This window comes from Silene latifolia, chromosome Y (genome assembly GCF_048544455.1).
Source record: "Silene latifolia isolate original U9 population chromosome Y, ASM4854445v1, whole genome shotgun sequence".
In the NCBI taxonomy this organism is placed as follows: domain Eukaryota; kingdom Viridiplantae; phylum Streptophyta; class Magnoliopsida; order Caryophyllales; family Caryophyllaceae; genus Silene; species Silene latifolia.
Window position 1 is genome coordinate 44,808,966 of NC_133538.1, and position 72,089 is coordinate 44,881,054.

The 72,089-nt window shown below is 35.0% G+C and overlaps 2 long non-coding RNA genes and 1 other non-coding gene across 3 annotated transcripts; 1 reads left to right on the forward strand and 2 right to left on the reverse strand.

Annotated features, from left to right (window-relative positions):
* Positions 1-723: 723 nt before the first annotated feature.
* On the forward strand, positions 724-1,249 carry LOC141632954 (uncharacterized). The gene is made up of 3 exons (XR_012537840.1): positions 724-810; positions 981-1,074; positions 1,174-1,249. It is a non-coding gene; the product is annotated as an uncharacterized LOC141632954 (long non-coding RNA).
* A 42,613-nt stretch (positions 1,250-43,862) lies between these two features.
* On the reverse strand, positions 43,863-43,969 carry LOC141634669 (small nucleolar RNA R71). Its single transcript, XR_012539394.1, has one exon. It is a non-coding gene; the product is annotated as a small nucleolar RNA R71 (small nucleolar RNA).
* A 10,343-nt stretch (positions 43,970-54,312) lies between these two features.
* On the reverse strand, positions 54,313-55,522 carry LOC141633796 (uncharacterized). Its single transcript, XR_012538555.1, has 2 exons — positions 54,959-55,522; positions 54,313-54,864 (listed from the first exon to the last, which is right to left on the reverse strand). It is a non-coding gene; the product is annotated as an uncharacterized LOC141633796 (long non-coding RNA).
* Positions 55,523-72,089: the final 16,567 nt, after the last annotated feature.

Below are 72,089 nucleotides of genomic sequence, written 5' to 3' on the forward strand. Positions count from 1 at the left end.
GGTAGATTAATGTTGATAACATTTCCTATAATTGGGGTTTATTGATTTTGGGTAAGACTTGTTATGAACTGATATTGTGTTATATGGGTTATCTCATAATTTCGAGAAATCTCATTCATTCATCTCGTAATTTTATCTTATTTCACAAAAAAGTTGGTCCATCTAACCTTTACCAAAGTCCTTCCATTCATATGACTAGTAGCAGTAGCAGAAGTACATGAAAGCATTAACTCGACAAATTAAAGAGTGGCGTTCTGTACTCTTCAACTTATTAGTTTATCTTAACTTCTTTTTAACTGAATTTCCTGAACAAGTTACAAGTTAAATCCATTATGTTCCTTGGAGCGACATCGTTATCAGTTCTTTCTTTCATATGGTCGGTTGTACTTTGCTATTGTGGGCGTGATTACTGGTTTGATTCTTTATTTTCTGGGGTACGAGACTTCCCAATACACCAAGGTTAGTACAGTAAGAGGAAAGTACATATTGAGTATTGCTCGCACCGTCCAGTGTTTTGTGGCCACTGTTCGCCTGCCATCTGCTATCTAGGCCATTTGATGATAATCCCCACCCCATCCATGTATGGCTGCTCCTTCAAATTTGCTGGTAATTTGTTTATATTGAGATTTCAATTGTTTTAATTAAATACCAGATTCATTTATTTGATGATAATAAAATGGTTAAGGTTAATGGAATCTTGTCGATGCAGCACTGTAAAGTGGCGTTGGATGTGGTTGAGTTTTCAGATGTTACTTCGGATGATGAATTAGCTTCTTTTTTGCTGATATTATTACCCAAATGGCTCTTGATGTGAGTTTCTTAATTTGTTTGATTTTGCCCAAAATTGTGCTTTCGCCGTAATTATTGTTTTTAGTATGGGCTAGTTATATAATATTTTCAAAACATTTTGACGGCTTTCTGAAATGGTTTTCTCTGATAGTTTATTATGGAGGTTTTGAAATGTAAATTTTGAATGCCAGGATGAGCTAGAAAACATGGCATGGAAGATGCCTGGTTGCCACCATGGAGGTCATGCTTTGTTCAAACTGATGGTGGATGCTACTTAATCACAAGGTATGGACCTGTAACTTAAATGGTCCTTTTGCTTTATTAATTTTGTTGGAGACAGTCATGAGTGTGGGAGTGAGCTCATGAATTTTTTTTTTTTTGCAGTATAGAGGACATCTTTTAAAGGATGGCGGTGCAAGTCAAATACAAAACTGTCATCTTCATTTGCACCTTGGTTTGATGGGTTACAGGTTACTCTCCTTCTCTCTAGCTAGTTTTATGCCAATTGCTTTGCATATTGAGTACAATTTTAAGTTTCAAACGTTCATGTGAATTGTGTTGTGTATGGACATTCCAGGATACGCGTAGTTGATTGTTGAATGACATTAGTTAAATGAATATGTGATGGTATATCCTTATCATTAGATATGTGTGTGTGTGGTGTTTACATCCGACGAGTAGAGCCGTTGAGTGTCTATCGACTACTGTGTCAATTTACATTTCGCCTTCTTCAGTTTGTTGTATTTATACCCTCTCTAGATGATGAAGGACTAAGAGTATACGATATCACTTTTTCTCTTTCTTGTTGATACCACATTCAGTACTAGAATTGTTTCAGCTGACAAACTGGCTGAGGTTTCAGCCTTTACGTCTGTACTATAGGTAGTTAAATTGCCTCCCATGTTTCTGTAGTGTTCTCTTAGTGAGTGGTATTGTTTTTAGGGCTGTTCTTCTACTAACAAATGCTCTTATTTAATTCATATAGGACATTTATGGGGACCAATCTAAATGTGTTATGGGAAAAATTTCTAGTTCAATCAGAAGGTAGCTTATCAATGGTTCTTTTATTTGATGCTCCTGCTGTTAGGACTAATGTGAAAATTTTGCACATGTTTGTAGTTCTATACTTCTGATTGTTACATCTTATAGTCTTGTTTAATTATTCTAATTTGGTTTCAAGATTAGTTTAATTTGAATCTGGGACTTCCCATTTTTTTCATACACTGACATGCCCTTGCTTGTTTGCTGAATCCATCTCCCCATAGGTTATTACTCGGTTAAAGAAAAAGTTGATGGCCTCAAAGACCTTCACATTTCTCACGTCGAGTCTCTTCAAAATTAATGGTGTACGTTTGCACAAAGCAAGCACTGATATTACATGGGAAGAGATGTCGACTTTAACATCTAACAATCCCCGGTGCATTGAAGAGGTGTATGTGAACAAGGGTTTTATATTCTTGATCTTCATAATACATCACGTCCCCGCATTCATTTTTCAACCATGTATATGAATTTGGCTAGAGAAGTTTCGGCTAGTAGATGTTTAGAGATCATTTAGTATAGATTAGCTTAGTAACTAAGACGTTTGTGAGATTTTGTATACATTAGATAGTATTTGGAACGTTGTTGGGTTGAATGAAATTTAATGTTACTTTACATGTTATGTATTGGTGGCTGGTTGGATTCTTGTTGTAGATTTTCAAGCTTTTGTATTCGAATTGCTAGTTTTACGAGATTTTCGGCAACAAATTTTTGTATATAAAAAAAACTTTAATTGCATCCGTTTCTGATGACAAATGCGCAAATGGTTCTTAAAAAAATTTATCAATTGCATCAGTTTTTTCTGGTAGAACTGACGCAAAAAATAAAAGCAAATGCATCGGTTATGTGAAGAACTGACACAAATAACAACTATTTGCGTCGGTTGTAAGAGTCTATTGCGTCAATTCTACTAATACAACTGACGCAAATGACACCTTTTTGCGTCGGTTTTTAAGACACAACTGACGCAAATGTTAACTTTTTGCGTCGGTTCCAAAACAGACGCATATCAAACACGACCCCTCGATATACGTCAGTCAAAAACCGACGCAAAAGGTCTTTTACAACTGACGCAATAGGGGTTTTTTACATTAGTGTGAAACAACTTGACAAGTTTAACTTCAACCTCACAGAGTTGATGTTGAACTCAATAATGCTGGAATTCGTGTTGAATGAGTGGATTTACAGACTTCATACAATAAAAAAAACAAGCTTAAAAACAATACCTAAAATACTGTTCCTTCTCATATTTAACCTAATGTATTTATAAAAAAAGAAATTATGACCTAACATTCAATGAAGCAAATAAATAAACAATCCAAAAATTACCATCGACAAATGGAATCATTTGCAAATCCGTCATTTTTTACGTTGGAATATGGTATTGTTGTTTGGCTATAAGAATGGAAGATGATAAAGGAAGGATGTATGATTTTTATTTGCAGAAGTTTTGTTTGCTCAAAATTATCGCCATTTTTATTTGCAGATTTTAAAGGAAGATGATAAAGGAAGATGCGTTTTTTTCAAATTGTGTTTCTTGTGGAGTTTGTTTAGAATTGTGTTGAGAAATGTAGGTTGAATAATTATGCATGTGTTTGTGTGTGCACAGTGAGTAATAGAAATCATACTGACACACACACCCTCTCTCCTCCTCAACCTATTTCCTTTTTTTTTTACGCATATGTTGTCTTTACAGTAGGCAAATCTCCACTCTCCATTTATCTAATCCAAGGGCCCTAATAAAGACTTAAGGACTCAAAAGATATTAAGGACTTAGGAGAACTTTGCTCTATATATATATATATATATAGAAGAGATCAACTAAGTCCATGTATATGTATTGAGTCCATAAGTTCTATTAAGGGCCATTGGATGGTGAAAATGGATGGCCAAGATCAACCCCAAAAAAGTGTGTTTAATAGCTAATCTCACCATCTCTCTCCTCCTTCACTAATCCACCCTAATTAATCACTAATTTACTATATATTTGTTTTCCACTCATCCATTTCTCTCTCATCTTACACATTTCACTTCTCTCTTCTCTCAAACTCTAAAAAAAAAAACCAAATAAATTAAAAAAACCCAAAAAATCCAAATAAATAAAAAACCCAAAAATCCAAATAAAAAAAAAAACAAAACACCCAAAAAAATCAAAACCCAAAAAATCAAAAATCCAAACAAATAAAAAACTTCTCTTCCTCTACACCACCCCACCTGACACCACCCACCGCCACGACCCACCGTCTCACAACCACCACCGCCGCCGCAGCGTTTTTTTTTCTTCGTTTTGGTGTAATTTTTTATGTTTTGAGTTGTTTTTTTCATTCGTAATTTTTGTTGTGTTTTTTTCATTCGTTATTTTTGTTGTCTTTTATTTTGTTTATTCTTGTCTTTTTATCTATTTTCTCAATTCTCGCTTTTTTTTTACATTTTTTTATTAAGATTTTGGGTAAAATAAACTCATATAATAAGTTAATTTTAATCTTTTGAAAAAATAACTTTATTATCTCGTTTTGTGGTGGTAGTTTGGTGGACTAAAGTTATACAAAAAATGGACTAAAGTTATACAATGGACTAAAGTTATACAAATATGGACTAAAGTTATACAAAAATGAACTAAAGTTATACAAATATGGACTAAAGTTATACAAAAATGGACTAAACTTATACAAATATAGACTAAACGTATAACTCCACTCAGTAAATGTATAACTTATACTCCGTAAATGTATAACTCTAGTAACGATATGAGTAACTTCTACTCAATGAATGTATAACTCCAGTAAAAATGTGTGTAATTTCAATGAAAGTATAACTTTTGTTTTTTCATTTCTCTTTGTTGACAAATAAAAAAAATATAAGTATAACAACAAAAAATAACAAATAAAAACCAACACTATAAATTTGAATTTACATAAGTACTGTTTGTATAACTTTAGTCAATTTTTGTATAACTTTAGTCCATACTCCGTATTTGTATAACTTTAGTCAATTTTTGTATAACTTTAGTTCATTTTTGTATAATTTTAGTCCTTATTTGTATAACTTTAGTCCATTTTTGTATAACTTTAGTCCATTTTTGTATAATTTTAGTCCTTATTTGTCCAACAACACCGACACACAAATACCAAAGAAATACAAGTAATTAGAAATTTTTTGTCCAAAATCGTAGAACTTCACTGACAAATTTGTGTAAGTTTTAGTCATATAGTCCAACCAATATCATTTTTTGTATAACTTTAGTCCAAAATCGTATAACTTTAGTCCAAAATCGTATAACTTCACTGACAAATTTGTGTAAGTTTTAGTCATATAGTCCAATCAACATCATTTTTTGTATAACTTCAGTCATTTTTTGTATAACTTTAGTCCAAATTTGTATAACTTTAGTCCAAAATTGTATAACTTTAGGAATATAAATTCAGATTTGAAACCAACACAATAAGAAGATGAGATTAAAGTCCATAATAGTCCAAAATATGGAACTTTAAAAAAAAAGATAAATAAAAAAAAACCGAAATACTGAAAACTAAATCTGAAAGTTTTGTAACACTGAAAATTGCAAAAAAAAAAAAAAAAAAAAAAAACAATAATATTGCAAAAAACAAACCATCTAAACTTTAGTCCAAAACAAAATTTAAACTAAAAAAAACGAAAAAAAACAAAGATCTAACAAAAAAGAATTAAATAGCAACCAAAATTGTACATAATGCGATTGTAGTTGCACATATTGTCAACAAAAATTAACAATTTAAAAAAAAAAGTAAATATAAAAAAATAGATCTAAAATTCAACCCTTAAAATATTAAATCTCTTAACTTTAATTTTTCAAGGGTGTAACTTTAGTACTAAATAGTATAACTTTAATGGTAAATAATGTAATTTTAATGTTTAAAGAGTATAACTTTAATCGTAAATGGTATAAATTTAATCGTAAAGAGTACAACTTTAGTCGGAAATAGTACAACTTTAATTCCAACAAAGTTCTAAAACAAAAAAAAATATCAAATTAATATATAGCAAGACTAAAATCTAAAATAAAGTTACACTAATTCATATTTTTATATAAAAATATATAGCAAGACTAAAATCAAAAATCGACGACAACAACTATATTAAATCTACGGCAAATACACATAATGAGAGAATATAAAATAAGACGATATTTAACATAAGAGATATGAAAAAAATATACTAGATCTAAAAATATGATATTTTAAAAGAGAAAAAAATGTAAAAAACCGGTTTTGAAAATAATAACAACGAAAACAACAACCCCGACAACAATAACAATAACAACACCAATTAAAAAAAAAAAAAAATTGAAATACACGGCTAACAGGAACGATTACAAGACCACACACCCAAATCGAAATGAGCTAAAAACAAAAGAAACAAAAAAAATTAACAAGCAAAAAAACAAATCGAAAACCGGTTTCGTGGCTGTGTTGTTGTTGTTGTATTCGTGGAGTTGTTGCGGTGGTGGAGGGAGGAGGAAGGCGGGTGGTAGAGAGGAAGGTGGTCGTGGAGAGGAGGGTGACGAGGGGAAGGTGCAGGCGGGTTTCGCGAATTGTGGTGGCAGACGGGTTTGGTGGTGGCGAGAGGAAGGCCGGTTGTGGATGCAGGTGTTGGTGGGTCCAGTGGTGACGACGTGAAGGGTGGTTCGTGGGAGGTGATGGCGGTTGTGGGGTGGTTCGTGATGGTGGAAGGTTGGTGTTGTCGATGAAGTTGTTGTGTTTGGTTTTTTGTTTGGTTTTTTTTGTTTGGTTTTTTGTTTTTTGTTTTAGTTTTTTTTGGTTTGGTTTTTTTTTAGAGAATGAGAGAGAATGGTATGAGAGTAGTGAGGGAGAATAAATAATGAGGAAGTGAGTAGGGAGATTAGAATGGGCAAGGAGTTATGCAGGATTAGGAAGAGTTATGGACGGAGATTAGGGAAGGAGATTTGTGACCCTTCAATGAGATGTAATCTCATCCTTCCATCCCTTCCATCCAAAGGCCCTAATAAGGACTTAGGGACTCATATGATATGAGGGACTCATGAGAACCTCTCTCTCTCTCTCTCTCTCTCTCTCTCTCTCTCTCTCTCTCTCTTTATATATATATATATATATATATAGGGTTGAGATCCTATGAGAACCTCCTTCCTATGAGAACCATGAGAACCTCGGGTTCAGAATCTGTGTATTAAATGTTCAGAATCTTTACATCAAAGGTACATAATCTTTGTACCAAATGTTCAGTGAGTTGACAACCAGACACCTCCACTGGAGAACTTGTAACTGGCCGGACAACTGCCATTATACACCGTGATAAAGATTTTGTTGATAGTTTATATATATAATATGTTAGTCTTGTAGTCATTATGATCATCCTTTTTACCCCAAAATTATGATGATAAGTAGCAGACACTTGAAAGTTCTTACCCATCTATATTCTACTTAAGGTCCTTCGAACAACAAATGAAATTAGAGCATCTACGAAACCGTAAGAGTATGTGAGAGGATAATTGTCATAGTTTGAACCAAATTTTCTAGAAATTATCATTAATAATATATTAAGTTGACTTTTTGCTTTGTTTCTTTAAGCGGGAAATCAAAGTAGCCTTTATGAACTATCATCAGGGGGTGTGTTCAGCTATTCCACTTGACCTACAATTTTGAATTAATTTGAATTGTTAATAAATGTAGCTAAGATTCTTCGGTCCGTTTTTCTTAAGACCATTGCTTTTGGTCTGAAATAAGACGGGTAATATGTCATCATTTTACAATAAAATGTTGTTATTTTTGATAACATGTTACCATTATTGTTCACATTATTTTCAGGGTAAAAAATGACACCTTTAGTCATAACATTTTGTGAATTAATTGGTTACATTTTCTTAAAAAATGGCAACATTTTATCCGTTTGACAAATAAAACCAAAAGTGTCCGTCTGAAACAAGAATTTGTGAAGATTCATAGGGATTGGCAGCTCGGTTGAGTGGCGTGCACAAGTATTGTACGAAGTACAACATAACTCTCCCACTTGTGTGCAACTTTGCAAATTGAAAATATTGTACAGGAACATTTTTTAAGCTACTTAGAAAATGATAAGCAAATCTTGGAAAAAAAGAGCTTGGGTTACAAAGCCACGGTTTATATGTACAAAAAATATGCCAAAAAGGAAAATTTTCTCTTACAACCAGCTGAAATTTTGGTACAAAGACTATGAACTTGTGGTACAAAAGTTCTGGACTTGAGGTTCTCATGATTCTCATGTAAAGAGGGTTCTCATAGGATCCTAAATCTATATATATATATATATATATATATATATATGTTCAGATGAGTCCTTAGTTTTGGTTGAGTCCATAAGTCTTACTATCTACTATAGGATTAAGAGAAATGGATGGTGGAGATTAGATGGCCAAAAGCAACTCATTAATTAGAAAAAAAATAAACGTGTGATTTGTTATCATAAATAGGTGTTTAGGTTTCCAACAAAACATCAATCATAATTACAGTTTTGTTCACGTTTTTTGAACCTTTCATTCTCTGTAAAACTTTCACCTTCTAATCCACCTTCATTATTCATTTTTTTTGTGTTCATCTTCTCCTTTCTGCCAATATTTTTTAGGTTCTTCATCTTCCCCTTTCTAAAGTGTTTTGCATGCAAGTTAAAGAAACAAGAAATCATACTCATATACATTTATTGTTACGGAAATTTGTTCTTATATTTTGTTGGGTGTGTTTTTGGATAAAACACACCATAATTTTCAATGTCGACATTAAACATGAATGATATGCAGATTGTGGAAGTAAACAATGGTAAGTAAATTGTTCTTCAATTTTTTTCTTTTATTTTTCGTTTTTTTAGAGGATTAATATAAGGTGAAGAGTCTAAACGATGAAAATTACATGAGTTGCTAGTTTAGTTATAAAATTTTTGGAAGAATAGTTACATAATTGTTAGATAAAGGTGAAAATAGAGTAGTTCCTTTTTTTGTTGTAGGATGTTTTTAAATATTGAGATACAGCTGCATAAAAACCCTATTTTTGGGTTAACAAATTCATTGAAGTTACATATGTAGTATTATAGAGTTACATATTATGGCGCTAAATTTTGAGTAATATTTGACTGTTAATATTAAGGTGTTATTCTGATAAAAGGCTACGGAATTTTTTCTTTTTTGTACAGTGGAAGAATGTTGTGAGGATGTTGAAGAGGTAGGGGAAGAGGAATTTTGTCACGCAAACGGCACACCATGACAAGAGGAACTGCCCCAATCGGTTTGCAGAGAGTCCACCAACATCAGTTTAATATTCTTCAGAGGAGAGTGGGAATGAGGAAGAAGAAGACGACTCGGAGTAGTTGTTTGAATTAGTTTTTATTTGGTTATTCCAGGTTGTAGAATTGTTTATTTTGGATTATGGAGTAGTAACTTTTATATTAAGGTGGTTTATTACTGTGAGCTTATAGTATCAACTGTAGTTACACAATGTTGGATTTAAGTTATATGTTTTGTGAAATGAAGTTACAGTTAGTAGTATAGTTGTTTTGGTTTTCCAAATCTTATATTTAAGTATGACCATCAACTTGACATTCCATAGCTGAAATGATGAAATGGCACTGCAGTTTGTTGAAATATAGTTCGCAATTGTTTGTCTAGTAGCATTTAGAAGTGTAACTTTAGAACTAAATTGTGTAACTTTAGTTGGAGTTACAAATTGTACTACTTAAGTTACACAAAATGTTCACTGAAATAACAGAAAATATAGATTATAAATATCTCAAGGCTGAGTAATTTCAAGCGAAAATAGTGTAACTTCAAAGCGCATACTCTGTAACTGTAACTGTGGCAAATGAAATTTAGCTCCTGCCAACCGTTGAAAAAATTTTAAGTCTGCCAACAGTATAAAATGGAGTTACACAACGTAGGACTTAAGTTACAAGTTTTTGAAGTGGAGTTATAGTCATTAGTATATTTATATAGGATTTCCCAATATTTTGTTTTAGTATGACTATCAACTTGACATTCCATATCTTAAATTATTAAATGGGACTGAAACTTTGTTGACATATAGTTTGTAATTGTAGGTATAATAGCATTTAACAGTGTATCTTTACGCGTTTAGTGTGTATCTTCACTTGGAGTTACACGTTGTGTGACTTAAGTTACACAAAATATGAACTGGAGTTACAGAAAAGATAGGTTATAAATAACTCAAGGCTGAGTAACTTCAACCCCTTGTTTTGTAACTTCGGTGAATGTATTATGTAACTTTAAGCCATATGTGGTACACGATGAGATATATATACCAAACTGTAATATTGGCAAATGAAGTTACACAATACAGTATGCGTAAGATAACAAAAATGATGAAAATGGTTACTCAAAACAAGGCTCGATAATCTTAATTTAAGGTCATATTGTTTGCTAAATAGGAACAACGTTTTAAGCGGAACTTAATTTGTTTCCAGGTACAAAACGATTTGACATTAATTCAAGTTTGCTACATATTCATACATAAGCTAAGAACCTGTAGCCTTCCTCTGTGATTTGGAGGATTTTGAAAGTATCTTGGCAATTTTCCGCCTTGCTTGAATTGTCTCCCAAAGTTGGTCTTTTCCAGCAACAAAATGATTGACCCTCTTCAAAACTTCAGCTCGATGGTTGTTCATATCAGCTAGTACAAGAGAAGCAGCCAGTTGGATTACCATGTAACGCTGATTGGTCTTACTGCCAAGGTCCTCGTGCGTGAAAGGCTCACCTTCATACATTAACAAGTGAGTCATGGTGAAAATGTTGGACTCCTCATTATTAGCACAAGGACTGGTCCAATCAAATTTAATCTGACGATGATTAAAACTGGCAACCTCGCTTCCTCTTCCCTTAAAACCTTTATAGTCCAAGTAGTCGCTCATTGCAGATACCTGCACATAATTTAGTAAATAAGAGGCTATGCAAAAAGAAGGAGTCTGGCCAAAAACTTAATATTGCCATAAAACGATTGAACAATTTTAGAAGATTAAACAGACAAAAACTTTAGAGAATGAGCATTAAAAAAAGGAACATCATGAATTTAAAAGGTAAAAAACATGGGACTTGACTGGAGTTACAAACTCAAGGACTGGAGTTACATAAAAATGACATAAAGTTACAAAACAGAATGTCATTTAAGGGTCTTCATATTGGAAAAAGTTACAAAACGAACTTAGCTGTAGTTATAAAGAAACTTAACTGGAGTTACAAATTCAAGGGCTGCAGTTACAAAGTGTTTAGTTGCTTTAAATTGACAGATTTACAGTTTTAATAAACCCAAAAAAAATCACAACAGAAGGAAAACAAACAATTTAGAAACATTAGAGAATAAGAATTAAAAAAAAGGAACATCATGAATTTAAAAGGTAAAAAACATAGGACTTGATTGGAGTTACAAACTCAAGCACTGGAGTTACATAAACAAGGCATAAAGTTACAAAACAAAATGTCATTTAAGAGTCTGAATGTGGGAAAAAGTTACAAAATGAACTTAACTGTAGTTACAAAGGAACTTGACTAGAGTTACAAACTCAAGGGCTGCAGTTACAAAGTGGTTTGTTTCTTAAAATTGACAGATTTACAATTTTAATAAACCCCAAAAAAAAATCACAACAGAAGGAAAACAAATCTATATAATCTTTTAAACAAAATTCAAAATTGAAACGAAAATAACAATGAAAAAAAAACTAAACTAATTAGTCTCCCTTAAGTCTTTTAGTCCAAAGAAATCAGTCTGTCTTAAGTGTAAATGTTGTATAATGCAAATGGCGGGATGAAGGAGATGATGATGCAGAGTAGAGAACTTGTTTGAATGAGATGAAGGGTTTGATGAAAACGGTAGAGTACTTGTTCGCTGGATGATGGAGTTTGATTTGATGAAAAATAAAAATTGATAAAGAAGATGAAGGGTTTGATGAAAGGGATTAGTGTTGCTGTAAAATGAAAACGTATCAGAGAAGAGAAATGTTTTGAAAAATGACATGGATAGTTAGAGTGATTAAATTAATTGCATGCATTGAAAATTATTGTGTTGTATTTTTTTAATTGCATGCATAGATTACTACAAACAGTAATCATTAGTGTGGGAGAGAGTGAAATACGTGGGACAATGTAAACTAATCTCAACCATCCATCAAAACTAATCTAACGGTTTATATAAGGACTTATGGACTCAACTAAAAAACAAGGACTTATATGATCCTCTCTCTCTCTCTCTCTCTCTCTCTCTCTCTCTCTCTCTCTATATATATATATATATATATATATATATATATATATATATATATATATATATATATATATATATATATATATATATATATATATAGATTTAGGATCCTATGAGAACTCTCTTATCATGAGAACCATGAGAACCATTCTCTACCATCAGATCAAATAATCTAACGGCACACAACTAACGCGCACACATGTTATTTTAAGTTGGGTATTTTTGTCTGCTTTGTTATTCACTCCCGCCTTCTTCAGTACCCATATTCTACAGTTGTCTATGCTAATATGATTCCATGCATGTGCTCTGCCATTTTATCGATACTCTCTCAAATTTGTATCCTTTTTTTCTTATCATTAACTAGTAAATCATTTAGTTTGTTTTTGCTTTATCAATAAGGTCTTAATCATTCAATTTATTTTTGTTTAAGTTATTTCGTGCTCTTTTCCTTTCGTGTCAAATAAAATGTAATAGATGTTTGTTTTGTTCACTTGTAAAATTGCCGAACCTTTCGTAGGAAAGCTTTGGACCCGAGGTATAAAAGTTCTGAACCTTTGACATAAAAATTCTGAATCTTTGATACAAAGTTTCTGAACCCGAGGTTCTCATGGTTCTCATGGGAAGGAGGTTCTCATAGGATCTCAACCCTATATATATATATATATATATAGATTTGGGATCCGGTGAGAACCACCTACATAGTGAGAACCTTGAGAACTCCGCCTTAATGATTTTTTTTCTAAAAAATAACGACATATTTGGATTCACCATAGAATTTTATGTCTAAATAACATATTTATTGGTCCAAAAAGTATAAATTATTGACCGGAATCGAGTTGAGAAATATTTTATTAATTTTGATGCACCTAATATTCATTTTTCATGTATCTAACAATTTTCACGCACCTAGAACTCGTTTTCGTGCACATAGAACCTGATATTTTCATGCACCTAGTAATCATTTCCATGCATGTAACAATTTTCATGCACCTAGTATTGGTTTTCATGCATCTATAGGCATTTTAGTATACCTAATTGTATTTTTGTACATTAAGTTTATATTTTGTAAATAAAATCAAAAAAGTTTATTTAGCTATACTAAAAATGTGTTAGAATAAACTAAACTAAGGGTAAATGATCCATCAAAACTTTCGGAACAAGATTTGATGATGATTTAGTAAAGGTTCTCACGGTTCTCATTATGTTAGTGGTTCTCACCGGATCCACGATCATATATATATATATATATATATATATATATATATATATATATATATATATATATATATATATATATATATATATATATATATATATATATCATTAAATTCAATTATACAAAATAACTTTAAACTTGCATAATTCATCAATTTATCTTTAATATATTTTTCCATGCCATATCTTAAAATTACGATGAAATAAATTATGAGACGAATTCACTACTCCCACTATTAATATTTTACTTAAATCAATTAGTTAACTAATTGTTCATATATGTTTTCTTTTGTTGTTAGTATTGTTACTTTTATTATATTCGTTTTACTACGGTTACTTCCAATACTCCCGTCGTAATTATTGTTACTTTCACTACTGCCGCATGAATATTGATAATTTCACTACTCTCGTTGTTGCTTCTATTACTTTCACTACTCCCCCTTGCTAATATAGTTACTATGACTATTCAAATGAGTGATTATTAACATATTATTATATCCAATGTTAATACAATTATTTTCACTACTAACATAATTACTTTTATTATTTGGCCATACAATTTTAAGAGATTATATATTTATATAAATATATTATATATATGCATTAAATCAAATCAAAATAATTATAGAATATTATATCTTTTGGAAATCTAGCTTGATTTATTAACCTTTTAATAGTTTCCAAAATATAACTTATTTATATTATATTTGTGTATGTTAAATAATTGTATAATATATGATGATACTAATTAATAACATAAGTGGGGCATATTTATTCAAAGGAAAATCACCATATTTTGATATTCTCTAAATTTATACTTCAACCAAAACTATATATATTAACATTGAAGTCCTTCATCGGGTCCATCACACAGTGATATCGATTAAAAACTATATAGTATAATTAAGTTGTATAGGTTTGGTGCCCGGCTACGCCCGGGCTACCTTTATTTACCATTTAAATTTTATTTTTTATGAAATATGATTCGCTAAATTTGGTTAACACATACATTTACAATTTATATCTTGAAATTATGATGAGAGGTAAAAATTAATCAACAAATTATGAAACTTATTCACCTCTCTCGCTGTTACTTTCACTATATCCCTTGTAAATACTATTACGTTCACTACTTCTTCGGTTAATGTTGTTTGTTTAACTACTCCTGCTATTTTTACGGCTAACCCATTAGTTTTGTTAAACTCATGTATTTAAATAAATAAATATTTTCTTAAAATCGAATTATTAGTTAATTTTTCATACTCTCTCTGTTGTTCCTACTGTTACTTTCATTACATGTGTTGTGACTACTATTACTTTTACCTCTCCCGCCGTCATTATTTTTTCTTTCACTACTCTTGCATTTATTATTAATAATTTCACTACTCCCGTTGCTGCTAGTATGACTTTCATTACTCCTGTTACTATTATTGTATCTTTTACTACTCACATGGGTGGTTACTATCATAGTAGTTGATTATCTAGTTGTATTAGAGTTATATGTTTAAATAAATCTGAAATATTAGATTAGAATATTATTTAAGAGCAATCATTATTATTTACTAATTAAATTACAAATCTAATGAATTATGGAATATTATATTTTTTGGAAATCTAGAGTGATTTATTTACCTTTTAATAGTTTCCAAAATATAACATACTTATATTATATTTGTGTATGTTAAATAACTAACATCTTTATACTTATTAATACCATAAATGGGGCATGTTTATTTTAAGGAAACTCATCATATTCTGGTTATCTCTAAATTTATAATTCAACCAAAACTATATAATTTACATTGAAGTCCTTTGTTCAGGTCCATCGCACAGTGTTATGATTACATACCATATAGTATAATTAATTTGTATAGATTTATTTAATCACATTTAAGTCCCTTGTATATATATATATATATATATATATATATATATATATATGTATATATATATATGTATATATATATATATGTATATATATATATGTATATATATATATATGTATATATATATATGTATATATATATATGTATATATATATATATATATATATATGTATATATATATATATATATGTATATATATATATGTATATATATATATATATGTATATATATATATATATGTATATATATATATGTATATATATATATATATATATGTATATATATATATGTATATATATATATATGTATATATATATATATAGGGGCGGGTTCAGGTACGAACTACCTTAACGTACGAACCGTACGAACTAGCTTCAAACCAGTTTTTTTTTTTTTTTTTTTTTTCAGATACACTTTATTTCTTAACCACATACATCTCTTATTCAGATACATTTTTTAACATATGTAGATACACTTTTTCCACAATAAAATTCTAGATGCACTTTTACACTTTTTTAACACTATTTTTTTTGCGGATACACATGTAATTGAAGCCAGATACATATCTTATATTTTCGGATACGTTTTATACTATTTGCAGATACATTTTATACTATTTGCGGATACACACATCACTATTGTTAGATAAACATGTCAATACTCCGAGATACGCATACTGCCAGATACACATGTCAATACTAACGGATACACATATTAATTGTACTTCGTATGTTACAATATGTGTATTCATATACGTATCTAGTAGTATTCATATACATATCTAGTACTATTCATACACGTATCCACCCCAAACACTAATTCCACCACCACACACCACCACCACCAACACGCACCACCCCACCGCCGCCACCACTCCACCGGCAACAACTAATCCAGACCCAACATCGGTCACACCGCCGACAACATTTTCACCACCAACACCGTAACCACCATTACTCACCGGTACACTCAGAAGACGCCGGCTACACCACCGGCCATCCAACATTCCGGCAACGTCATGGATAACTCCACGCAGCGAATACAGCCTCATGTCGCCCTCTTGTCTTTGCGATTAATCATCCGGAACCCGTATACGAAAGCGATTTAAACAGTTCCGGTTGGTGCACTTAAATGAAAGTTCGGGGGTACCATGTCACAAACTTAAACGCAGGGGTACCACGTGAATTAAGCCAAACCTCATGGGCACCACGTGAATTATCCCATTAATAAAACACGGGCATCATTTCCTTTCTATTTTAACACCAAACTCAACCCCTGACTCCCTTCCCTCTCATTCTTATCCGCCACTACCAGTCTACCACCACACCCGATTTCCCTCTCCCTCTTCAACTACCTCCACCGCCACCACCCGTCGGAGATTCCAGACGGCCGTCGGACGTGGTGTTATCTGTCACCAACCGTCTCATTTCACTACCATCATTTCATCTCCAACTTCCGTCTAATTAACATTATCGCTGACTTGTGTATTTCTAATTGGTTGATTCATGCAATTTTTAAGCTCGGCTTAATCAATTTTTTGCCTAATTTTTCATCATGCTTGAGCAAGTAAGTTTACTTATTCTTGTGATTTTTTTGCGTGTTATATAGATGGATTACAGTTAGAAAATTAATGGGGTTTCTAGTGAGTTGTGAAAAGTTACAATCTTTGTCACATGAAGCTGAAATAACGATCTGGGATTCTTGGATTTGTGAAAAATTAAGTAAGAATTTGTCTTGTGTTAGTTAGCCTGTTGAAAGTTTGGAATTCAGATGATATGATTAAGGAATTTAATGTGTTACTGTACTTGAGTTTCACTATATGGATATGGATTGTAATTGCTAATTTATCTATTTCCGTTTTGGGATGTACGCAATATTACCCTTATTACACTAACTCCATTTAGAAAGGCACGCTGCTTACATATCCCTAAAGCAAATTAAAATGTCAGGTTTTGTACAACAAAGACTTTAAGCTGAGAATTTTATTTTTATTTCTGTTAAATAAGTAAAAAGGAGGTATTTTAGAATACCTCAAGTAATCAAAGATTCATTCTTCATCTCTGTTTCTCATTCTATCCCTCTACCAACTTTTGAACCCATGACCCGAGACACTGAGAATGTAAAACTGTTAGTCAAATTGCGCTAAATTTTTTTATTAAGATGTAAAATTGTTAGTGTGTCGAATGGGTGGATCTCATGGCTGCTTGTGATGGTGCTTAGAGTCGAGTGTTGCTTGTGCGTGGTTGAAATTCATTTCTCAGGTTGTGAAGGCTTGGCGGTGAGGTTTGAGGTAACGCAAAGCAAGGCTGGTGTGTTATCTTGTCACCTGGTTGTGGTGAATCTTTCTTGTCGGAGTCGTTCATCGAGAAAGGTGAGTGAAGGCGAGGAAATTGGAGTATTGTGGTTGTGCTGGTGGCTGGAGATGATTAAAGAAGTGTATCTAGCAAAATAAAGGTATGTATCTAGTAACTTAAAGTAGTGTATCTAGCTAGTTGTGAGTATGTATCTAATAACTTATAGAAGTGTATCTAGCTAGCCAAGAATATGTATCTAATAACTTAAAGGAGTGTATCTATCCAAACTTAAATTATTATAAAATACATTGAAGCAAGAGTACGCCAATCAACTTATATCTTTAAAGTTTAAACTAGTCTTACTGAATTCCTAAAGTGATTCTTGTCTTCCATAATACCATTATACTAGTGTTTTATACATGAGCAACTTACCAAGAATTTTTAATTTTTGAAATGGTGAGTGTCATATTAATTCTATCTCAATTTGTTCATACTCGATTTTCTTCAACTATCAGATTTTCACATAAGACTATAAGAGGCGTTGTGACGGGAGCGAAGTCAGGTTTGATGACAGATAATGCTGCTGTGATTCTTGAAGACAAGAACGACAGGACAAAGGGAACCAGAGTTTTCGGCCCAGTACCTCATGAGCTTCGCAAGAAAAAGAATCTTAAGATCCTCACTTTAGCACAACACTTCGCAACAAGGTTAGTTCAATTATGATTTTGGATCTTTTAAATTTCTGTCCATTTTTAAAGTAATTTTGTGATAAATCATTGTGATAAGCAAAAAAATTAGTATAATCGGAAAAATTAGGGTTTGTAAAATCTAAACTTTTGATTTTCCTTGGTTATGTAATTGATTTTTTTTATGTGAAGTTGAAATCCAGCAAAAAAAATACCATGTGTTGCTACAACGTAGCTTAATCATATATCATGTGAGATTAAATTATTTTCATTGATGGTATTTTGAGTTTTATTGCAGATTTTCATGTTGGAGAGATGCGTCAATCACTCAAAATAAAAAATGTAGAGACGGCTCGATAATGGTAGATGCTTTAGGTACAATGCTTTGATTTCTGGGTTTTGTTCTTGTAAATGTTGTCCGTTTTTTGTTTCTCTCTTCGCTGTCACGTCTAATGTTTATCGAACCGGTTGATGTCGAAAGAGGTTTATCTATCACCTATAGTACCCATTGCTACGCTCAATGCATTCTCACTTTGGTTATCTAGTTCTGCTTATATTTATCTATCCGTTTCCTTTGTTCAAATGCTTAAAGCCTTTATGCTTGTTGTTGTTTATTCTATTGGTGTTATGTTTAAAAATGAGAATTTTAAGAGTCAAACTATGGTGAGGGTAAATTTTGTGCTGATTGACTAATTGAATCACTTCCGTTATGGTAATTGGTTTATGCTAGTAGGTAAACTGTAGTTTCCTTGTTTTTATCCTGGCATTGACCTGTCTCATTTGCTTTCAACTTTTTAGCAGAACTATCAAAATCACTACCTGATTTTCAACCATTTAACTTTTCACTAATCTCTTTTCGAGCCTTTTCCAACAGTATTTTCTGCAATTCAATCTTTGGTGGCTCTATGAAACTGTTTAATTTGCTGATCGTACTAGCGTTAAGTGAATTAGTCATGCCAAAACTTGGAGTTATGAAATCCATCTGATGATTATGCAAACCGATATCATCAGTTACTCTTCCCTTTTTCTCAACCAAGTTTTCAGAGACATAATTTTTCCTTTTTATCGTCTTTTCTTGTTTCTTGGCGGCATGTGCTTCTTCCCGCACCCGTTTGACTTTCTCATATGACTGTTGAACAACATTTGCAGCTTGAGAAACAGATGAAGCACCAGCAGCTCCGGAGAATGGGATCCATTGAAAATCACTTTTAGGGTTGCTCTTACTCTTTGAGTCCCGATGAGAATTTCGAGAATGAGACGCACTTTTTGAATTTGGTGGTCGCTCTATGGCGAAAGACGGCAGGTAGGATAGAGAAAATTCTAATTTAGATAAGTTCTAAGATACTCAAACTGCATCCTACATCTATGACAGACAGTCCAAAAGGTGCGGTGGCTTGACTTATCGGCCTTATTAGTCAATACCAGAAGTTGAAGACCCATTTGTCTGAGGAACATTCTTATTTAATTTGGCATTAGAAACACTCTGAAGGGTTTCTGGCCCAAACATTCCATTTTGCAGCATGGTTGCAGTCTTCTTTTTTTTGACAAGTAATGTACTAGTTAGTAGAATTTGCAGATGATCCTACTTGTTCATGAAAGATATTTGGATGGTTTATAGTAGGAGTATAGCATACAAATGGGAGTCAAAAGATTATATAGGAATAAATACTTATTCACTTGGTGCAGTAACATTTTGGCTAAAATGAGGTTATAGAACAAGAACAAAGCCTCAGTCCTAAAACAATTATTGTGCGATTATTATATTTTGTATAAAACATAATGTATCTAGTTCTCCCTCCGACTCACAAGTACTTTCCAAAATACGAAATTGTACGATTTAATGAGTATAAATATAAATATAAGTAATAAGGACCACGTATAATGATGTGTATCAGGCAAGAGATGCATATTTAGCAAGGTAAAATGTGTAGCTTGCTAGATATGTGTATCTAGCAAGGCAACGGAGTGTATCTAGGAGTGTATCTATCTTGCTAGAGATGTGTATCTATCAAGATAAATGAATGTATCTAGTAAGGCAAAGGGATGTATCTAGCAAGATTAAAAAGTGTATCTAGCAAGGTAAATGAATGTATCTACCTTGTGAGAGGTGTGTATCTAGTAAAGTCGAGGCATGTATGTAGTTAGCTAAAGGGGTGTATCTAGCTTCCAAGGTAAAGGTCGGGCAACGATTGTGTTTGGAATCCTTCAAGACGGCATCTTTACGTTGTTCTTCTCCTATTTTAGAAGTAGGAACATAGTATACTCTCGGTAAGATGGTAATTTCTGGAAAATAAAATAAAAGTTATTAATTTCAGTATGACATACATAACATACATTACCATGCTAGATATAGTTAACAGTAATAGATGATTTAGATACATTTTTTTCACATTAACACATTAACTTAAATACACTATTTTCCTACACAGGACACCTTTTTGCTTAATATAATCGATTTGTGTATCCAGTAGTAAGAACACGCGTATTCAGGCTCCTCATAGTGTCATATTTTATGGACCCATTACCCTAAACTACGACTGCCGCCCACCAACCACACAACCACCCCACCCACCGGCACCACCGCACCACCACCACCCACACCAACTGCCATCACTACCACACCGAAACCCGACAAACCAAGAACTTAAAAGCAAAACTACCTGATCAGGGAACGTATCTAGAACCCAACTTGATGTATCTGATCTTATGTACAACGATCAACACATACACGTTCTCATCGGCGACAATCAAATCGACCCTATTTATCCCTACTGCCCACAACCCACCTACCACCACACCACCACCGACAAACACTATGACCAACCACTCAACCTACAAACCGCCAACCTCTAGTTGTCGATCACCATGTTACCTGATACCCGTCGTTGTGAGTACCAAAGATAAAATTTATAATCTCCTATTAAGACTAACCTAGGCTAGTGGTAACAGGGTCGAACCACAAGGAGGCGAAATGTAAACTTTAGTTGATTTATGTTCGATCGAGGTAACTATTGTGGGGGTTGAATTGAATTGGTCGACGGCTAAAGTGAACAAAGATAATAAACTAAATAAACGAATTAAACAGATAAAAGAAGGGTACTAGGATGGTCGGTTCATTATAGCTTCGGCGGCAACAAACTAAGTCGGTCTGAATCAAACACAGGTAAGGCGGGAAATAAAGAGGTCCTCTCGGTCCACTCTTAACAAATAGCATCTCTCGATCTCGCTATAGGTCCCTAATGTCACTAATACTAACTTTCGTCCTGAAAAGTGACTAACGGTCTAAACTATACCTATCTTTCGATCTTAGCACAGTTTAGTCGATTTAATTGATGGTCAAATAACTTTCCCTATCTTTCGATCTAATGGGTTAGTCACGAAATAAGTATCTAACTGGTCGCATGCATTCGATTCGTTAAATACAAGATTAAATTTAATTAAAACGAATATGAACCCTACGAGGTCAGTCGATCGACTGAAAAGGTCAGTCGATCGACCGACACGCGAAACAACTTTCTCTGATCTAATGCCGCCTATGCCATAAATCGCCTACATCCTAGCACTAAAGAATTAGCTACTCATGATGAAAGTAATAACAACAATAAAACTAATAACAATTCTCAATTCATACTTAAAGTAAATAACAAAGAATGATGATACGATAATTGGCTTTTGGGGACACTAGCTATCAAATCTATACTAATAACGAAAGTAAAACAATAAATTAAAATTAGGGCAAAATGAATACCGAGATTTAAGAGGAAAGATTAAGAACAAGGGCAGAATTCCAATGCTAAAATCGATATCCCAAACCCTAGATACTCGAAATAAACTAAAACTCAAAGCAATCAGTATTGTGATGAAAACTTGGATAAAAACTTGAATGTCTAAACTGATGGTTTTATGTTACGTTATATAGCAATCAACGCAACATCTTATTTCCTAAACCTAAACTTCACGGGCTTCAAGATTCGCGGTCTTTCAATTCACGTCTCAAATAGAAATCTGGGTCGACCGACGATAATGTTTGGTCGATCGATGCTCCTCGAAGAAACAAAGTGGCTTCGAACCCGATAGTTGGTCGATCGATCAAGGTGGTAGTCGATCGACTGGCTGAGCTGCTATTTGACTTCTCAAAACACGTGGACTTGTCTTTTGGGCCTTGGATTGCGCACCAAGCTCGTTCCTTAAGCAGTTCCTTTACGTCATTTGCAATGCAGATTACTCGGGGACGGATTTGGCTTGATTTTCCGTTGAATTCTTCACATTTCTGCAATAAAGTACAAAAACACGAAAGTAGAGGAAAATAGAGAAATATTGGCATATATTGCACATTTGAGCTCTGAAATGCGTGTAGAATAAAGTGTGAGACATCATATTTTAGACACGCATCAAATCTCCCCAAACCAAACCTTGCTTGTCCCCAAGCAAGAACTAGACTCGATCTAATGATCTAATGGAACGAGTTCAAACTCAGAGCGAAATGCAAACTGTTAAGCCTAAACCGATTTAATGCACAACCAACATTCAATTAGCAATGTGAATCATGCAAACGAGTTATGAAGTCGTCAAAAACTGCTGCACCTTTGACTATAGAGACTTATCAAATTGGACTCTCGCGGGTCGCTCAAATCACTCAATTAAGCACGGGTGATATATATGTAAGATAGAAAGAAGTAATTTTGTAGTGACTCTCACCTAACTACGACTTATGAAAACATGCCAGCAATAAAATATGAAAGCAATCTCTACAACCGCACATATGCATTCCAACCGAACAGATGACCAATGACACATGCCGAGGTATATATGGGATATGTGAGGTATGGGTAAGAAGAGGCAAAACATTTTATGGTAAAGTGGAGGTACAGGTGATCAAGCTAGTACCAAAACGGAACCAAAGGATAACATCCAACTTCTTTCTCATAAACAAATGAAAAGGTGCTATAGCAAGCACAAAACTCACAATCTTCAAACTATCAGATCAATAAAACACCCCATAAGATGTAAATGAAACATGGGAGCAAAAATCGCCAAAAGATAAGGATTAAATTATGCGAATTGATCTCTTTTCTCGAATCTCAGTCGATCGACCATGAGTGGCAGTCGATCGACCCATTTGAACAGTACAGAACCTCTCTTTTTTTTCTTTTCTTTTTCGAATCATTTTTTTTCATCATTTTTTTTTTCTTTTCTTTTGTTTCTTTCTTTCCTTTTTTTCATTTCATTTCCCAACCATCGTCTCAACAGAGCATATGCCACCAAAAATGAGTAACAATCCTAAAAACTAGGCTACTAGCTTGACAAAGGCAGGCTATGTGTAGGATGTAGTAAATAGGACAAAAAGGATATTTTTGGTAGTGTGGAGTTTATGGGTAAAATGAGAAAAGGAAACCTCTTCCACATGTGTCAACAAACCACAGACCGAATGCATACAGGTATTAAGTAGATCAATTTCATATTCATGCAAATTAAGGAAACATGTCTCATAAGGAGTACTACTCACATTCCTAGATAAACTGGTCATGAATGTCACCAGTTATAGGCTTTAAATCTCAGAAATATAAGTAGCTTGCCAATATTCTAAGTCAAGTCTCAAGTCCAGCAAGTAATTCAACGAAAACTCGTAGGTATGCACTAATACGATTCTACTAATAACATGTTAATCTAGCAAGGCTCAGGCAAAACAGTTGCAAATGCAAAATCATCATGGAAATACTACCGTTCCGACTCGACCTATATGCTAAAATAAACGTGCAAATATTTTTGAGATTTTTCAAATTTTTCAATTTTTTTTTTTTTTTGAATTTTTTGTGTATATATAAAGAAATAAACAACAATGCAAGACTGAAATGTAAACGTGAATGCAAGCAGAAGATATGCGGCGCAAAAAAACCCTTCCCCAAACCAAATCGCACAATGTCCCCATTGTGCAAAATCATGTAATGAAGAAAAGAGAAATGGGAATTTGCGAGAAATAAATAAATATGACATGAAGTGGAAATCGGAACTCACAAGACTTTAAAGCGCGAAAAAAAGAAACCTCCCAAACCAAAGCATGAGCTAGGAGGTTTCATGAGCAACGATGCTACCAATAAGGACCTGAAAAGACAATTAAAAACCACGCATAAAATCGAGAAAGCAATGTGGAAGCGATATGTATGTGCAAAGTTACGAAAATGGAAGAAATCAGAAATATGACGGAAAATAAAGAGGGGAAAAGACTCCCTTAATTCCGCAAATCGACCAAACACAGCAGGGGAGAGGTCGAGAACAAGTACAGCAGCTGAATGGGTGAGTCGATCGACCACATAGCCCAATCGATCGACCGAGTTGAAAGGAACAGTAGCTCCTGGAAACTGCAGACCAGTCGATCGACCACATAAGGTAGTCGATCGACTGGAAAAACCGCTGTAACTTCAGATTTCTTCGAGTTAGCTCAATTACTTGAGCTAATGAGGTCTAAAAACCTGCAAATGCACCATAATACGCGCCCAAAAATTGCGCAAAGCCTAAAGTAATAGTCTAGAGGGTAGCTAATTATTAGATCACACAAAAACAAATAAAGCTAAATGTTCCAAAACCAAAATAAAGAAAATGTTTCGAACTCCGGGTTGCCTCCCGGTAGCGCTAGATTAGACGGTCCCAGCTCGACCCACTTTTCGATCATCAAAAAGCATAAATCACTGGCCCACTACTAGGCTTCTGACTGAACGGAGTGGCTTCAGCAACCGTCAAATCTACTCCCGGCCTCCACAACATGGCAACGGAAGAACAACGTCTCGCAGCATCCTCAGCGCACAACTTCTTCTTAGACGACATATCCTCATCAGGACCTCCTCCTGGATCATATATCCGGGCAGTGCCAGACTTCAAGCTAGGGACACCCAACTCACCTCTGGGGTCTTTGAACGTGCCAAGACCTGTAGAAAGAGAAACAAAGCAATGTTCCTCCATTTTGTCCCCAAACTGGGGCGGAGGCGTCAATTCCATAGCAGCAAATGGTTCAACAGAAGGAGTAAGAATGTATACATAATCGACTAAAGGAGTGGAATTACCTCTAATCGGATAAGAACAGTCTTCATTTACCTTCTCATCGTCATCCGGAATAGGCGTTGGTGACGATTTAACAATTCCCAAGGCTGCAGGTATCAATTGAACAGCGTTACTACTCGATCGAGTAGTTTCCTCCTCCAGCATAACTGGTCGATCGACCACTGGTTCCAGTCGATCGACCGCTCTTCCTTCGGCAATGTCATTCGTTCGACCACACAAATCTGCTTGATCGAATTCTTCATGTGGCACAGCATTGAAGTCTTCAATTGACATTTCATCTTCCTCCAAATCATCATCCTCCGAGTCATACACATCATTGTTTTGCTCGGCAGCTACTTGAGCCAAGAGAAGCTCAAGTCTTTTGAAAGAAGCTTCTCTCTGTTCAGCGATTTCTTGCATTTGGAGTTTAAGCATCTCCATCATAGACTGCATTTCCGTACTCTCTTCAGAAGGATTAGGGTCTTGCTGAGGTGGCGCAAAGGAATATGAAGGCTCTTGGAAACCTTGCTGATAGCACGGATGTGGCGGTGCATAATGATCTTGTTTATAATGCCAGTAAGCATAGACTTGGTCCATATCTGCTCGGCACATAACAGAAGCATGCCCCTCAGCGCCACATCTCCCACAAATCTCCACCTCCTGCTCCCAAGAATGGAACATGGGTGGACTCTCCTGAAGTACTGAAAATAAACAACACTAAAGGAGAAGATAAGAACTGCCTCAAGGTACTCAGTCTTCCCTTGAGGTGAAAAAAAATGAACTAAAATAAAGACAACCAAAAATTAGGACTATTGCCTCCCCGGCAACGGCGCCAAAATTTGATACCCGTCGTTGTGAGTACCAAAGATAAAATTTATAATCTCCTATTAAGACTAACCTAGGCTAGTGGTAACAGGGTCGAACCACAAGGAGGCAGTTGTAAACTTTAGTTGATTTATGTTCAGTCTGAGGTAACTATTGTGGGGGTTGAATTGAATTGGTCGACGGCTAAAGTGAACAAAGATAATAAACTAAATAAACGAATTAAACAGATAAAAGAAGGGTACTAGGATGGTCGGTTCATTATAGCTTCGGCGGCAACAAACTAAGTCGGTCTGAATCAAACACAGGTAAGGCGGGAAATAAAGAGGTCCTCTCGGTCCACTCTTAACAAATAGCATCTCTCGATCTCGCTATAGGTCCCTAATGTCACTAATACTAACTTTCGTCCTGAAAAGTGACTAACGGTCTAAACTATACCTATCTTTCGATCTTAGCACAGTTTAGTCGATTTAATTGATGGTCAAATAACTTTCCCTATCTTTCGATCTAATGGGTTAGTCACGAAATAAGTATCTAACTGGTCGCATGCATTCGATTCGTTAAATACAAGATTAAATTTAATTAAAAACGAATATGAACCCTACGAGGTCAGTCGATCGACTGAAAAGGTCAGTCGATCGACCGACACGCGAAACAACTTTCTCTGATCTAATGCCGCCTATGCCATAAATCGCCTACATCCTAGCACTAAAGAATTAGCTACTCATGATGAAAGTAATAACAACAATAAAACTAATAACAATTATCAATTCATACTTAAAGTAAATAACAAAGAATGATGATACGATAATTGGCTTTTGGGGACACTAGCTATCAAATCTATACTAATAACGCAAGTAAAACAATAAACTAAAATTAGGGCGTAAATGAATACCGAGATTTAAGAGGAAAGATTAAGAACAAGGGCAGAATTCCAATGCTAAAATCGATATCCCAAACCCTAGATACTCGAAATAAACTAAAACTCAAAGCACTGTATTGTGATGAAAACTTGGATAAAAACTTGAATGTCTAAACTGATGGTTTTATGTTACGTTATATAGCAATCAACGCAACATCTTATTTCCTAAACCTAAACTTCACGGGCTTCAAGATTCGCGGTCTTTCAATTCACGTCTCAAATAGAAATCTGGTCGATCGACTGATAATGCTGGTCGATCGAATGCTCCTCAGCAAACAGTGGCTTCTGGAACCCGATAGTTGGTCGATCGACTGAAGGTGGTAGTCGATCGACTGGCTGAGCTGCTATTTGACTTCTCAAAACACGTGGACTTGTCTTTTGGGCCTTGGATTGCGCACCAAGCTCGTTCCTTAAGCAGTTCCTTTACGTCATTTGCAATGCAGATTACTCGGGGACGGATTTGGCTTGATTTTCCGTTGAATTCTTCACATTTCTGCAATAAAGTACAAAAACACGAAAGTAGAGGAAAATAGAGAAATATTGGCATATATTGCACATTTGAGGTCTGAAATGCGTGTAGAATAAAGTGTGAGACATCATATTTTAGACACGCATCATTACCGTCGATCAGCTATGTCGTTCAAACTCACCTACCGCCACGACCATGACCACCACCGAAGTCGTTTCCAGCCGACAGGGTCATTTTGTTACTCGAAATCATGCAAGTAAATCATTATTGTATTGTGAGTATTTTTTTTGAAATTGTAATTGGTTTTCAGTTGATTTATGTTTATAAGCAAGAAGTTTTTTAAAAACTCAAAGTAAAAATGAGAGATAACAAAGACCGCCGGCGTATGGTGAGGAATAGTGCAGATAATGACCAGAGTACGAAGGTTGAACGGAGAATGTCAAGGAATCGGCGACATGGCTGGTGTATGGTGAGGGATGCGGCGAATTATGAGGAGAGATAATATGGAGGAAGTATCAGAGGCATTGTTTGAGTCGGAGTGAGACAGCAGACAGCCCTTGTTAACTCCGTTAAAAAGTATTGGTCGTCGAAATACCGGCGAGGCAAGTCGGCGTGCTAGGTGGTGCCTGATGTTAGGGCAGGTAGATGTCAAGCAAATGTTAACAGTAGTTTAGTTTGTGAGGGAGAGAGTTTAATAATGCGGGCGATTTCCAAACTAACTTCTAATCGACGGTTGTCATTTAGTTAAATGTACGATTCGCACAGATTATTATATATATATATATATATATATATATATATATATATATATATATATATATATATATATATAGAGAGAGAGAGAGAGAGAGGCCGGATCCGGTGAAGCCGTTAATTATGGCGAGGCGGCTGGCCTCACCAAATTCATTCATTAAACTTGGGGCGGACTGAATGTGGACTGATATTAAACGGGCTCATTCAATGTGGGCTGTCAATTCATCTTTTCCTAATTTTTCATGTGGGCTAAATATTTTATCTATCTAAACTTTTCTACGCAAAACATCTAAACAAATTTTCTTCATCAACGATTAATATCGTGATTGTAGCGATTGTTCATAGATTCCAAACCCAAACCCCATAAACTAATCAACGATTCATCAATTGCAGCGATTGTTTATAGATTCCAATTGATGAATTCCGTGAGGGTTGTGAAGCGATTAATATCGTGATTCCAATTGCAGCGATTTGCCAATCAACAAGCTACATCAATAATATCGTGATTTCAGCAATTTCAGAAGACTTTATTTGATTAGTTTGAAGGTAATTTCATCAAAATAACATACAACAACGTGATTTCAGCAAATTCAGAAGAAGATTTCGAATAATTTCGAGGTAATTTCATAATTTTGATCAAAATTGAGCTCGATTAATTTGTGTTTCAGTTTTAGTTTGTAAAATATTGTGATTGTAGTGGAATCGAAGGCTCGATTTTGTGTAATATAAGGCTCAATTTCGTATTTCGAGGTAATTTCGTATGAGGAAAGTGTGGATGTACGTGAAAGTGGGGTGGGAATAGGTGATGATGGTATCCATGGAATGGGAACCATAATTTCTGGTCATTCATATCAGTATTAGTTTACTGATAGCAAAGTCATTAGATCTTGCCTTAAATATTTGATTTAATCACACTTAATCATATAGTATATGGTGGATTACAGATCGTTCCTTAACATTCCATATACCCTTGTTCATCATAGTGGAATCCAAGGATTATAATGGAACATTCTTTTTTTTTCTTTTTTTTCATGACTGATCGAGCAACTAATCAAATAAACCAATTAAAAACTATATAAAAAAAAGGAGACATTTGAAGGAACAAAATGCATTTAATTAATTTTTTTTCGTTTGTTGACAATTTGTTTTAAATTTCTATCACCTCATCTTCCTTACATACACCTACTTCTAACTCCATTGTTCCTTTCTCCATTGAATCCAATAATCTGCAGCAATTCCTCCTTGGAGACTGTCAGAAAACAAAGTAATGTCAGCCAGTGGCGGAGCCAAAATTTAATTGTTAGTGGGTGTGGGAAAATTTCGGGGGCCTTAACGTATAATTCAGTAAACCACAATGGCTTAACCTTCCAAAAATTTCAGAAATTTCAACTAAATTTTGAAAGATTCATTGTCAAGCAGAGGCGCTACATGCTAGCTTCCCTTTCCCACCAATGATAACAAAAAGAAACATGCATGACTGGCAATAAAGTTTTTTTAAAGGTTATTGTGACTTTATTTCAAAGTGGCACCGCAAACATCTATGCCCTGACCGAGATTAAGTCGTGACAATCGATTTTAATATCAAACCTTAAACCGAGATCTAATATCATGTTCTTGTGTATAGAATACTTCCTAGGAATTTTTTAAACTTAAAGAGAAAGAAAGATTTGAATGCATCTGAATGAGTATTAAATGGCAATGCAGGAGATAGCATAGGTCACAATGCAATCTATATGGCCATTTCTGAAACTTGGTCATAAATTGGTTGAAATCACCTATTTTGCTCTTTTTCTTATTTTATGAATTCTAGAGTCTGTTTTGTGAATCTTAGACCTTGTTTTGTGAATCTTAGAGCTTATATTGTGAAACTAAAAGGTAAAATTGTGAAACGTGGTCATAAATGGTTGAAATTATTTATTTTGCTCTTGTTCTTATTTTGTGAAGCCTAGACCTTGTTTTGTGAATCTTAAAGCTTATATTGTGAAACTAAAAGATAATATTGTGAAACGTGGTCATAAATGGTTGAAATTATCTATTTCGCTCTTGTTCTTATTTTGTGAAACCTAGACCTTGTTTTGTGAATCATACGGCTTGAATCTTAGAGCTTATATTGTGAAACTAAAAGGTAATATTGTGAAACGTGGTCATAAATGGTTGAAATTATCTATTTTGCTCTTGTTCTTATTTTGTGAAGCCTAGACCTTGTTTTGTGAATTCTACGGCTTGTTTTGTGAAATTAGAAGGTAATATTTTGAAACTTGGTCATAAATTGGTTGAAATCACCTATTTTGCTCTTGTTCTTATTTTCTGAATCCTAGAGCCTGTTTTGTGAATCTTAAACCTTGTTTTGTGAAATTAGAAGGTAATATTGTGAAACTTGATCATAAATTGGTTGAAATCACCTATTTTGCTCTTATTCTTATTTTGTGATTCATAGAGCCTGTTTTGTGAATCTTAGACCTTGTTTTGTGAAATTAGAAAGTAATATTGTGAATCTTGGTCATAAATTGGTTGAAATCACCTATTTTGCTCTTGTTCTTATTTTGTGAATCCTAGAGTCTGTTTTGTGAATCTTAGACCTTATTTTGTGAATCTTAGAGCTTATATTGTGAAACTAAAAGGTAAAATTGTGAAACGTGGTCATAAATGGTTGAAATTATTTATTTTGCTCTTGTTCTTATTTTGTGAAGCCTAGATCTTGTTTTGTGAATCTTAGAGCTTATATTGTGAAACTAAAAGACAATATTGTGAAACGTGGTCATAAATGGTTGAAATTATCTATTTTGCTCTTGTTCTTATTTTGTGAAGCCTAGACCTTGTTTTGTGAATCCTACGGCTTGTTTTGTGAAATTAGAAGGTAATATTGTGAAACTTGGTCATAATTGGTTGAAATCACCTATTTTGCTCTTATTCTTATTTTGTGAATCCTAGAGCCTTTTTTGTGAAACTTAGACCTTATTTGTAAATCTTAGAGCTTATATTGTGAAACTAAAAGGTAATATTGTGAAACGTGGTCATAAATGGTTGAAATTATCTATTTTGCTCTTGTTCTTATTTGGTGAATCTCATACCTTATTTTGTGAATCTCAAACCTTATTTTGTGAATCTCAAACCTTGTTCAGTGAATCTGAGAGCTTGTTTTGTGAAACTTGGTCATCATAAGTTGTTAAAATCACCTTTTTTGCTCTTTTCCTTATTTGGTGAATCTCAGACCTTATTTTGTGAATCTCATACCTTATTCAGTGAATCTTAGGACTTGTTTTGTGAAACTTGATCATCATAAGTGGTTAAAATCACCTATTTGTCTCTTTTCTTTATTCGGTGAATCTCAGACTTTATTTTGTGAATCTCAGACCTTGTTTAGTGAATCTTAGAGCTTGTTTTGTGAAACTTGTTCATCATAAGTGGTTAAAATCACCTTTTTTGCTCTTTTCCTTATTGGGTGAATCTCAGACCTTATTTTGTGAAATTCATACCTTATTCAGTGAATCTTAGGGCTTGTTTTGTGAAACTTGATCATCATAAGTGGTTAAAATCACCTATTTTGCTCTTTTCTTTATTCGGTGAATCTTAGACTTTGTTTTGTGAATCTCAGACCTTGTTCAGTGAATCTTAGAGCTTGTTTTGTGAAATTTGGTCATAAAATCACCTTTTTTGCTCTTTTCCTTATTTGGTAAATCTCAGACTTTATTTTGTGAATCTCATACCTTATTCAGTGAATCTTAGGACTTGTTTTGTGAAACTTGATCATCATAAGTGGTTAAAATCACCTTTTTTGCTCTTTTCCTTATTTAGTGAATCTCAGACCTTATTTTGTGAATCTCATACCTTATTCAGTGAATCTTAGGGCTTGTTTTGTGAAACTTGATCATCATAAGTGGTTAAAATCACCTATTTTGCTCTTTTCTTTATTCGGTGAATCTCAGACTTTGTTTTGTTCCTCAACATGAAGGTGGGAAAAGATCAGAAGCTATATACACAACTATACTAGTACAAAGCAAAATAACAAAGTGACAACTATTTCTTTTCAGCGTAGCAGTCAAACCAAAAAACGGAAAGTTCCAAGGTAAGGATTAGAGCACACCTCGAGAATCAATTTTTCAGTCGTTCCTCTAATGGTAGGGGGAGCAGAGATAAGGGAACAACTCACATGATGAAAACTAGTGGAATGATTTAATTATTTTAAAACCAATTAGCTCAAATGGCAGAGCATTGTGCAATGCACAAGGTGTGGGTTCGACTCCCATGTTGGTTATTGACTGCTACTGTTACTTCAAAGCCTAATTGGTATTTCTCTAGTGGACTTTTGAGTTTTGGGCTTTTCTGTCATGTCCAATTGCACCCAATTTAGATAATTTCTAACATTACTTTACAAAGGACTCAAAATTGTAATCCTTTGCTCCTTTAGTGGCTCTGCACGACGTTTTGGCTTATGCACGCCGTTTGTGGACATCTAAGTTTGAGCTTCTTCTTCTCATCCTCAATTTTACACCAGATTCTTAAATTAACTAGGCTATAGGAGATTCGAAATCATACCTTTGTGCAAGATTTGCACATTGCTCTCCCATTTGAGCTAATAGCCATTAAGATATACGAGTACATAACAAAGATTAAATTGACTGTCTATAACCAGTGGAAAAGGTTGAAAGTGCAGAGACAATGTTGACAGATTTCGAGTAAGCTACTAAGCTCCAAATGAATGAAAAACTCAATAAATAGGAAATAATAAAGATATGCATATTCAATATGGGAGGAGAAGACTAATTGATCGTTAGGGAGAGTAAGATCTTTCGCATTAAGCGGATAAGAGAAAACGGTTAATAAAGATAGTGACGTTGAGGTCGGAAAGAAGAGAAGTTTGGCAGGTTTTAGCTGAATTTTGGAGTTGGAGTAAGAGAGAAGAGCTTTATTAGGAGGAGATAGAGGAAGTGAATGTTTAATGGTGGAAGCAGCTCTGACGGTCATATCCATTGCCATATCTGCTTTTGAAATCAGAAGAGAATGGCTGGAGATGTAGTGGACTAACTTATTGTTGCAGAATGTTTCAGTGAACAGTTTGATTCTGGTTTCCAAAAAAAAGCTTATTATTCTGATGGGAATTGAATGGCTCTAGTTTTAAAACAGGTTCCTGCTAAAAAAATACAAAAAGTCTCCTACACATTTAATTTTCGAAGTATATATAGCAGATTTCGACGTATATACAGCAGCTGCAAAATGCTAGGTGGAACAATGAAAATGAGGTGTAGCTACTGAACACGCAAGCAACAACACATTTAAAAACACAGAGTAGCTACGAAAATTGACTCTCCAAAAATGAAACACGCATCCAAAGAATGACAAGATAATCCAAAAATTAAGTATGAAGCAACAACAACAAAAGTGAGGTTTATCCTCACAAACATAATCATGAGCAAAATAGAGGCGAAACTATTAAAATTAAGTATGCCAAATAAGAATTCACAGCTGGAAACAGAAGGCTAAAGAGTAGATCAAAGACTAGAGCAGCAACTCAAACACAGAGAAGCAATCGTTAATCTTAATTCATTTTATATATGACGAAATGTTCTAACAGCAACACTTACAGATGCAAAGAAAAGAGAACAGGCACCAATAAATTACATAATGACAACTTGAAAATTTGTGTGACTATTGACTCCCTAAATTTATGGTTCATTAAAGTCCAGGGGAAGCGAATAAAACATGGATTTGCGTCTCTGAAAGTGCATAAGCCAGTCCAATGCTTACACATAGTGATAGGATACTGATGCGTCATGGCAAATAAAGAAATAAAGCAGCTTGCCACTAACCACTAAGATCACAATCATCGTAAGAAACATAAGTTAGAAACATTATTAGAAACACACCTTTTGGCTATCAGGATCATTCAAAGATCAAATGCTTGAGCATTCTTTGGGAAATCGGCATCAATGCATGTCACAACGGATATGTGATACAATTTCAAAACTCCAATGGCTGCCACAGTTCTCACATAGCTACTGCCATCTTTCAACCTGGATACCAATGGTCCAACTAGATACTCCACCAAATTCGCAACACGTAGTGTACAAAGACTCCTTAAGGCAAGACCGCGGATCATTGGATCTTGATCCTTACAACCCCTTTGAAGGAAATTGATAGTAAGAAGTGCAAGATCAGGGTTGTTCCTGGCATAATTTTCCACATACAGGTAACACATTTTCTTCAAAACTATGTATGATGTGGCTGAACACATGACCATTTCGCTAAACACTGATGAGACATCAATACCAATTGTCATGTAAGAAATCACTTTCTTGAAGAGATCCCGCTTCGAGTCATCGGTACCTGGCGCTCTGCTACCTGCTAGTTGTCTTAGCTGTAGCTTCAGATCCGTCACTTCACTTTTCCTGCAAATACAAAGAGCCTTCTTCTTACCACTAGTGTACTAAACTAAAGATCAAAATCACCTATAATCAACCCACCTGAATAAAATCCTCACCAACTACTACTATAATTGGTCTATAGCAAGCGACAACTACTGTCATGCATCAACAACAATCTTCCATTCACTGTCAAATCCAAGAAAAGAAAATGACCACATTGTCTGCTAATTTGTGCAGCAAAGGAAACAATATTGTGTTCATATTAATAAGAACACCGTCCAGCAGGACAAATCATGAATACATCAGTTGCTTAACACGCAAACAACACATTAACCAACAATGAACAATGATTCCTGCCTGTTAGGAGAGTACGGAGAGTCAGGTACGCAGAACTGTATCCTTGTGACATGTGGTTTTAAGGACAAACCTAAGTTACCTGAAATCGGTCATAACTAACAGTGAACAATAATAATGAAACTTCAATTGCGAGAGTAGTCGCGCAGAAAAGGAACGCATAGAAATCAATGGAAGTCGAGTGAAGGAAGATAGAAAAACAAGAGCAGCGATAATTTAACGAATTAAATAAGTTGGATTATGCTTAAACAGGAAAGAAAATAGAAATGAGAAAGACTAACCTTCAAGGGGAACCTGGTAAAAGCTGATTGAAAGCGACCTTTACAGACGATATGGAACCAGATCGTCAATACTGGGAGGGCAACCAGCAAGGGTGTAGAAGTCTTTACATCTTTTGCACTCAGCAATCCCAGCAATAAAAGGTGTGATATTACAAGACCGATAATTATGCGTTGATGTAAATCTGGCCAGAAGGCAGCTCCACTTTCATATTTTCGGTCGTAGACATTGATAATCTAGGGAGAACAAAGCATAGAGTACCCGACCCGTTAATAAAATATTGAACAGTGCCTGGAATTATTTAATAGAAACAATATTTGAGAAGATTGTACCCGATGAAGAAAAACCAAGTAAGCAAACGCAAAGAAGACAATGATGAAAGGAAGAAGTATCGGTGTGATAACACAATAGACAAGTCCAAGTAGAAAGTAAAGTTGAATCCGAGGCTCGTATGTAGGGAAGTTCAGGAAACCAGGATCCATTGCTTCATCCCGGTCTTGCTCAGTTTTAACCAATACTGTATTCTTAATATGGAACAATATTAGAGGAACTAATCTGAGGACTTCAGCGGCAACACTAGCCCAACCATAAACCATAATATAAGTAATGAAGAAAGTAGCTTCCATTGGTATTGACACCCCAATGGTTCTAGGAATTCTGCAGGGATACACAACATGATTATAATTTGCAGGACATCAGAACATCAGAAAAATGTGTTTCTCAATTTAAATTGCCAGAAATGTAAAGGTATAGTTGTATAGACATAACCAAGCTACAAATGGGCTGATACGCACACCACGTTTACAAAAGTTACCATTTTTCCATTTTGGACGACTCACTATTTCCATTTAAAATAAAAAAAACTAACCTTGATCATAGTCTTATAATCATAATATTAACAAGGACGGATAATTAGACAACTATCATGACAGTAACGTTCAAAAAAGCAAAAATAAAACTCGTAAGAAAGACAACACTTAAAACTGATTAGCATGATAAATTGGTTAGCATGCTAGTGTGCGTAGAATACAAGAGCTAAACGCTATAATATGGGTATTGCTGACAGTCGTAGCTGAGTTGCTATTTGTGCCATACTACAGATGAGACATTCTGTCATCTGCTTTTCCAAACTGAGTACAGTTCTAAGCTTTTGAATTACATTGAGGAATGGATGGAGGTCAAAATGAATAGAAATGATTACCCGATCTTTGAATCGCTAGAAAACGAACTTGGAGAAGAAATATATTGTTGATGTGATCGGTGCTTATGTGTATCTTTGGTTGGATGCAACGCAATAAATGCAAATTTAAGAACTGTATACCTAGGCCTACCGTATACCCAGGCCTCTTGTGGTTGTTGATCGAGATAAAAAGGAAAACAAGGCTAAGATGTGAACAAATGATGGAACATTCCCTGCAAAAAAAGGATATCAATTGGATCTTGAGAGTCCATACTACATAACTGTAATGTTTTATACGATAATTGGCTTATTTACATGATTATTATCTGCACAAAGTAGTCACTATTTATCCAAAAATGGTAATATAAAGTAGAATCACGAAAAATACTCTCCCATCATAGAACTATTGAGGTAAGGGGGAATTTTGTGAGAAAAGTCTGGTCGTACAAGTAGGAAGGTCGTAAAGGCGCAAAAGCAATGTGATCATCAAAACGTTCCTAGTATAAATCCACCTACTCTGATCACAATTAACAACCAATTTCAACAAACTCTTTCCTAATTCCTACACCAAACAAAACTTAAGAATGGAAAACGTAACAAAAGAAATCGTGTCAAAATAACATCAACGAAATCAAGAAAACCATCAACTCCTACAATAAATCTAAAATAAAGACAGTAACCTCTGAAATGACGAACAAATCAAGTAGATTAACCTAAGAAGACAACAAATTGCTGGAACAGAAACTAAGTGATACCGCACAAACTAATAACAAATGTCCGTATTTTTTTTGGCAACAAATCGATTGAACACTTAAACACTAACACGTTTTAAAAGACAAAGGAGGTACTGAAATTCGATCAAACCTCAAAAAATGGAAAAGCATAGCAAAAGAACAGCGATAATAAGTAAATAAAAGGAAAGGAACATACGAAGAAGCGGAGAGATTGATGTACGCCTACAAACGAACAACGATAATAAGTAAATAAACTAGTTGAGCTTTAATTTATGAAATTAAATCAGTCGATTGAAAATTAGTGTGATTGAAACGGAATGAAAGCGGTATGGATCGAAATGTAAATTAGTTGATCGAAATTACCAAATTCCGGATGACAATGGCGGTAGAAAATCTTAGTGATAATGGCGGTCGAAAAGTGATTTATTACGGTAAGAAAGGGGAAGGACCTTAAAAAGAAGCGGAAAAATCCACTTCAATTGATTTTATGCGTTCATACTGTGCTCGATTTTGATCAATAACGATTAAAACTTGCTTTAAAATAAATAAATTAGTAATGAAAGTACAGTGATAATGGCGAAAACGAGATGAATCGGAGAAGACGGAATGAAAATTACGGATGAATTGAAATGAAAACTATTGAATCGAAAGTACCTAAGTTGAGGAGGATAATGGCGGATGAAAAGCTCACTATCAATGGCGGTTGGAAGCTCGGCGTTAATGGTGAGTGACGAGATGAAGATGAAGCTGAGCTGAAGAGAGAGGAGGAGGACACCGTAAATGGCTTTGAGATGTAAGGTGTATGGGTTAGATAATATAGGGATATGTGTCATAATCTGATGAATTTACAATTTTTAGATCCAATGGTTTAGAATGGGTACAGCTACCTCACCCTAAGAAGGGTGCCTCACATGATTCAATTTCTATATATATATATATATATAGAATTAGGATCACATGAGTCCACCCTATCTTTTTGAGTCCGTGAGTCCATGATACAATATCACACGTTATACTACACAATATCACAACCACGCTTTCACACGTTATACTAAATAATATCACAAATGAAAAAAAAAGTTTTAGAAAAAAAAATTCGAAAAAAAAATCGTGATATTGTTTTGTAATACAATATCACACGTTATACTAAACAATATCACAGCATACATTAAAATTTTTTTTTTAAAAAAAAAAAAATAAAAAAAAAAACTTTTTCGAAAAGAAAAATTTGAAAAAAAAAATTGTGATATTATTTTGTAATACAATATCACACGTTATACTAAACAATATCACAGCTTTAAAAAAAAAAACTTTTACGGAAAAAAAAAAAAAATCGGAAAAAAAAAATTTGAAAAAAAAAAAAAAAAAAAAAAAAACTTTTTCGGAAAAAAAAATTTTGAAAAAAAAAATTCGTGATATTGTTTTGTATAGTGCGTGATATTGTTTTATGGACTCATGGACTCAAATATATAGGTGGACTCACCGGATCTTGCCTCTATGTATATATATATATATATATATATATATATATATATATATATATATATATATATAGAATCAGGATCCCGTACGAACTAAATTAAGTTACGAACCGTACGAACTGAATAGGAACCACTGAATTGAAGAAATCAACGGTCCAGAACTACCTCCCTTCCCCATCACTCGCATAAATTCAATAATGTAAACCTTGAATCACTCCCCTCCCATATTCTCTCTCCTCCTTACCTATTCAGCAGACACCACCCTTGCTATCAATTGCCATCAACTCCGGCGATATTAGCGGTCACCAATTACTCCGACGATGACATCATCGTCATACACTTCTTCCCTGACGCATTTTTACGGCCAACTGTTATTCAAATCCTTCGACGGCGCCGACTTCTCTACTTCTCCACTATCACTACTAGGCACCGCCAACCACCGGCAAATCTCCTTGTCTCACCGGTGATTACTATTTGTTCACATAAAAAAATAAGGACATTAGAGACTTTTTAAATGTTTCATCTTTGTTTTTCCTTTTCCAAATGTTAGATCTACTGAGAAATAGAAATAATTTCGAAAAAATAATCATATAATTGCAATCCTTGTAAAATTTCCATGGTGGCTGAGATGTCAACGATGGTCATTTGATCGCCGGCGTCATTTCGGCCGGATTGCTTCCCGCGATTGCGATAGTTAGGATTTGAGCTGTTCGGTGGTGTTTTATGTGGCATTTTTGTGGTGTTCTTTGGTTGGCGTGGCGGTACTATTGCGCGCTGATGGCCAGTTCCGACGAGTTAATGTCGTTGGTTCGGTATTTTTTTTTGATATTTTACTTCCAATTTGTAAATCTAGTATTCAAATCGGAATTGTGGATAATTTTCGACGAGTTGATGTCGCTAGTTCGGTCTTTTCTTTATATTTTACTTCCAATTTGTAAATCTAGTATTCAGATCTGAAATTTTAGAGTGAAACCGTCCTTACCGGCGTCGTAATTTTGTCGTGGTGTGTGTTTGGTCTGCGGTGGTGGTTGTGGTTCGGTGATGATCGTGATGTTCAATGTGTGGGATTGATACACGGATACATTAGGTATACAAACTAGATACCGTGGTGGGATGTGTATCTAGAATTGGTGTTTGTGTATCTAGATTGTTGTGTTTGTGTATCTGAGTAGTGGTGGCTGACACCGTGGTGGTGGTGGTGACAATAATGGTGGTGGTTGTGGTGGTAGGCTGGCAGTGGTGGTGGCGGCAGCAGTGGTGGTGGTGGTGGCAGTGGTGTCGTTATCAGTGGTAATGGCGGTGGTGGGGGCAACGGTGATGGTGGTGGCAGTGGATACACAAAATACCACTCCAAATACACACCGTATTAATACGGGATACATGTGTATCCGGCAGTATAACCATGTGTATCTGGTATTAATACGATGTGTTTCCGGAAGTATGAACGTGTGTATCCAGAAGTATTATAATGTGTATCTGGCATAAATGTCATGTGTATCCGCAAAAATTATAAAATGTATCCGCAAAAAATATAAAATGTATCCGAGAGTTAGTGTTAAAACTTGTAACAATTTACACAAAGTGTATCCGCTAATAATATAAAATGTATCCGGAAATAGTATAAAATGTATCTAGGAGTTAGTCTTAAAACTTCCAAAAAAAATAGTGTTAAAAAAGTGTAAAAGTGCATCTAGAATTGTAGTGTAGAAAAAGTGTATCTAGATATGTTATAAGATATTTGAATAAGAGGTGTATATGGTAAGTATATAAAGTGTAGCTGAAAAAAAAAATGCCTTATTAAGCTAGTTCGTACGGTTAAGACACGTTAAAGGCAAAATTCACTGAACCCGCCCATATATATATATATATATATATATATATATATATATATATATATATATATATATATATATATATATATAGAGAGAGAGAGAGAGAGGCGGGATCTCGTGAGTTTGGTTCTTACGGTGAGTTGTGAGTTTGGAAAATCTCACCATTAGATCAAAAGAAACCAACGGCTAAGAATAAAAAGAAAAATCAAACCACAAACAAAGCATGTCATATTAATAAACAAAAACCTTACGTTCCCCAATCCATACGCCGACCTCCTTCCACTTTCCTCTCTCATCACCCATCCTCACCACTGCCGCGGCGAGATACAACGACGTCGGCGCACCACCGGCGATCGATTATCGACATCTTAATCGATTTTTTCGTTATTTTGATTTTTGAACGCGTTTCGCTTTGCTCGATCTGGTTTTTTTACGTTTGTTTCCTCGCGTTTATTGATGTTCGAGCATGAGTATGAATATGTTATCATTTTTTCTTCGTTGTTTTGCTTTTCCGAACGTTTCGCGATGTGTTGATCTTTCGCTATGTGTTGATCTGGTTTGATTGAGATATTTTTGAAGTTAATTGATGTGTTAAACAATTGAATGGTCGTGTACTATAATTATGATTGGAAGCTTGTATTGTTGGGATCTCGGTGTGGGGACATTGGCGAGCTAAATCCTTGTAGCTTGTTGTATCTTATTAGAATCGCATGTATCTTATGAAAAGTTCTTGTCTTGTCCTTGGTAGTGTCTCGTGATTTGTTCTTCCGATATGCACTCGCAAGTGTGCGATTAACCTTCGTGGTAGCTTGTCGATTCCGGAGGTTTGATCGTATCGTGCATCATACATTGGAAATGAAATGTTTTCAAATTGGCTGAATTTAGTTTTTGTCATTGTCATTATTATGTTACTCGTCTTACAACCGCAAGTCTGCAACTCCCAAAATTCCGGCCATTTTGAAGTAGAAATGGAATTGTTCCAATATTGATATTGAAAACCCGTCATTTAGTCATTTCACGAGCTTTGGGGACAAATAATTTTTGACTGATGAGGTACTTGAAAAAATTGAGCTCGTGTGCCCAAATTTATAATATGTTGATGGAAGCTTCTGTCGGAATCTCACAAGCAAAGGGATAGGAAAGTTAGTGAAGTGCTGCCGTGAGTTTAAGCAATTGGTTATAGAAGGATGGATGGAACCAATTTTATTGATAAGTGCATATTTTATATACGTTCACCCCCTATATTAGCTTCATTTTACATGTCATTTGGCACTTTTCATAGTGTTGTAAGCTAATATTTGTTGTTCTAGTGTATTTGCTTGTCTTAACATGTTTTTGTAGGAATCTAAGCATTTAGAGGCTTTTTCCTATCATTTTATACACTAAGTTCATTAAGCTAATCAAGACCAACTGTTGGACTAAGCATGGAGCATTGGATTGGGTTTTGCATGAAGAAGTTGATGGATTAGTATGAGTAATGCAAATGTTGCCAACAAACAAAGTCAAAGCCCAAATGTTCAAGTCCAAGTCAAGGTGGAAAGCATAAGATTCCAACATGCTTAGGATGCTTTTTGGGAGCTCTAAAGATCATAGATGAGGCATTTACCCGGGTGATTAAGGAGCATTAAAGTATAAACCTTGGATTCCTCACGCAATTAATAGAGGAATTAAGAGAAAATACCCGGAAACACACGACCCCGATCGGGGCCACCTAACCCCGATCGGGGCCGCATGCATCTAGGCTTTTACGTTTTGCTTTCCTCTCCTATAAATAGGAGAGGTATTCTGAGGCTTTAATCATCGAATTTTTATGTCCAAGTTTAGTTTACAATAGCCTTAAGCATTATATTTCTCTCAATAGTTTTCATATTAGTTTACAAATTAGTTAATCTTGTAGTTCTTCAAACATTTGGTTCTAAGTTATTTCAAGCTTTTGGTTATACATTGTTCTTCCATACAAGTTCTCTACTTTTAAGGTATTTCTACTTATAGTTTATATCTCTACATTTCTATTTCAGTTATTACATAGTTTATAATTAAATAATTTGTTTAGATTACTTTAGTTTAATTCTTCCACATGTTAAAACAATTAGTTTATATAAATCATACAATTATGTTCACCATTTCTCTTAATTTAGTTTACATTTCACATTTTAGTATGAGTAGCTAAATTTCCTAGTCTAAGGGCTAGGGGAGCCATGCATAAATCAAATATATAACATGATAAAATAGATTAATAATAATATTGATCATATTGCTTCTATCACATGTTTGTGCCACAATGTTTAATCTTTGTTTAGGGCCCTATTCATTTGATTAAGTTTGTTTATTCGTTCTATAAGTCGAGAGGCACGAAATTGAATTAGACTAAGCATGTATAGTAGGACGACCTAGTCATGGACGAGAGTTTCTCTAGGACCCGGTCTATAGTTGATGCTAATATCGTAAGATGGGTATCTTTAAGCCTAAGCAATTAACAATGTTATTAGTACCAAGTTTATCATGATTATATGTTTATCTTTGCATGCGTGACCCGAACCCCTTAGACTCCCTTTTATTATATAATTTATATCATTATTGTTATTAATCATCAAACAACCAAACCAAACCAAATCGTAATCGACCTTGATAAAAATCTACCCATAGCAATTCACGAAGTAATTCCCGTTTCCTTATGTTCGACCCCTATTGCTACATTAACTTGTTGTTTAGGGAATTTATCTTTGCATAGGTACGCGATAAGCCTATCAAATTTTGGCGCCGTTGCCGGGGAAACGGTTTTATTGCTTTTTAATTGTCGATTTTTATCTTGTTTTTGTTTTGTCTTGAGGAACACTTGTTCCTTGAGACCGTTACTTATCATTTTCCTAGAAATTGTTGTCTTATGCCCAGGTCCTCTCGTAGTGGAGAATTGCTTTCACCGGATTCCGAACCCGAGAAAACCTTTAGGAGAAGACGACGATTTTGGAAGGAAGTGAAAGAAGCCACTTCTCCCGTACAAGTTGAAAGTGCTAGAAAGTCCTACTTAGACGATCTAGAGGCCCTTGAAGAGGAGGAGGTTTCAAGTTCCTCATCTCCACCACCATCACCATCTACTACCAAAAAGATGGTGAAACTTTCCGATCATTCAAAGCCCACCGCGGCCATGCTTCCGGCCGAAATCACAACCACTCAAATCACCGCGCCGGAATTCGAGATCAAGCCGGCTTTCATTAGCCTTGTGGAGAGGAAGCAATTTGGAGGAAGTCCTTTGGAGGATCCCAATTTGCATGTTCAAAATTTTTGTGACTATTGCTCCATGATCCGGCAAACGGGCGTCACCCAAGCCCAAATAAGGGAAATACTTTTACCTTTCTCATTGAAGGACAAGGCCAAGCTTTGGATCAATAGCCTTGACCGCACCGCCATGGGAATCACCAATTGGGAGACATTGGCTCTTGCTTTTTACCAAAAGTTTTTTCCACCGGAGAAAACTCAAACTTTGAGGAGCCAAATCACCGGATTCCGTCAACAAGCTCTTGAGAGCTTATATGAGGCATGGGAGAGGTACAAGGAGTTGCAAAGGCAATGCCCACATCATGGGCTAGATGATTGGTTTCTAGCAATAACATTCTACAATGGATGTTGTGCCGAGTCCCGAAGGATTCTTGATTCCGCCAACAATGGGCGGTTTGATCAAATTGACACCGATCTTGCTCATTCCACGATCGAATCTATGGCGATCCATGATGCCCAATATGTCAATTCCCGAGTTGTGCCACCCAAAGGTAAAGAAGAATCCTCTAGCAACTCCGTTTTGCTACCTCAAATTGCCTTGCTCCAACAACAATTATCGGAAAGAGATGCTAAAGATTCCATTCAACAACTCAATGTCGTGTCTTCAACGAGCCAAATCATCGTTTGTGATGGATGTGGAGGTGCGGGTCACTATGCCGCTCATTGCCGAGCTCCTATGGAAGAGGTAAATGCTTTTCAAGCTCTAAGACAAAGTTCATATCCACCGGGTACATTTTCCAACACATGTAACCCGAATTCAAAATTCCATCCGAACTTGTCTTACAATAGCAACAATGTGCTTAATCCACAACCTCCACCACAACAAAATGCCTATGTTCCTCAACAACAAAAGTATATCCCTCCACCGGGTTATCAAAATCAACAAAGGCCCCCACAAAACAATTACCAACAAAATCCACCACAAAATGGCCAACAAAACAATCAAGGAGTTGGTATGCTCGAGGGCATGATAATCCAAATGCAAAGGGAATTATTGGCTCAAATTCAAAAGAATGATCAAGCTCATAGTGCCGCGGTCAAGATGTTGGAACAACAAGTGGCTCAACTAGCCGCTTCTAATTCTCAAAGGAAGAATGGTCAACTACCTCCCCAAGGTGAGCAACCACATGAAACCGCTAATTCTATTTCCTTGAGAAGTGGTTCAAGCTATGATGGGCCATCCATGACTTTGGATGATGAGGTGGTTGTCAAAAAGGCTAAGCTTGGGGGAAATGACAAAAAGAAGGCTAGTGAAGAGCCTATTGTTAAAGATCGTGTGCCATTCCCTCATCGATTGTTGATGCTAAAGAGGAAGAGCAAGCTTGATGCCAAAGATGTTGGGTCTCCAATGCCAAAAGAAAGTGATGAGGTGGTTATTGAAGAAATCTCTCCTAATGCTAAGGAGAGTGATGCCGTTCCAAAGAAAGTGGATGCTCCTAAGGAGAATGAGAAAGAGATAGTGAAAGATGTGGAGGATGCTCCTCCCAAAGAAGTTGTTCAAGTACCATTTCCCCATCTTCTAGCAAAGCACAAGGTGGAAGGTAAGTTTGCTAAATTTTTGGAAGTTTGTAAGAATTTGCAAGTCACCATCCCGTTTATGGAATTGCTTACCCAAGTCCCTTCTTACGCAAAGTTTATGAAGGAAATCCTCTCAAAGAAGCGATCCTTCAATGAGGTTGAGACCATTGCTTTCACCGAAGAGTGTAGTGCACTCTTACAAAACAAGTCTCCCCCGAAACTTAAGGACCCCGGTAGCTATTCTATTCCTTGCACTATAGGCAAATATACCATTGATAAGGCCCTTTGCGACCTAGGTGCTAGTGTAAGTGTCATGCCCTATTCCCTTTGTGAAAAACTTAACATGGGTGCTTTAAAATGCACAAGTACAACATTGCAAATGGCGGACCGTTCTTTAAAGCGACCTTTAGGTGTCTTAGAAGATGTTCCCGTCAAAGTTGGCAAATTTTTCATACCCGTTGACTTCCTCATACTCGATATGGCCGAGGACTCACAAACCCCAATTATATTGGGTAGGCCATTTTTACGCACCGCGGGTGCGCTAATTGATGTGAAAAATGGGAAGTTGACGTTGGAAGTAGGTGATGACCGGGTTTCTTTTAGCAAAAACAACACCATTAGAAGCCCAATGTTACAAGAGTCTTGTTATTTATTTAGCACTGTGGACTCTTCTTATGCCTCTACTACGCTTGGATCCTCACTAACGGATCCGTTGGAGGACGATATGGGTGGTGTTTGCTTTGTAGGTGATGATGCTAAGGACGCTATTGCTAAAAGTGGAAAAAGGAAGAAAGGGAAATTTTATTTGAAGAATTTCAAATGGTTGAGAAATGCAAAGATAGCTATGAAATGGAGCTTGGTTGGTGGCGAGCTCAATGACAAAACTTGAATCAAATAGCTTCTTACGTCGTGCGGGACGTTAAACCAGCGCTTCTTGGGAGGCAACCCAAGCTTTTTATTGCTTTTATTTATTTTTGTTTTTAATTTTCTGCAATTTATTATTTTTGTAGATTAGTAATAAAATGTTCGACTTGATGATGTTTCTTTTTGTGATTTTTAGGTGAAAATGGAGAAGAGTGAATCTGGCACGCAGCCCCATGCAAGATCCCCGTTCGGGGACGTGGTTTTCGAGAAACAAGAAGGGAATTAAATCAACGTGGAAAAGAGTCAAAACCTGAAGAGGAGGTCAACCCCGATCGGGGTCGTGGTTCTGTGACTTCCCGGCCTTTGCTTTATACAGGTAAAAAAAAAAGATAGATTTCTTTCTATCATTCAAACATACCCGACGGTACTCATTTCCTCCTTTCTCTCTCGTTTCTTCCCATTCCTTCACTAAAGTCACAAAGAAACATCTACACCCCCCCCCCCCGAATTCATGCTAGCTTGGGGGAGATTAGCAAGTCGAGTAAGTTTTTAATTGCTTTGCATATTAGTTTAGATCTTGCAACCCATTAAACATAACCTCTAGTCCTTCCTGTTTTGTGCCTTGAGCCATTTTTATGGTTTGATTGGGTGATTTGGATAGTTGGCACATTGAGGAAAATGTGATGTTTAGCTTGGGGGGAGATATTGCATTTGCATATAGCATAGGATGCATGTAGTGTAGAAATTTTTGAGAGTTGCATGTAGTGTAGAAATTTTTGAGAATTTTGAAAATTTTTGGGAGAAATTTTTGCTTTGTGCTTGCTTGTAGCCTACTTTCCTCTTTGCTTATCCTAAAAATGGCTTGTTGCTAATGATTTATTCTTTCATGTTGGGATATTAGCTACATGGAGATGTCTTGACATAGTAGGTGGGAGATGAAGAATGAACCAAATAGGCTTGATCTTGACTTGCGGCAAGCTACAAATTGGTAAGGTAGAGCCTCTTTTTGACCGATGCATCCATATCCGGTCTCTCTTAGGTGAGTGTAGGTCTCCTTATGATGTGTGTTTCATCAAAACGCACAAGTATGGTTCTCTTGTCATCTCTTGGTAAACATGCATTCACTTGTTATAGCATTTTGGAGCCATTCACATGAATATAATTGCCTTCTTGACCCCTTCACAAACAATTTTCCCTAGCTACATTATAACTTGCCTACCTTGTTGAGCTAGTAGCTTATTTGGTCTTGTTTGGGTGCTCAATTGGGATTTGTTTCAAAGTTTGAATATCATGTGAGCTTGGTCTTAATGCTCTTGAAAAAGAAACGAGAAACGAGAAAAAGATGAAAGAAAAAGAAAGTAAAAAAAGGAAAAAAAAGAAATGAAAATTAAAAAAGAAGTATGCATTGAAAAGAAAGAAAAAAAAAAGAGAATAAGAAAAAGATGTGAGAAACTCTCAAGCATTATTCATATATTTTGGAGAGTTTTCTTATGGTTTGAATTGTAAAATTGGGTTGGAATTGGGATTGAGCACCTTTACAATTTGGTAGTTGCTAGCTTAACTTAGCTCCACATTACCATAATTCATTTGTCCCCCCTTCTTACCCATGTTTATTTCCCCTCTTCCTACTCATTTGGCTTCTCTATCATGCTTACATTTGAGTGTTTTGGCTTGCTAGTTTTGATTGATTACCATATTAGATTGCGGGCACATTATTATAAGTCTAGGATAGTCGAGTGTTTATTCACAAAATTGTCCTTCCACATAAAAAAGAGTTGGAGTGCCCCGTGAGAGTCCATAAGTCAAAAGATCATGCAAGAGCTTAAAGGTTCATTTAAAGTTTTCTATGCTACGCCGTCATGTAAATCTCAACCATGCTTTGCTTTATTCCTTGACCATGTTGTTTCGGGTTTCTAAATCATTATGCTTAGCTTGTTTGGATATTGCAATTGATGGGATTTGGTTTCTTGCTTGGGGACAAGCAAGGGTTTAGCTTGGGGGAGTTTGATAAGTGCATATTTTATATACGTTCACCCCCTATATTAGCTTCATTTTACATGTCATTTGGCACTTTTCATAGTGTTGTAAGCTAATATTTGTTGTTCTAGTGTATTTGCTTGTCTTAACATGTTTTTGTAGGAATCTAAGCATTTAGAGGCTTTTTCCTATCATTTTATACACTAAGTTCATTAAGCTAATCAAGACCAACTGTTGGACTAAGCATGGAGCATTGGATTGGGTTTTGCATGAAGAAGTTGATGGATTAGTATGAGTAATGCAAATGTTGCCAACAAACAAAGTCAAAGCCCAAATGTTCAAGTCCAAGTCAAGGTGGAAAGCATAAGATTCCAACATGCTTAGGATGCTTTTTGGGAGCTCTAAAGATCATAGATGAGGCATTTACCCGGGTGATTAAGGAGCATTAAAGTATAAACCTTGGATTCCTCACGCAATTAATAGAGGAATTAAGAGAAAATACCCGGAAACACACGACCCCGATCGGGGCCGCATGCATCTAGGCTTTTACGTTTTGCTTTCCTCTCCTATAAATAGGAGAGGTATTCCGAGGCTTTGATCATCGAATTTTTATGTCCAAGTTTAGTTTACAATAGCCTTAAGCATTATATTTCTCTCAATAGTTTTCATATTAGTTTACAAATTAGTTAATCTTGTAGTTCTTCAAACATTTGGTTCTAAGTTATTTCAAGCTTTTGGTTATACATTGTTCTTCCATACAAGTTCTCTACTTTTAAGGTATTTCTACTTATAGTTTATATCTCTACATTTCTATTTCAGTTATTACATAGTTTATAATTAAATAATTTGTTTAGATTACTTTAGTTTAATTCTTCCACATGTTAAAACAATTAGTTTATATAAATCATACAATTATGTTCACCATTTCTCTTAATTTAGTTTACATTTCACATTTTAGTATGAGTAGCTAAATTTCCTAGTCTAAGGGCTAGAGGAGCCATGCATAAATCAAATATATAACATGATAAAATAGATTAATAATAATATTGATCATATTGCTTCTATCACATGTTTGTGCCACAATGTTTAATCTTTGTTTAGGGCCCTATTCATTTGATTAAGTTTGTTTATTCGTTCTATAAGTCGAGAGACACGGAATTGAATTAGACTAAGCATGTATAGTAGGACGACCTAGTCATGGACGAGAGTTTCTCTAGGACCCGGTCTATGGTTGATGCTAATATCGTAAGATGGGTATCTTTAAGCCTAAGCAATTGACAATGTTATTAGTACCAAGTTTATCATGATTATATGTTTATCTTTGCATGCGTGACCCGAACCCCTTAGACTCCCTTTTATTATATAATTTATATCATTATTGTTATTAATCATCAAACAACCAAACCAAACCAAATCGTAATCAACCTTGATAAAAATCTACCCATAGCAATTCACGAAGTAATTCCCGTTTCCTTATGTTCGACCCCTATTGCTACATTAACTTGTTGTTTAGGGAATTTATTTTTGCATAGGTACGCGATAAGCCTATCATTTATTTTGGATAAATTTTGAAGGTTCAAGTTTGAATTTGGAGTTGTTAAAACTCAAAGAGGAATGTTTGGTGACGAGTGGATATCAGAAATTGGTAAAGCATGTCCTAAACTCCTATATGTGAACTTGGCAAATTGTAGGGAAGTAACGGCAAAGAGCGTGAAAGAATTGGTAGAAAGGGTGGTTTGGTATGCTTGGTCTTTGAATTTTGTGTGTATATGAAGTCGTGACAACGGTATTTCGTGAGGAGGGCATATGGGAGTATGAGACTGACTTGGTGTCTTTTGTCATTTATTGGGCAGGAATAATATCACAATAACACTAGAATAACAGCACAATAACATGCGGTAAAAAAAGAGTGAAAAAATCAAAGTAGTAAAAAAAAAAAATCAAAGTGACACCGGAATAACATCACAATAACAGCAGAATAACAGTAGAATAACAGCACAATAACACGTGGTAAAAAGAAAAAAGAAAAAAATCAAAGTCATAAAAAAAATCAAAGTGGCACCGGAATAACATCACAATAACACCAGAATAACAGCACAATAACATGCGGTAAAAAAGAATAAAAAAATCAAAGTAGTAAAAAAAAAGTAACACCGGAATAACATCACAATAACAGTAGAATAACAGCACAATAACACGTGGTAAAAAAAAAAGAAAAAAAAATCAAAGTCGTAAAGAAATTCACAATGTGAAATAACATCACAATAACAAATGAATAACAATAACAAAGACAATAACATATGGTAAAAAAAAAGGAGAAAAAAAAATCAAAATCGTAAAAAAAATCAAAGTAACAGCAGAATAACATCACAATAACAGCGGAATAACAATAACAAGACAATAACATGTGGTAAAAAAAAAAAAGAGAAAAAAATCAAAGTCGTAAAAAAAATCCAGGTAAAAAAAAAGCACAATAATAGCATAATAACACGAGTTAAAAAAAATAAGAGTAAAAAAAATTTCAAGTAAAAAAAAAATCCGGTACAAAAAGAAAAAGAAAAAAAGGTAACATAATGAGTAAATTAAAGAAAAACATAAGAGAAAACAAAAATCAAAGTGGTAAAAAAAAAAGCATAATAACACGAGGTAAAAAAAAAGAGAAAAAAAAATTAAAGTAAAAAAAAAAGTAACATTAGAAAAAAGAGAAAATAAGTAAATGACAATGGTTTTATAGGACATGTAAGATTTGATCTTGGCCACTCATCTCTAATATAATCTAGTGGCTGAGATTCTCCCAACTCACAACTCACCATAAGAACCAAAATTACCAAATTCAATCTCTCTCTCTCTCTCTCTCTCTCTCTCTATATATATATATATATATATATATATATATATATATATATATATATATATATATATATATATATCTGGATCCCAGGTGAGAACGAACACTCGGTGAGAACGGTGAGAACACACTAATAAACATATAAACTAAATAGCCCACGTGTAAATGCCCAAAATCAAACCCCCAGACTTGCGTTCTCTCTCCCCCCCCCTTCCCCCTCCCCGCGTCTTATATCGTCATCCATACAACTACCCCTGCCTAACACCATATTCACAGCTAGCCGTCGCCGGCAGCCACCACGACCATTGCCGGCGACATCACCATTCAACCCATATGTCACTGACGACGTCACCGACCCCACCTCGGCGTCACAGAACAAGCCGACAATGGATTCCACATTCACAAAAGGTTAGCCTTCGATCTCACTGGTACCGTCGCCGGAATCCATGGCAATCGCCGGTTGTATAGCCTTCAGTTGTGCAAGTGTTTTCGCAGTTATTTTTACTTACACATATCCCCTGAACGTCTGACTTGATCTACTCACATCCTTGCTTCTGCCATTTTCGGCCCAAAACATATCCAAACAAAATGTCAAGTAATAGATTTATACGGAGAAATACCTAAATACTGAACAAAACGTCAAGCAAAAGAAACAAGAACTTGTTCTAGAGCAAAGGAAAAACACGAGAAAAATGGCAGCAAGCAAAGTTAACAATGGCAACTTCATGTTGTTCTGGCTACTAATTGTGTGTCACATCCCTGATTACAACTCCGACAAGTCCATCGCCTGTACCTCACCGTCTCCTGTTCAGTGGCTTCCCATCTATATCAATGTATCTACACTAACTTTTAATGTATCTTACCACTATTTTAATGTATGTAACATTCATACACAAAATTAGTTACTAGATACATTAAAATTGGATTGAGATACATTAAAATAGAAATCAGATACAACAAGTTTTGTTCAAATCAAATTGAATTTTAATGAAGTTTAAAGAACAGGAAGGGCATTTAACGACGGTTCGATGCGCTTAGTATGGGTTGCCTGACTTTGTCCACGCTTCAAAGTTCAACCACCTTCGTCGGCACCATTGATGTCGTTGTGAAAGATGGTAGAGATATGGTGGTCGAGGACGTGGTACTCGAATTTGGAGGGAGGACGGTCGAGATCTGAGTTTCACAAAGCTAGAAATGTCGGGGATTGATGATGCTCAATGTGTCGCCAGTGTCTTGTTTATTCTCCGGTGGTTCTCCGACGACGTCGATGGCAGGATATGGGTGGTGGTCGATGGGAATGATAGATCGGGAATCTTCAGGTGTTAGTAGAGAGATGACCACCATTGAGGGAATTAAAAGCAGGTGCTCAGTCAAGAAGGTCTCCATTTCTGCTCCGGTCACCGGCGGCAGCAACACGTGAATATTGGGAGTGAGAGAGGCTGGGACTTGGGAGTTGAAGGGGTAAATATGAAATGTGAATATAAAGAGTGGGTCAATTCGTCGATAACATTAAATTTTGTCGGTGGTTTGATTTAATAAAAGGTTTGTGAGTCGTTCTCACCGTTCTCACCGAATAGTCGTTCTCATCGGATCCCACCTCTCTCTCTCTCTCTCTCTCTCTCTCTCTCTCTCTCTCTCTCTCTCTCTCTCTCTCTCTCTCTCTATATATATATATATATATATATATATATATATATATATATATATATATATATATAGATAGATTTAGGATCCGGTGAGAATGAACACTCGGTGAGAACGACCCCCCTCCCTTGGATGATAGGGAAATACAAGGCTGAGATCACACCCCCACATCTATCATTTAAATCCACGCATCCCACCTAATCTCGTTCCTCAGCAACTCACTAACAACAACTACTACGACAAGTCCCCAACAACAGCCATCCGTCGCCGGTAACCACCACGACCGATGCCGGCGACATCACCATCTACCTTAGAAATCGCCGATGATGTCACCAACCATCCCGAACTGACATGGAATCCATGTACACACTACGGTCGAACATAGATCTCAACTCAGGCGATGAAATCGGACAAAAAAATCACGAAATCGTCCGAGAGCTTTACAGCTTGGTGTTCGGCGTCTTACGCCATCGTCGACAACAACCACAATGCCTTATTCAGCAGTATTTTATTCGCCGAAGTTGCTAGCGTCGCTGGATAATCAGCGGGGTCACGTGCACCTTGATATGGCGACGAGATCGAGGCTTACACAAAGACATAATTGTTCGTAACACGGATGAGCGTTCATTTGTTGCGACTTTCTACACCGTGAATATTAGCAAGGGGGGCGAATGGAGAATTCCAGAACAACGCGTTTATTTCGAAGCTTGGGAATTTTCAGTTCACTCCTATTTTGGGGTCTTTACTTGTGGTGCTTTGCATTGGATATATGCATCCTCAAATAAGTCAGATTACTCGATTATTGCTTTCGACATGTTTACCGAGTCACATAGAATTATTGCATTTCCTACTGTAGGAGATGAATATCCTTGGTGTACTGAGTGGATTGTCACTTTTAATGGGTTTCTAGGTTTGGTCTTGCTCCAAAGAGAAGAGAAGGGGAAATCTATGTCTTTTGATGTGTGGGTTATGAATGAGTATAGTGTTGCTGAATCTTGGACAGTCTTTGTCGAAGTGTTGGCGATTTGCTTCGTTACAGGTGAAGAGAGAAAGCAGAATAAGGTTGAAGGATGAAGAAGATGAAGTTGGATGGTGAAATCACCATTGATGGAGAGCTTGGTGATTGTTGCTTATGTTTGTAAAGCCGTGTCGAATATGCGTAAGAGTTGTTGTATTGACTTAATTGTGATACGGAGTACATCTTTGTTTGTTAGTTAGAATTTATTTTTGGTCTAATGTGGGTATCTGCGGAATTAGTCCCTTAGCCATGTAGGGAGGCTTGAGTTTATATCTTTCCTATTTCTAATGGAAATCTTATCTTCTTACAAGAAAAAAAAAATGTCTAGCTAGGGAATGAGAGTGGCTAATACCAATATTATTAGTGTTTTTAATTGAAAATGTGGGTAGTGGAGTGAAATCAAAGGTGATATTAGCGTTGCAATTTACGTCTTCGGTCACCGACGGTTACCACGGTGGATTGGGGAAAGTGTACCTAGGACAGAAAAAAGTGTAACTGCATTGTTGTAAAGTGTATCTAGAATTTATGCAAAAGAATGTATCTATTTTATTTTGTAAAAAAAAAAAAAAGAGTATGAGATTTAGTAAAAAAAAAAGTATCTTAAAAAAAAGTGTGTCTACATTCTTAAAAAATGTAGCTAGGATAAAAAAAAAGTGTATATAGAATTTACTTAAAAATTGTACTTATAATAAAAAAGTGTATCTATATTCTTAAAAAGTATATATAGAATTCGGATAAAAAATATACCTATGATAATCCAAAGTGTATATATGAGTTTTGGTAGAAATAAAAAAAAGTGTATCCAACCTATGTTTCAAGTGTATCTACATTTTTTTTTTACTATATAGATACATTTTTTTCCATCTTTTTTTATACACACTTACCGCCACTAGATACATTAAAATATATTTTAGGTACACTTTTTCTTCACTTACGATTAATGTATCTAGTAATACAATTAATGTATCCAACAATATTTTTAATGTATCTAAAGACAAATACACCCCTAGTAACATAATTAATCTCCAAGTTCTTAATCTTTCCAAAAGCAAGATAAGATTCAGTAAGACGCACCGACTAGCACCATACAAGCTACTACACTTCGTCGCATTTGTAGACCACCGTGTGCCTGACAAAGCACAACCAGCGACACCCTTCTAATACTCCACTAAGACGGACGTACAACCAAGAAATCCGATCTAAGCAAGGTGGTACTACCAATATCGGCTCCACATTAAACTGCGAAACTTCAACCACATTCGTCGGCGCCGCAAACTACACCAGATGAGACAAGACGGACCAGAACTATAATTGTCTTCCCAGATTGTCCATCCCCTGCAATTAATTAATTAAATATATTAATGGATTTGGGTGATTGAAACTTTAAGTAGAAAAATAATTTAATGTAGAGAAAAGTTAGTGTACACACATCATGAGAATTCACATTAGTTTTGCTTTCCTCATGATTTTCCTGATTATACTAAAAAAAAAATGTAGATACACTTGCTCTTCGATTTTCATGATTTTGCTGATTAAACGCCTGCTTCTAATTGCTCTTCGACTTCAATTTTCAATTGATCTGAAATTTTGATTTTAAATTTTAGTCCCGATTGATCTAGATTTTTAGGATATCGCTTGAGTCTCTTAACCTCGCCGGAGTTGCGCTAGCATCACGGGTGTTCATCGTTGTTGACTTGTTGCTATTGATCGTCGTCGGAGTGGCGGTGGCGGATGATAAGCAGTGACGAGGGAAGATGATGGGTGGAAAGTTGGAGTTTCAATCTTGACCATGACCGGCGCCGGAGAGGTGGTGGTGAAACTCCGGTGGTTGCCAAACGGCGTGTTTGGGTGGTAGTACAGTCGAATGGTGGATTTATGGGGATGATTTTAGGAGAGATGGCAGGGAGTTTTTGGGGAATGATTTATGATGAGAGAAAGGGAACTTAACGTGGAATAGTTAGTTTGTTCTCACCGTTCTCACCGAGTGATCGTTCTCACCGGATCCTATATATATATATATATATATATATATATATATATATATATATATATATATATATATATATAGAAGTTAATAATTCCTCCTCTCAAATTGAGTCCATAAGTTCTTCAAGAGGGCTGGATGGACTCAATGAATGGTTGAGATGTATTTGATTAAGAAATTTATTAAAAGAAAAGGTAAAAAATGTGGATGGTTGGATTGAGATGGTTGGTTGAGATTGAAAATTACCAAAAAAAAAAAATTACCACTAATCAAATTTCTATACATTAATTAATTTTTCTTTCTCTCTCTAGCCCCTAATTAATCAGTTTTGAGTTTTAGATTTCAGAAGTGTAAATGTAATGTTGTATGAGTTTTACAAGTGTAAATGTGACGGAAATTTTGAATTTATATAATTTTAACATTTTACTAGTGTAAATGTGATGTTTTACGAGTGTAAATGTAACATTTTAAGAGTGTAAATTTGATTTTTTGTGACGGAAATTTTGAATTTATATAATTTTAACATTTTACAAGTGTAAATGTGATGTTTTACGAGTGTAAATGTAACATTTTAAGGGTGTAAATTTGATTTTTGTGACGGAAATTTTGAATTTACATAATTTTAACATTTTACAAGTGTAAATGTGATGTTTTACGAGTGTAAATGTAACATTTTAAGAGTGTAAATTTGATTTTTTGTGACGGAAATTTTGAATTTACATAATTTTAACATTTTACAAGTGTAAATGTGATGTTTTACGAGTGTAAATGTAACATTTTAAGAGTGTAAATTTGATTTTTTGTGACGGAAATTTTGAATTTACATAATTTTAACATTTTACAAGTGTAAATGTGATGTTTTACGAGTGTAAATGTAGTATTTTAAGAGTGTAAATTTGATTTTTTGTGACTGAAATTTTGAATTTACTTAATTTTAACATTTTACAAGTGTAAATGTGATGTTTTACGAGTGTAAATGTAGTATTTTAAGAGTAAATTGGTCCTTTGGGTGTAACTTTGGTCCTTTATAAGTGGAACTTTTGTCCTTTACGAGTAAAACTTTAGTCCGACTACCAACAAACACCACCACCGCCGTCCTCCACCACCAACTCATATCCACAAAAAATATGAGTGCAAATTTATATAATTTTAACGAGTGTAAATGTAAAGAGATACGAGTGTAAATGTAAAGTAATATGAGTGTAAATGTAAAGAAATATGAGTGTAACTTTAATAAAATATGGTCCTTTTCAAATGAGTGTAAATGTAAAGAGATAGAAGTGTAAATGTAAAGTAATATGAGTGTAAATGTACAGAAATATGAGTGTAAATGTAAAGAAATATGAGTGTAAATGTGAGGAAATGCAAGTGAAAATTTAATGAAATATGAGTGTAAATGTGAGGAAATACAAGTGTAAATTTAAAGAAATATGAGTGTAAATGTGAAAAAATACAAATGTATTATGAGTATAAATGTGAGGAAATACAAGTGTAAATTTAAATAAATATGAGTGTAAATGTGAGAAAATACAAATATAAATTTAGAGAAATATGAGTGTAAATGTGAGGAAATACGAGTGTAAATGTAATGATTTACGAGTGTAAATGTAACGAATTATGAATGTAATTGTAAGGAAATATGAGTGTAAATGTAAAGAAATATGAGTGTAAATCTGAAAAATGACAATATGATTATTTTTCAATAATCTACTATATATTTTTTTAGATCTAAGAATAAAATGTGGTAATTGTCTTTAAACACAAATAAGAAAAAAAACAAAAAAAATATAAAAAAAAGGAAAACGAGAAAGAGAGAAAAAAAAAGAAAAAAAAAGAAAAGACACAAATACATACGACATGTTAGATTTAAAAAAAGAACACAACAACTCCAACTACAACACAAAACAATAATACACAACTACACAACTACACAACTACTATCAGATCTTAAAAAAAAAATAAAAAAAAAATAAAAGGAAAACGAGAAAGAGATAAAGAAAGGCGGTCAGATCTGGAAAAAGGAGGAAGTAGCGGTTGTCGTGGGTGTTTTTGGGTGGTTGTGGATGTTGTTGTGGATGACGGCGAGGGAGTTTTGGTGATAGAGATGAGGTGGTGGTTATCTGACGAGGGAGTTTTGGTGGTAGAGACGGGGATGGTGGTGTCGAAACACACCTTTGGTGTGGTTGCTTTGGCCGTGGTGGCCGTTCTTTTCAGATCTAATACTTTTTTTTGGGCGATAGTGGTGGTTGGTGGCTGTGGGGCCACGACAGATATTGTTGGTGGCAGAATGGGGGGAGAAGGAGAGGGGAGGGGTCGGATGTTGAAGGTGGTAGTGGTGGTGTGTTGTGGTTGTTGTGGCGTCGAGTGAAAGAAGGTGGGTGTGGATGGTGGCGTGAAGAGGGAGACTGGCGGTAGGATGGTGTTGGGCTCCGCGGCAGGTCTGAAGAAATTTTGGTGGTGGTGTTTGTCGTGGGGCCGTGGCTGTGACGGGCAGGGGTGAGTGAAGGAGGTTTTTGTGGGGATGTGTGGTGGTCGTGGGTGTGGTTGGTGGGCGTGGGGTGGGTGAGCGGTGGGTGTCGGTGTGGGTGGTAGCGGGCGTGGGGGTGTGGGCCTCAGATCTGGAGTGGTGCAGGCGGTGGGTGTCGGTGGTGGTGAGTACTTTTTGGTGCAGGCCGGTGGGTGTCCGTGGTGGGTGTATGAGAGGAGGGAATTTTTTTTCGGGGGGGTTTTTGAATTTTTTGGGAGATTTTTGGTTTTTTGAATTTTTAGAGAGATGATAGGAATGATATTTTGTGTGATAGGAGAGAGAGGTGAGTGGAAAAATAAGGGTTATATAGTAAAATTAGGGGTTGATTAATGATGGTAGTGAGGGAAAGTGATTAAATAGCATCAATCCCTTCCATTTAGCATTAATCCCTCCTTTTTTCCCTTCAATCTCAGCCCTCCATCCCATCTTTTTAAGGGTCCTAAAGAGGACTTATGGACTCAATGAAAAATGGTGGACTCACTTGATTTTTTTTTTCTCTCTCTCTCTATATATATATATAGATAAGATCCGGTAAGTTTGACACTTTTCGTGAGTTTCCCCCGCATATATAAGCAAATGAGTTGACAAAACCCAATTATCAAAATTTCAGCCGTCATAATTTTGCCAGCTCTTTTTCTCTCTTTCTCCCCCTTTCTCTCTCTACTGATCAAACACTCTGTTTCATGAAAAAACCACGCGAAATTATTTCATCAGTTCTTCAAATTTTGATCAACAAATTCATCAGTTCTTCAAAATTTGATCAACAATTCATTCATTATTTTGATTTTTTCAATTAAAACTATCAATTTGTTCATCAATATTTCGAAATTTGATCAACAATTCTCCGAAAACCCTAATTCTTCAAATTCGACTGAAGGTATTGATATTTCTTCCGATTTCTGATTTAATAATCGAATAACTTCAGTAATTGAATCAAATAACAAATTCTGACTTGATTTACGTGTTTTTTCCATAAATTTCACTTCAACGATCTTTGAATTGACGATCAAACGCTTACTCTGCTTGATAATATTGCTGATAATCAAACAACGATGAATTCAAGTGTAAATTTGTGACGTAATGCTGATATAATAACTGTTGTTATTAGGTTGATAAGTTTTTTGTAAAAATTACTGATTGCATGAAGATTGTTTTCATATTGTTACTCATTTTGTCATTATAATAACAATAACAACTACATAATAAAACAGTAATTGCATGTTGGTTTTCATTCATGATATCATTCAATATCTAGTATTTGAATAACTGGATTACAATAATACAATAACTGCCTTACAGTATTAAAATAGCTTTAATATTACATTAAAATAACTGTGTGTGCATTGTGGTGGACTAGGCTACCAATTTCACTAAAACCCTCCCCTCTCTGATAGAATAATTGCATTTGTATAGTACAATAACTGCATTATAACGTTAAAATAACTGATGTAGCAGAGATTGTTTTTTTCATAATAAATGCTACTTTATAGGATCTGACAAAAAAATTCTTACAATAACTACTCTTTAATAATGAAATAATTTTAATACTATATTAAAATAACTGTGTGTGCATTGTGGTGGACTAGGCTACCAATTTCACTAAAACTCTCCCCTCTCTGATAGAATAATTGCATTTGTATAATACAATAACTGCATTACAACGTTAAATTAATCTGCTAGAAAGATTGTTTTTTTTTTTCATAATAAATGCTACTTTATAGGATCTGACAAAAAAATCCTTACAATAACTACTCTTTAATAATGAAATAACTTTAATACTACATTAAAATAATTGTGTGTGCATTGTGGTGGACTAGGCTACCAATTTCACTAAAACACTCCCCTCTCTGATAGAATAATTGCATTTGTATAATACAATAACTGCATTATAACGTTAAAATAACTGCTGCTGCATAGGTTGTATTGTTTTGTTTTGTATAGAATCTAAGATATTGAAATTAATAATACCATAACAGTTCTCCTGTTTTATTGTTTCCAGGCATTGAAATTAATACTACCAATGCAACAACTTTTTCTATACCTACTGTTGCGTCTGAAATAAGAGAAAATACTATCCATAATCTGGGATTGAGATATACTCCAGGTGGCAGTGAGGAGTGGAATAAGATGGTAGAAAATGGTTTCAAACCTGCTCTGGGATTAATGTTTATAAAGCTGGAGGAGGCAATAGAGTTTTACAATTTATATGCTGTGACTTGTGGTTTCATACCAAGAAAATACACACAAACAAGATTCCGTGATGGTTTGATAGACAAAAAAATCAATGGTCTACAACAGACATGGATTCAAAGAGGATCGCAAAAAACTCAAACCTGTTGTTGAATTTGAAAACACAGAAGAGAAAAAGAAGAGGAAAAGATCTGTAGAGCCAAAGAAAACAAAAATAACAAAATTTGGTTGCAAGGCAAAAATACGGTTTTGTGCTGTATTCAATGACCTTAAGGAGTTAATAGGGTATGCTATTGATACGTTTTATGAAGGTCATAATCACAGACTCTGCTCACTCAAAGAACGGGAATTCCAGAAAAACGTAAGAACACTTAACCTTTACATGAAGCAGACAATTGTTAACAATTGTAAACTCAACATCGGGGCTACCAAGACATTTAGAATTCTGGCGGAACAATCAAATGAGTATGCAAACATTGGTGCATCTCTCACAGAATTCAAGAACTTCAAAAGAAATATTAAATGTTATATAGGTGACAAGGATGCTGACATGATTCTCGATTATTTAAAGGCGCTTTCTGAATCACAAGATGGCTTTTACTATGCTTATCAAGTTGATGAGGATAATTGTTTGGCTAAAATCTCATTTGTGACGGTAATATCCGTCACAAGCTTGTGACGGGTCAAATAAAACCCAATTGTGAAGATAAAACAAGCCTTTTATGATTACCTAAGCACTTTACTTTTGTTTTATCTACCATGTGAGTGATACTTGACCCAGATATACCCGTCACAAAGAAGACTTATTGAAAAAAAAAAGACTTTTAATCTCAAATCAAGTATATGCAAATCCTAACACATATTTAGCTTTTTAGAATAGGTGAATAGCATTATTAACAACTTAAATGTTGCAATCACAACCATAATTCTCTAATTTTAAAACATAACCATATTTTATTAACATCATTCAAATCAGATCAAGATCAGTTCAAATCGGTTCGACCACTACTACTCCCTCCCTAGTCCCTAGTTGGGCTCTTCCCCAATCCCCATCCCATATCCCCAAATCTAATAGAGTGGGAAAATAATAGTCTAATAGAGTGGAAAAATAATAGAGATATCCAAATTGGTAGCCTAGTTAATGACTTTGCTTGGACATAGTCTAATAGAGTGGGAAAATAATAGAGATATCCAAATTGTTCTCCATCACAACAGTTCTTCATAAAAATAAAAATAAAAATAAAAAAGTTACCATGTGTGGCCGTTCGCGGGCTTCCATGTGTTGCCGCTCGCGGGTTTTCTATGGGAAAACGTCAAATCTCTACTGCAACTTCCATATTTCAAGTCACTCTCAACACACTTTCTCTGGTTTTTCTTCTTTTCAAACTAAAGTTACTATACATTATGAACTTTAATAAATTTTTATTGTTAATTTCTTCCTTCCTTTTGTAAATGATGAATCCCAGAACAAACAAGATTCGCTGCTTCTGGTATAAACTGCTTCCTCAATGCATATAATAAATTTTATAATTTCTCTTTATAATGTGATATTCAATCAACACAAATCCTTGTTTAAGACGGATATATAATAGTGCATTTCCTCATAATCGATTTCATCACTTGTTTAATTCGAGTGCTTGACACTCTTCCGATTTTTACATGCATTTTGGACTAGTATTCACCATGGATGATTAACTATTGTACTTGGTATATTTTGTATGCTAAAGCTCATTTGAGACTATGGTGATTTGTATCCAATATAATAACTTTTCTAGAGCTTTACCTTCAAGCGTGTGTCATCTCACTCGACTTCAAATATTAGATCTTTCCAACAACCGCATTAGTGGAACTATCCCAAGATGCATATACAATCTCCAAGGCATGGTTAACACAACTAATGTCTTACAATATGCCTCCCTTGATTTAATATATTTAGAATATTCCATTCCGTATGATCTCACTGATAACCCATCGATAATGTGGAAAAGAAAAGAACAAAATTTTGGAGGAGGACATGATTCAGTTGGACTCGTAAAAGCCATAGATTTATCTAGCAATCTACTGGAAGGACATATTCCTGACAAAATTTCAAGCCTTACTGGTTTAGTATCCATAAATTTGTAAAGAAATCAATTGAGCGGAGTTATCCCGTCGAGGATAGGTCAGTTGACCTCTCTGGAATCTCTTGATTTATCACATAATGAACTTTTCGGTTAACTCCGTTAAAATGTATTGGTCGTCGAAATTCCGGCAAGGCAAGTCGGCGTGCTAGGTGGTGCCTGATGTTAGGGCAGGTAGATGTCAAGCAAATGTTAACAGTAGTTTAGTTTGTGAGGGAGAGAGTTTAATAATGCGGGCCGCTGATTTCCAGACTAACTTCTAATCTGACGGTTGTCATTTAGTTCGTACAGTTCGCACAGGATTCTATATATATATATATATATATAGAATCAGGATCCCGTACGAACTAAATTAAGTTACGAACCGTACGAACTGAATAGGAACCACTGGATTGAAGAAATCAACGGTCCAGAACTACCTCCCTTCCCCATCACTCGCATAAATTCAATAATGCAAACCTTGAATCACTCCTCTCCCATATTCTCTCTCCTCCTTACCTATTCAGTAGACACCACCCTTGCTATCAACTGCCATTAACTCCGGCGATATTAGCGGTCACCAATTACTCCGACGATGACATCATTGTCATACACTTCTTCCCTGACGCATTTTTACGGCCAACTGTTATTCAAATCCTTCGACGGCGCCGACTTCTCTCCTTCTCCAATATCACTACTAGGCGCCGCCAACCACCGGCAAATCTCCTTGTCTCACCGGTGATTACTATTTGTTCACATAAAAAAATAAGGACATTAGAGACTTTTTAAATGTTTCATCTTTGTTTTTCCTTTTCCAAATGTTAGATCTACTGAGAAATAGAAATAATTTCGAAAAAATAATCATATAATTGCAATCCTTGTAAAATTTCCATGGCGGCTGAGATGTCAACGATGGTCATTTGATCGCCGGCGTCATTTCGGCCGGATTGCTTCCCGCGATTGCGATAGTTAGGATTGGAGCTGTTCGGTGGTGTTTTATGTGGCAGTTTTGTGGTGTTTTTTGGTTGGCGTGGCGGTACTATTGCGCGCTGATGGCCAGTTCCGACGAGTTAATGTCGTTGGTTCGGTATTTTTTTTGATATTTTACTTCGAATTTGTAAATCTAGTATTCAAATCGGAATTGTGGATAATTTTCGACGAGTTGATGTCGCTAGTTCGGTCTTTTCTTTATATTTTACTTCCAATTTGTAAATCTAGTATTCAGATCTGAAATTTTAGAGTGAAACCGTCCTTACCGGCGTCGTAATTTTGTCGTGGTGTGTGTTTGGTCTGCGGTGGTGGTGGTGGTTCGGTGATGATCGTGATGTTCAATGTGTGGGATTGATACACGGATACAGTAGGTATACAAACTAGATACCGTGGTGGGACGTGTATCTAGAATTGGTGTTTGTGTATCTAGATTGTTGTGTTTGTGTATCTGAGTAGTGGTGGCTGACACCGTGGTGGTGGTGGTGACAATAATGGTGGTGGTGGTGGTAGGCTGGCAGTGGTGGTGGCGGCAACAGTGGTGGTGGTGGCAGTGGTGTCGTTATCAGTGGTAGTGGCGGTGGTGGGGGCAACGGTGATGGTGGTGGCAGTGGATACACAAAATACCACCCCAAATACACACCGTATTAATATGGGATACATGTGTATCCGGCAGTATAACCATGTGTATCTGGTATTAATACGATGTGTCTCCGGAAGTATGAACGTGTGTATCCAGAAGTATTATAATGTGTATCTGGCATAAATGTCATGTGTATCCGCAAAAATTATAAAATGTATCCGCAAAAAATATAAAACGTATCCGAGAGTTAGTGTTAAAACTTGTAACAATTTACACAAAATGTATCCGCTAATAATAAAGTGTAAAAGTGCATCTAGAATTGTAGTGTAGAAAAAGTGTATCTAGATATGTTATAAGATGTATTTGAATAAGAGGTGTATATGGTAAGTAGATAAAGTGTAGCTGAAAAAAACAAAAAAAACTGCCTTATTAAGCTAGTTCGTACGGTTCGTACGTTAAGGCGATTCGTACACAACCCGCCCATATATATATATATATATATATATATATATATATATATATATATATATATATATATATATATATATATATATATATATATATATATATATATATATATATATATATATATATATATATATATATATATAGAGAGAGAGAGAGAGAGAGAGAGAGAGAGAGAGAGGGGCAAGATCCGATGAGTTTGACACTTTTCCTGAGTTCCCCCCGCATATATAAGCAAATGAGTTGACAAAACCCAATTATCAAAATTTCAGCCGTCATAATTTTCCCAGCTCGTTCTCTCTCTTTCTCCCCCTTTCTCTCTCTACTGATCAAACACTCTGTTTCATCAAAAAACCACGCGAAATTTTTTCATCAGTTCTTCAAATTTTGATCAACAAATTTGATCAACAAATTCATCAGTTCTTCAAAATTTGATCAACAATCCATTCATTACATTGATTTTTTCAATTAAAACTATCAATTTGTTCATCAATATTTCGAAATTTGATCAACAATTCTCCGAAAACCCTAATTCGTCAAATTCGACTGAAGGTATTGATATTTCTTCCGATTTCAGATTTAATAATCGAATAACTTCAATAATTGAATCAAATAATAAATTCTGACTTGATTTACGTGTTTTTTCCATAAATTTCAGCTTCAATGATGTCTTTGAATTTATCATCAAACGCTTACTCTGCTTGATAATATTGCTGATAATCAAACAACGATGAATTCAGGTGTAAATTTGTGACATAATGCTGATATAATAACTGTTGTTATTAGGTTGATAAGTTTTTTGTAAAAATTACTGATTGCATGAAGATTGTTTTCATATTGTTACTCATTTTGTCATTATAATAACAATAACAACTACATATTATAACAGTAATTGCATGTAGGTTTTCATTCATGATATCATTCAATATCTAGTATTTGAATAACTGGATTACAATAATACAATAACTGCCTTAAAGTATTAAAATAGCTTTGATATTACATTAAAATAACTGTGTGTGCATTGTGGTGGACTAGGCTACCAATTTCACTAAAACCCTCCCCTCTCTGATAGAATAATTGCATTTGTATAGTACAATAACTGCATTATAACATTAAAATAACTGCTGTAGCAAAGATTGTTTTTTTCATAATAAATGCTACTTTATAGGATCTGACAAAAACATCCTTACAATAAATACTCTTTAATAATGAAATAACTTTAATACTATATTAAAATAACTGTGTGTGCATTGTGGTGGACTAGGCTACCAATTTCACTAAAACTCTCCCCTCTCTGATAGAATAATTGCATTTGTATAATACAATAACTGCATTACAACGTTAAAATAACTGCTGTAGCAGAGATTGTTTTTTTCATAATAAATGCTACTTTATAGGATCTGACAAAAAAATCCTTACAATAACTACTCTTTAATAATGAAATAACTTTAATACTTCCAGTAAAATAACTGTGTGTGCATTGTGGTGGACTAGGCTACCAATTTCACTAAAACACTCCCCTCTCTGATAGAATAATTGCATTTGTATAATACAATAACTGCATTATAACGTTAAAATAATCTATTTCGCCAGAGGTTGTATTGTTTTGTTTTGTATAGAATCTAAGATATTGAAATTAATAATACCATAACAGTTCTCTTGTTTTAATGTTTCCAGGCATTGAAATTAATACTACCAATGCAACAACTTTTTCTACACCTCTCTTGCGTCAAACAGAGAAAATACTATCCATAATCTGGGATTTAGATATACTCCAGGTGGCAGTGAGGAGTGGAATAAGATGGTAGAAAATGGTTTCAAACCTGCTCTGGGGTTAATGTTTGTAAAGCTGGAGGAGGCAATAGAGTTTTACAATTTATATGCTGTGACTTGTGGTTTCATACCAAGAAAGTACACACAAACAAGATTCCGTGATGGTTTGATAGACAAAAAATCAATGGTCTGCAACAGACATGGATTCAAAGAGGATCGCAAAAAAAACTCAAACCTGTTGTTGAATTTGAAAACGCATAAGAGAAAAAGAAGAGGAAAAGATCTGTAGAGCCAAAGAAAACAAAAATAACAAGATTTGGTTGCAACGCAAAAATACGGTTTTGTGCTGTATTCAATGACCTTAAGGAGCTAATAGGGTATGCTATTGATACGTTTTATGAAGGTCATAATCACAGACTCTGCTCACTCAAAGAACGGGAATTCGAGGAAAAACGTAAGAACACTTAACCTTTACATGAAGCAGGCAATTGTTAACAATTGTAAACTCAACATCGGGGCTACCAAGACATTTAGAATTCTCATGAACAATCAAATGGGTATGCAAACATTGGTGCATCTCTCACAGAATTCAAGAACTTCAAAAGAAATATTAAATGTTATATAGGTGACAAGGATGCTGACATGATTCTCGATTATTTAAAGGCGCTTTCTGAATCACAAAATGGCTTTTACTATGCTTATCAAGTTGATGAGGATAATTGTTTGGCCAAAATATTTTGGGCAGATGCACAAGCAAGAATGAATTATTTCTTATTTGGGGCCACCATCACCTTTGATCCTACTTACGGTACTAACAAGTACCACATGGCCTTCACCCCATTCATTGGTGTTGACAACCACAAAAATCGGTGACTTTTGTCACTTTGCACTTGTCGATCATGAGAACGATGGGTCATTCATTTGGGTGTTTAAGAAGTTCCTTGTTTGTATGGGCATTAAGGAACCTCAGTGCATTCTTACTGATCAAGATCCGACAATTAAACTCGGGGTGCGTTCTGTATTCAAGAAAGCAAGATTTCGCTACTGCATGTGGCATATAATGAAAAAACTTACTGATAAAGTTGAGTCACAGATTTGTAAGGAGACTGACTTTGTTGAGCGGATATGCGGAGTTGTTTGGGATACTGACTTGGAACCCATTGAGTTTGAAGAAAAATGGACTCAAGTGATTAATGACTTTGAGTTGAATGATAATACTTGGTTGACATACATGTATGGCAAAAGGTACAAATGGATACCTGCTTACTTTAGGGATTTGCCTTTAGGCTGCCTTTTGAAGACTACACAAAGATCAGAGAGTTAAAACAGTTATTTCAAAAGATTTGAGAGCATAGATGGCACACTTGTAGAATTTTGGTTGCGTTTTCAGAGTGCAATGGAACAACAACGCTATAATCACAGATTTCTTGATGCTTGAAGTGACAGCACATTGCCACAGGTTTCTTCTAAGACAATAATTGAAAAACATGCCTCTAAAATCTACACACATACTGTTTTCTATGAGTTCCAAGAGCAAGTGCAAATGGCTCCTTGTTCGTGTGCCGTTAGGGGGTTTTTTGAGCAAGGAAACATGCACATTATAAATGTTGAAGATGCCTACAGGAAGCATAGAATATTTCAGGTTATTCAATTTTATAAACATAATTGTCTTTTTACTTTAACATACAATAACTGTGATAAAAGAATACAATAACCGTGTTTTACCATTAAAAAAATCATGTGAAAACAATACAATAATCACAAATTATTCTTTACAATAATTGATGTTGAGTTTATTTGCAATTGTTCTGATTTTTTTCCATAAATATATTAATTTGATAATGCTTTACAGTAATTGATAATGCTTTACACTTGCCAATTTGTTACAATAATCAAGGATATGCTTTAAAATAATTTGGGAAGAGCTTTACAATAATCAGATACATGAGAGCTTTAAAATAATCAGAGGTATGCTTTAAAATAATTGGGCAAACGCTTTACAATAACCAGCTACATGAAAGCTTTAAAATAATTGCATTTGATCATTTGAATAACTGTCTAGAGATATTACAATAACAGCTTAAAGGCATTACAAAAACACTAACTTGTTCAGTCAATCAATAACAGCTACATAAAATTTGTTCAGTCAATCAATAACAGCTATCTAAACATTAGATTATCCAACAAATCCATATATAATTGTTTGCTAAATCCATCTATAATCAATCAATTGTTCTTTTATGTGTTTCGCCGAGAAGGACCAAGAATTACATTGTTTTAACCCTTTTCCTCCCGATCTTCTCTTTTTAAAAGTTCTTTCTCTACTTTCAATATACTCCGCCTGAAAATTTCCACTTCTTCCAAAAAAGACGCTCTTGACTCGTTGACATCTGACATCAACAAAATAGCCACCATCTCAAGCCATATAGGAATCCTCTCAACTTTCTTCTTAACCGCATACAATCCTTGCTCGTGCTTCCCTTCATATGTGAGCATGTGAAACATGGTGAAAAATCTCGATTCCTTATCAGCCTTGACATTCGCTTTCCATTCAAAATCAACATTCACGAATGTAAATGTGTTAATGAGAACTCCTTCTTTTGCTGTTTTCCTTGTATCCAAAAAGTCAGAAAAACAATCAACCTAGAGCATGTACAAACAAAAAAAAAGAATTAGAAAGCACGACTATACAATGACAAGTTTAAAACAATACAATAACTTTGTTACAGCAATACAATAATTCTGACTGAAAATAGCATTTGTATATGATCGAGTTAGAAAACGTCTCGCAATCTTTGCAAGTCAGTAAAAATCGGATTTTTCCCAATCTTTATGCGACGTATGGTCCAAAGACATCAACCGTCTTGTTCATAAAGTTCACACAAACACAAAAGTAGTACTTCTCTAAAGACAACGGGATGAAGACAAGGTCTACATCGATCTCGTAGTTTACAACATTTTCACCTAAATAATAGGACCAAAACGCACAACCTTGTCTTTCGGCTACGCTTACATCATCACTATCCCCTCCTTGCTCTAGCATGTCTTCAAAGATTCCCTATAAATACCATAAAACTGTGAAGAAAATTGAAGATAAATGATTAAACATTCTACAGTAACTGCACAATGAAAAACAGATCATACCATATGTTGTGTCCCAAGGAACATCATCACTGGCGCTTCTTTCTCCTTACCCTCCATGAATTTAAGACAACCGACCAAGCAAAACATTATGCGCAACTCGGTGTAATTTTCGAAGCTTAGTAGAAAGAATATCAGACCTATCCAAGATAGCATTGCCCGCAGAAAACAAAAGTTCACTGCAAAGGAGTAAAAAAAAAAAGCTTAGTAATATTTTAAAAACAATATTTAAAAAATAACTACCAAAGAATAATAATCGAGAGTTTCATAATACAATAACTATGTTAATGTAATACAATAATCGATTATTGTACTACATTAACATAGTTATTGTATTATGAAAACTCAGTTATTGTAATTTGTAAAAAAGATAGAATAATTGAACTTGTAGAATACAATAACTGCAATACATTATTAGAATAATCACACAAACTTGTTTCTCATTGAGTTTGGAGAAAAATGAACATACTCATTTTCAAGATTGTAATCATCCAAGAAACAATAATCAACAACTTGTTTCTTCTTGCTTGGCATAGCGCGTGTATATCTGCTGTTAGCCCTCATAACTTTTGAAACAACAACAAGATTTGTATCGCCTTGCCACGCTTTATTGAGCACCAAGACCATTAGAGTTCGGTCTACTACCTCGGCCGATCTAATCATCCCAGCGCTCATAGGTGTATCGTGCATACTCTTTTCACAGCCCCGAGTACCTACACAATCATCCTGGTTCCTCCGCCATAACCCTAACAGACTTCCAAAGCATCTGCTTCACCCTTGCCGCTTCAACTCGGCTAGCTTATGCTTCTCAAGCAAAACAGCAAAGAAAGGTGCCTTTGTCTTTGTAAAATCATCAACCAAATCCAACAATTGTTTCCTAATTTTGTTGATATCGGCTAAAACCAATATGGCAGCTATCTCAGCTATATATATGATCCTTTTCAATGGGTCATGCAACTCTGATTTGAACAACTTCCCAGCATAAAACATCATATGAATCATGACAAAAACACCACAATCCAAATCCTGGGACCCTTCCGATTTCCACCCAAAAGCCACATTTACAAATTTGAAATTGCAGACCTCACTGCCTCTTTCAAAACCTTTCTTGACAAGAAAACTACCAAATATTTTAACCTGGTTACATTTTTAAATCAAAATTCATCACTCAAGAACAAAAAACATAACTAAAAGAAGTAGATGAAAACAAAAACATATAATAAGGTACATACAATAGAGTTGGTAGCCAACACCCAGATACTATCTTCAAAATCATCATATACATGATTGTCAAGATAGTCAACAGTCTTCCCCACAAAATTAACAACAACACAGAAAAAATAATCTCCAAAATGAACAGGGATAAAAACCTGGCATGATAAAATAGGCGTACATAAACCTTTGCTGTTCTCAACAATAAAATAATCAACAGAAGAAAGAAAGAAGAGAAAGGATTGGAAAAATTACCAAATCGGCACCAATGTCAAGAGAACCTTCGCTGTTCTCAATGACAGTGTCCCAAGCATTACAAATTTCCTTTCTGTATAAATCTTTCTCATCATCAGCAGCTTTGATAAGCTTAAACAAAGAAGCCTATGAAAAATATTACCACACTATAAGAGAAAATGAAGTATCAAAATTGAAAAAACTTGGTTAACTGAATACAATAACTACTATTCTGCTTTACAATAACTATCACAACAATAACTGAGTTTTCATAATACAATAACTATGTTATTGTAATACAATAACATTGTTATTGTAATACAATAATCGATTATTGTATTACGATAACATAGTTATTGTATTATGAATACTCAGTTATTGTAACTTGTAAAAAAGATAGAATAATTGAACTTGTATAATACAATAACTGAAATACAGTATTAGAATAATCACACAAACAATAAACAAAATTGAAGAAGAGGAAAACTGTTTTAGCTGAATAAAATAACAGCTAATATACTTTACAATAATCAAGTAACTACAATAGAATAACTGGCATAACCATTGTAAATTTACTGATACAGAAATATATAAAAAAAATTCACATACCGAATGACTTGTACAAAAAAAACTTCTTGTGGGGGATAACCCTTTCCCAGCCTTGACCAGCATGTCATTAAGTAAAAATGACCAGCAATCAATCACATTCGATGTGATCATAGTCTTAACAGACAGTGAAATAATGTCATCTCGAGTTAACATGTTGTGAAATGAAAACACAACCAAATCCTCCCTGCCACATGGAAACAAATTATATAGTAAAGACAAAAACCCAAATAACAATAAAAGCTTTTAAAATGTAGTTATATTAGCAAAAAAAGAAAAAAAAAAGAGGGAACGAAAAACATATAATGCTTACCAAATTCGTAGGTCATGATCGTGCAGAAAACAGTAATCAAGTACAGTCTTCCTCCGCATTAAAATAGGAGCAAAAAGCTCCTTGTACTTGCACAAAAAAACAGAAACTACAACTGCATCAGGATTGGGTGATTCACAATTTAAATCACACCCTATACCACAATTCCCAAAAAACGTATGCTCAGGCATAACGTCTGAATGCAGCAGGTAAGCACTTATAACAGAATTATCTTGCATTCTATCCCCAACAACAGCCTCGTTGACAACTTTGTTAACAACGTCATCCACACTACTCAAGTCCACAGCTTCATTCTCAACATCAATATTATCAATGCCGTCATTAGTTGGCACCTCCTCATTCGGTTTCTCAACCGCTACATCAGGGATCTTATTTTTACCTTTCTCCCGAGAATAAACCACCTTATATTTTTCTGGATCAAACGCTAA